The 72,089-nt window shown below is 42.3% G+C and overlaps 1 protein-coding gene and 1 long non-coding RNA gene across 2 annotated transcripts; one reads left to right on the top strand and one right to left on the bottom strand.

Moving 5' to 3' along the window:
* Positions 1–10,964: 10,964 nt before the first annotated feature.
* On the top strand, positions 10,965–13,398 carry LOC106580133 (uncharacterized). The gene is made up of 3 exons (XR_001322808.2): positions 10,965–11,352; positions 12,173–12,263; positions 13,028–13,398. It is a non-coding gene; the product is annotated as an uncharacterized lncRNA (long non-coding RNA).
* A 23,579-nt stretch (positions 13,399–36,977) lies between these two features.
* Positions 36,978–46,145, bottom strand: LOC106580235 (T-cell receptor gamma chain C region C10.5). Its single transcript, XM_045704213.1, has 5 exons — positions 46,018–46,145; positions 39,379–39,416; positions 38,495–38,800; positions 38,089–38,154; positions 36,978–37,402 (listed from the first exon to the last, which is right to left on the bottom strand). The coding sequence occupies exons 1-5, from the start codon at positions 46,143–46,145 to the stop codon at positions 37,266–37,268; spliced, it is 675 nt and encodes a 224-aa protein (XP_045560169.1). The 3' UTR covers positions 36,978–37,265.
* Between the last annotated feature and the right edge of the window lie 25,944 nt (positions 46,146–72,089).

Below are 72,089 nucleotides of genomic sequence, written 5' to 3'. Positions count from 1 at the left end.
ATATAAGTTTCCCTGCATTAAAGTCCCTGGCCACTAGGAGCGCCGCCTCTGGATGAGTGTTTTCCTGTTTGCTTATGGGCGTATACAGCTCATTGAGTGCGGTCCTAGTGCTAGCATTGGTTTGTGTTGGTAAATGGACAGCTACAAAGAATATAGATGAAAACTCTCTTGGTAGATAGTGTGGTCTACAGCTTATCATGATATACTCTACCTCAGGCGAGTAAAACCTTGAGACTTACTTAAATATCGTGCACCAGCTGTTGTTTACAAATATACATAGACCTTGTCTTACCAGAGGCTGCTGTTCTATCCTGCCGATACAAGGTGTAACACACCAGCTGTATGTTATTCATGTCGTCGTTTATCCACGACTCGGTGAAACGTAAGATGTTACAGTTTTTAATGTCCGTTGGTTGGATATACGTGCTTATAGTTCGTCCAGTTTATTATCCAGCAATTGTACGTTGGCCAATAGTACCGATGATAAAGGCAGATTTGCCACTCGTCGCCGGATCCTGACAAGGCACCCCGATCTCCTTCCGTGATATCTCCGTACTGTTCTCCTGCGAATGACAGGGATGATGGCCTCGTTGGGTGTCTGGAGTAAATCCCTGTCGTCCAACTTATTTTTTAAAATTATTCGTCCAGTTCAAGGTGAGTTATCGCAGTTCTGATGTCCAGAAGCTCTTTTCGGTCATAAGAGACGGTAGCAGCAACATTATGTACAAAATAAGTTACAAACAATAATATTTTTTTTTGCACGGTTGGTTAAGAGCCCATAAAACGGCAGCCATCCCCTCCAACGCCATTACAAAGATCTCGCTGCAACTTTTGAGCAGTGGTGGAAAAAGTACTCAGTTGTCATACTTGAGTAAAAGTAAAGATACCTTAACCTCTTACATCGAGACGTTCCGCTAGCGGAACACCTGCTCCAATATCCAATGATAGGCGTGGCGCGAATTACAAATTCCTCAAAAATACAAAAACTTCAATTTTTCAAACATATGACTATTTTACAGCATTTTAAAGACAAGACTCTCCTTTATCTAACCACACTGTCCGATTTCAAAAAGGCTTTACAGCGAAAGCAAAACATTAGATTATGTCAGCAGAGTACCAAGCCAGAAATAATCAGACACCCATTTTTCAAGCTAGCATATAATGTCACAAAAACCCAGAAGACAGCTAAATGCAGCACTAACCTTTGATGATCTTCATCAGATGACACACCTAGGACATTATGTTATACAATACATGCATGTTTTGTTCAATCAAGTTCATATTTATATAAAAAAACAGCTTTTTACATTAGCATGTGACGTTCAGAACTAGCATACCCCCCGCAAACTTCCGGGGAATTTGCTAACAATTTACTAAATTACTCACGATAAACGTTCACAAAAAGCATAACAATTATTTTAAGAATTATAGATACAGAACTCCTCTATGCACTCGATATGTCCGATTTTAAAATAGCTTTTTGGTGAAAGCACATTTTGCAATTTTGTAAGTACATAGCCCAGCCATCACGGCTAGCTATTTAGACACCCGGCAAGTTTAGCCTTCACCAAAATCAGATTTACTATTATAAAAGTTTGATTACCTTTTGTTGTCTTCGTCAGAATGCACTCCCAGGACTGCTACTTCAATAACAAATGTTGGTTTGGTCCAAAATAATCCATCGTTATATCCGAATAGCGGCGTTTTGTTCGTGCGTCCCAGACACTATCCGAAATGGTAAATCAGGGTCGCACGCATGGCTTAATTCGTGACAAAAAAATTCTAAATATTCCATTACCGTACTTCGAAGCATGTCAACCGCTGTTTAAAATCAATTTTTATGCAATTTATCTCGTAAAAAAGCGATAATATTCCGACCGGGAATCTCCTTTTCGGCAAACAGAGGAAAAATCACAAAGACGGGGGCAGCCAGGGCACGCGCCTAAGCCCACAGTCCCTTGATCGGCCACTTGAGAAAGGCGATAATGTGTTTCAGCCTGGGGCTGGGATGACGACATTCAGGTTTTTCCCGGGCTCTGAGCACCCATGGAAGACGTAGGAAGTGTCACGTTAGAGCAGAGATCCTTTGTAAAAGACAGAGATGGCAAAGAAGTTCAAGAAATGGTCAGACAGGCCACTTCCTGTAAAGGAATCTCTCAGGTTTTGACCTGCCATTTGAGTTCTGTTATACTCACAGACACCATTCAAACAGTTTTAGAAACTTTGGAGTGTTTTCTATCCAAAGCCAATAATTATATGCATATTCTAGTTACTGGGCAGGGGTAGTAACCAGATTAAATCGGGTACGTTTTTTATCCAGCCGTGAAAATACTGCCCCCTAGCCATAACAGGTTAAACAGCGGTTGACATGCTTCGAAGTACGGTAATGGAATATTTAGAAATTTTTTGTCACGAAATGCATCGTGCTCGTCACCCTTCTTTACCCTTTCGGATAGTGTCTTGAACGCACGAACAAAACGCCGCTGTTTGTATATAACTATGGATTATTTGGGACCAAACCAACATTTGTTATTGAAGTAGAAGTCCTGGGAGTGCATTCTGATGAAGAACAGCAAAGGTAATAACATTTTTCTTATAGTAAATCTGACTTTGGTGAGTGCTAAACTTGCTGGGTGTCTAAATAGCTAGCCCTGTGATGCCGGGCTATCTACTTAGAATATTGCAAAATGTGCTTTTACCGAAAAGCTATTTTAAAATCGGACATATCGAGTGCATAGAGGAGTTCTGTATCTATAATTCTTAAAATAATTGTTATGCTTTTTGTGAACGTTTATCGTGAGTAATTTAGTACATTTTTTGTAAATTCACCGGAAGTTAAAGGGGGGGTATGCCAGTTCTGAACGTCACATGCTAATGTAAAATGCTGTTTTTTGATATAAATATGAACTTGATTGAACAAAACATGCATGTATTGTATAACATAATGTCCTAGGTGTGTCATCTGATGAAGATCATCAAAGGTTAGTGCTGCATTTAGCTGTCTTCTGGGTTTTTGTGACATTATATGCTAGCTTGAAAAATGGGTGTCTGATTATTTCTGGCTTGGTACTCTGCTGACATAATGTAATGTTTTGCTTTCGTTGTAAAGCCTTTTTGAAATCGGACAGTGTGGTTAGATTAACGAGAGTCTTGTCTTTAAAATGGTGTGAAATAGTCATATGTTTGAGAAATTGAAGTAATAGCATTTCTAAGTTATTTGAATAACGCGCCACAGGATTCCACTGGCTGTTACGTAGGTGGGACGATTTCGTCCCACTGGCCCTAGAGAAGTTAACACTTGTTACTTTTATTTATAATTATTATTATTTTTACTTAACTTCATTGTTGGCTTGTAAGTAAGCATTTCACTGTAAGGTCTACACCTGTTGTATTCAGCGCATGTAACAAATAAAATGTCATTTGATTTGAGAAGCAGCACCGCTCTGCCAACAGAGCTCTGTGCTTATCCTCATGAGACTCAGCATTTCATTTTTGTCCTCCCTAGTGGACATGAGTTCTTGGTCCGTATCTCTGACGCCATACAAGCCACTGTAGTAAGCACTGTTGTCCCTTTGAGAGGACATTCTGAGCTTTTCAATGATATCACATGTGTGGGGGTGTGAACTTGACAACTTTCAGCTTTCAGCTGTTTTTCAGCTACTGTACCCATTGACGACTGTAATGTAAATGTTTTCATATTTACATCCTAATGACCACTACAGAGGACAATTTTGCACTTACAATAAAAGATAAAGAAAAAATATAATGTTAATGTTTTTTCACACCCCCCAAAATATGTGCATCTCGGGAATGTTTATTGTCGGATGAAATACAACTTTTAGGATATAATATTAATGATATATTAGAGAAAGACCCCACTGAATGATTCACAACATGAAGAATCATATTTGTCTTTCTAAAATTTATTTCATCACATAATAAATTGAAATATCATCCCCAAAGCACATTTTTACCCACTCTGCGCAGAGGGGGTGGACACCCTACTCTCCACCAGAGTATAATGGGAGAGGAGTGCCTCACTCTCACTCCACACAGCTCACAGTTCTGTCTGACCACTGACAAGACATCACCCATTACTCCACACACTGGGCTAATGCATGGATTTGGACTGTACTGTTTTTTAACTCTCCTATTTACACATGGTAAGTACACAAGAAAGTGTATAGAGAGAAAGCGAGACAGAGCGTGTCTTCGTGTTTGTGTATATGAGAGCGTGAGAGCATGTGTTGCTGTGTGTGTGGGCATGTGTATATGAGAGTGTAAGAGGGAAAAGGGATACCTAGTCAGCTGTACAACTGAATGCCAACAACTGAAAAGAGTCTTCTGCATTTAACCCAACCTCTCTGAATCAGTGAGGTTTGGGGGGCTGCCTTAACCGACATCTTCGGTGCCAAGGGAACAGTGGGTTAACTGCCTTGCTCAGGGGCAGAGCAACATATTTTTACCTTGTCAGCTTGGGTATTCGATATAGCAACCTTTCGGTTACTGGCCCAACGCTCTAACCACTAGGCTACCTGCCACCCATGTGTTGCAAGTGTGTCAGTGAGTAACAATGTTGCATTGATCTTAGTATTGATCTTACATGGCAAAGTGTCTATGACTGAACATGGAAAATCATACATTTTTCAAGAATACTACAGTTGGTGTTTGTGACTACAGTATTTTAAACATATCTACACTACATTGCCAAAAGTATGTGGACACCTGCTCGCCGTACATCTAATTCTAAAATATGGGTATTTATATGGAGTTGGTACCCCCTTTGCTGCTATAACAGCCTCCACTCTTCTGGGAAGGCTTTCCGATGTTGGGACATTGCTGCGGAGACTTGCTTCCATTCTGCCACAAGAGCATTAGTGAGGTCGGGCACTGATGTTGGGCGATTAGGCCTGGCTCACAGTTGTGGGGTTGAGGTCAGGGCTCTGTTCAGGCCAGTCAAGTTCTTCCACACCGATCTCAACAAACCATTTCTGTATGGACCTCGCTTTGTGCAAAGGGGCATAGTCATGCTGAAACAGAAAAGGGCCTTCCCCAAACTGTTGCCACAAAGTTGGAAGCACGTAATCGTCGAGAATGTCATTTATGCTGTAGTGTTAACTTCTTTGGGATAGGTGGCAGTATTTTCACGGCCGGATAAAAAACGTACCCGATTTAATCTGGTTACTACTCCTGCCCAGAAACTAGAATATGCATATAATTAGTAGATTTGGATAGAAAACACTCTAAAGTTTCTAAAACTGTTTGGATGGTGTCTGTGAGTATAACAGAACTCATATGGCAGGCCAAAACCTGAGAAGATTCCATACAGGAAGTGCCCTGTCTGACAATTTGTTGTCCTTCTGTTGCATCTCTATCGAAAATACAGCATCCGTGCTGTAACGTGACATTTTCTAAGGCTTCCATTGGCTCTCTAAAGCCGCCAGAAAGTGGAATGGGGTGTCTGCTGTCTCTGGGCGAAGAACAGCAGGACAATTTGTGAGTGGTCAGCCTGGGGACAGTGACACTGGAGATGCGCGCGTCATGAGACTACTCCATTTTTTTCTTTCAGCCTTTGAATGAATACAACGTTGCCCGGTTGGAATATTATTGCTATTTTACGAAAAAATTGCATAAAAATTGATTTTAAACAGCGTTTGACATGCTTCGAAGTATGGTAATGGAATATTTTGAAATATTTTGTCATGAAATGTGCTCGCGCGTCACCCTTCGGATAGTGACCTGAACGCACGAACAAAACGGAGCTATTTGAATATAACTATGGATTATTTGGAACCAAAACAACATTTGCTGTTGAATTAGAAGTCCTGGGAGTGCATTATGATGAAGAACAGCAAAGGTAATCCAATTTTTCTAATAGTAATTCTGAGTTTAGGTTGTCCCAAACTTGGTGGGTGTCAAAATAGCTAGCCATGATGGCCGAGCTATTTACTCAGAATATTGCAAAATGTGCTTTTGCCGAAAATGTATTTTAAAATCTGACACCGCGATTGCATAAAGTAGTTCTGTATCTATAATTCTTAAAATAATTGTTATTTATTTTGTGAACGTTTATCATGAGTAATTTAGTAAATTCACCGGAAGTTTTTGGTGGGTATGCTAGTTCTGAACATCACATGCTAATGTAAAAAGCTGGTTTTTGATATAAATATGAACTTGATTGAACAAAACATTAATGTATTGTATAACATAATGTCCTAGGAGTGTCATCTGATGAAGATCATCAAAGGTTAGTGCTGCATTTAGCTGTGGTTTTGGTTTTTGTGACATATATGTTTGCTTGGAAAATGGCTGTGTGATTATTTTTGGCAGGGTACTCTCCTAACATAATCTAATGTTTTGCTTTCGCCGTAAAGCCTTGTGGTTAGATTAACGAGAGTCTTATCTTTAAAATGGTGTAAAATAGTTGATTGTTTGAGAAAATTGAATTGTGGTATTTTAGTTGGTTTTGTATTTCGCGCCGTGCGATGCCATTGGCTGTTGGCTAGGGGTTCCGCAGGCGGAACGGGGTTCAGCTAGCGGAACGTCTGTCCTCAACAGGTTAAGATTTCCCTTCACTGGAACTAAGGGGCCTAGCCTGAACCATGATAAACAGCCACAGACCAGTATTCTTCCTCCACCACATTTTACAGTTGGCACTATGCATTGGGGCAGGTAGCATCCGCTAAACCCAGATTCGTCCGTCGGACTGCCAGATGGTGAAGCATGATTCATCACTCCAGTTTCCACTGCTCCAGAGTCCAATGGCGGCGGGCTTTACACCACTTCAGCCGACGCTTGGCATTGCGCATGGTGATCTTAGGCTTGTGTGCGGCTGCTCGGCCATGGAAACCCATTTCATGATGAAGCTCCTGATGAAGAGTTATTGTACTGACATTGCTTCCAGAGGCAGTTTGGAACTCGGTAGTGAGTGTTGCAACGCGCTTCAGCACTAGGCAGTCCCATTCTGTGAGCTTGTGTGGACTATCACTTTGCGCCTGAGCCATTATTGCTCTTAGACGTTTCCACTTCACAATAACAACACTTACGGTTGACCGGGGCAGTTCTAGCAGGGCAGAAATTTGATGAATTGACTTGTTGGAAAGGTGGCATCCTATGATGGTGCCATGTTGAAAGCCAATGAGCGCTTCAGTACGGGCCATTCTGCTGCCAATGATTGTCTATGGAGATTGCATGCCTGATTTTATACACCTGTCAGTAACAGGTGTAGCTGAAATAGCCGAATCCACTAATTTGAAGGGGTTTCCACATACTCTTGGCCCTGTATTATATGTCCTATTTTTTATTTTCAGCAATTCTTCCATTTGCCATCCTTTCTCACAGCCATCCTCAGGCTTGCTGAGTTCAAAAACCTTCCACTGAACTTTAAACTGTATGTCATTTGTAACATTTTATTCCAGCCTTAATGTTAATGATATTCTAGTGTGGTGCTTATGTAAACTGTGCCACTGACTCAACTTTAACCTTTGAAAATGGCACCAGGGCAATGTACAGTGGCAAAGGGTTGTTCTAATGTTGTCCTAATGTTCTCTGTGTGTTGTGGAAGGTGAGGCGCTGCAGTGCTATGGCTGTAACATCCTCCAGGGCCAGATGTACGTGGACGTGGGCTGCTCCAGCCCCAAGGTCATCACTTGCTCTCACTCACACAAAGGCTTCAAGCACCGCTTCTGCATTAAGACAGAGAGCAGTGAGTACAGTCCTCCTCACCCTCTCCTTCACCCTCACCCTTGCATGCTTTACCCCACGGTCACTCCTTATCTAAAGCAACTTGTTACGTGAGTGCCAGACCTGGGTTGAAATAGTAGAAGAATGTCTATTTTCTCAGAGGTATTCTCTTACCTAGTGTATGCAAACACATTCTGTAACTGTTCCGTCAATGAATTTAAATTTGAGTCAACGACAATAATAGAGACAGTGATAACCTGATTGCAGTGACAAAGAAAGACCCCAATCTGATTGAGATTGCTCCAGGAAGATCTGGGGTCATGGATAAGTAAGGGGCTGTGATATGATGAGTCATGTGCTGTGTTAGGCAGGGGGAATTTCTGGAAAGATCAAAGTCCCTGGTCTAATCCTGCACAGTCACTCTCATCCCTGTCAAGGCAGCTTCTCACTCATAACATGCTTACAGCATCCCTCCCATCTATCTCTCCTCCTCAGTCCCCAGTCCTCAGCTCAGTGTGTCCCATGCTTGTCTCAAATACCTGTCTTTTTCAAACGTATCTCACTGTCTATGCATCTTTATTATCTCTCTGTGTGTGTGCGTCCAACCCCTGCAGGTGCCATGGGAATCATTCTGACCAGCGGTTGTGCCACGTCTCAGCACTGCCAACAGGAGCTACCCGGGGTGTGGATCCACTGCTGTGTTTCAGACCTTTGCAACAGCACCCCCCACTGGCGCAGAACGTCCTTACACTGGTTGTGCTCTTTGGCTACCCTGCTGTTCATACTGTGGCTGCAAGTATGAGAGAGAATTTTTGAGCAAAGAAACACTGACTAACCCCCACTTCAGCCCTACTGGCCAATCCTGTGGTTGTGTCCTAGACCAAAGCCATTGGAGGAGGATGATCAATAAGAGGAAGGCACCTGCATGGATACGTAGTGCATGAGAATACTATCTTTATGCATTGGCTAGCCTGTGAATATTGTTTTTTTCACTTCCCATGTGCATCATATTCTTTAGGAGGCCACAATAAGATTATGAAGGTAGTTGGTCCATGAAGCGTTTATGTTGCTAATATATTGGTGCCAATAACGTTGTGAGTGTTGATACAGTATATTCAGGAGGGTCATATGTTGGGGTTGTGGGGAGAGACAGAGTGGAACAGAGATTGGGTGATGTTTTGGAGGAATAAATGGCTGTTTCTCTTGGCACAAAATACAGTACATGCTTTCTAATGGCATTGTTCATTTTCATTTACCTATTTGGTCAGATTAAATCAAATCAAGCTTTATTTATACAGCACATTTCTGACATGGAATGCAACGCAATGTGCTTTACAGGAATAATCTAAATAAAAAATGATAATGAAAGCTGAAATATTTACTACACAAACAGAAGTTAAAAAACAAAAGAATGACAAACTGAACTAAAAATCACCCTAAGGAAAATCAAAGCTAAAAATACGTGTTTTAAGATCTTTTAAATATGTCCACAGTTTTGCCGCCCCTCAGGTTCTCCGGCAGGCTTTTCCAGAGGCTGGGAGATAGTCAAAAGGCCAGTGCCTACAAAGGGACCTATTGGGTACATAACTTAAAACCATGTCTGACATATACTGGGGTGCACACATGTGAATTGATTTGAAAACCAATAGAAAACTCACAGGCAGCCAGTGCAGAGATCTTAAAACCGGTGTGATGTGTGCTCTCCATCTGTTCTTGGTCAGTACCCATGCTGCATCATTCTGTGTTCTTCGACAGTGCCTTAGTAACAAAAGTTTATTACTAGTACAGGGGCAGGCAAAATGACAGGTCAAGGGCAGGTAGTAATCCAGATACGTTGCAAAAGGTCCAGAACGGCAGGCAGTCTCAGTGTCAGAGCAGGCAGGGGTCAATACTCCAGTGTGGTGTGGCAAGGTACAGAACAGCATGCAGGCTCAGGGCAGGCAGAATGATCAAAACTGGGAAGAACAAGGGGAAAACCGCTGGTAGGTTTCACGAAACAAAACCAACTGGCAACAGACAAACAGAGAACACAGGTATAAATACACTGGGGATAATGGGGAAGATTGGCCACACCTGGAGGGGGGTGGAGACAAGCACAAAGACAGTTGAAACAATCAGGGTGTGGCACCAATAGCTTTCTTGGGTAGACCAGAAAGGAGTGCGTTACAGTAGTCAAGCCTGCTTGTAAAAAAAAGCATGAAAGAGTCCCTCTGTATCAGCCTGAGAGAGAAACGTCCGCACCTCGGCAATGTTCCTCAGGTGGTGAAAAGTTATTTTGGTCACATTCCTAATGTGCGATTCGAAATATATTTCAGAATCTAAAATAACACCTAGGTTTTTTTATCTGGTGTTTAATGTTTATTGCCGTAAATTAAAACATGCGGCTAGTTTCTGTCTCTGTGCTTTGTCTCCAACAGTTAGTACCTCGGCCTTGTCTTGATTTAGCTGGAGGAAGTTGTGAGCCATCGAAGTATTTAAATCACTAATACAGTCTAATACTTTATCTGTAGAGCTAAACTCCTCTGGTGACACAGAAATCCTCTGGTCAGTCAGCCAGGAAGGCCTTTGGGGTCCTATTCTGTATGTCCAGTAGAGGGCAACATCTTCGCCCCCGAGTAGGTTACAGCCGTAGGGTACTCTCTTTACTCCCATGTTAAATTGCCTACTTTACGCGTTAACTCAACAATGGCTGCATCCTTTTTTTAAATTCAATTAACATTTTAGATATGCTTGGTTGGTCATTTTTATCATACTTCTATGTCGTCTTAATCAACAAACTACATTGTACCTAAAAACACTTTCATGCTCGTACATTTTTTTGTATGAAATGTAAATAACAATTATTAGCCAAAGAGTCGATTCCAACAGACTTACTTCAATTAGCTAACTAACCCTGCTTTTAAGGTGCCGAAAAACCTTTTTCATACCATTTTGTTTGAATAATAGTAGGAGAAAAGATCACCGAATTAAGTTTCATAAACTGCCCAAGGACCAGTTTAGATGAACCTTATGGTTTCAGGCACAGGGGAGGTTGGTGGGACCGTAATTGGGGAGGACGGGCTCGTGGTAATGCTTGGAATGGTATCAAATACATCAAACATATAGTTTCCATGTGTTCGATGCCATTCCATTTGCTCCGTTTCAGCAATTATTATGAGCCGTCCTCCCCTAAGCAGCCTCCATTGGTTTCCGGCTATTACGCGATGATGATGGAAAGCTGTGGGCTCCACTTAATCGATACATTTATGTGTGTTCAAGCACCTTATCACCGGTAAGTCGCTTTGCATAAATCTTGCTAGTTAGCTTGTAGAAAGGCCTAGTAAGTTGTATCTGTCCAAATAGAGGGCTTGCAGTTGACGTACGATGCCTCCTGGCGGCCATGTTGGAAGACCACCACAATTATTTCAACAACAACAGCCGAGTGACTACCCCAAACTGCATGATAACAGTCCCTAAAACGAATTTATTCATCGCCACGGTCATTTTTGGCTGCTCTAACAAGGCAGGAAAGACAACAGGAAAAATATGTTTACAGATTCCCCGCAATCATGAAACACCAGTGGTGATACCATTGCAATAAGGCTCAAGAACTATCCGAAAAGCAAAGAAACCTTTTTGCTCTGAACCCAGACTGTTAGTACAGTGTCTGCTATGATCATTTCAACACTGGTAAGTCAAGTCTGATCGACTTCGAGTTTAGTTTAACTGTTATGCTTAACCAGGTGTCAACAACAACACTACAGTAAGTTATCCAAAATTAGCTAGCTAGATATCTTATAGTCTAGCTATTAGCATGTGTCGTGTGAGTTTCATATTTTGGGGAAGCTATTTTTCACCATAAAAATGCACCTTTATAACAAAGGATTGCATGCCTCTGTCATCGCATTTGCAGACTAATGTAAAACTACTATTCCTAATTTGATGAGTAGATTGGATAGTGATAATAAACGCGTACTGTAGTGGCATAGGCTTAAAGGCTATGTCAGAGACGTTTCTTTCCTTTGCACGGGAAAATAACGTGGCCTTTGATAACCATTACTACACTTTATATGACTGGAGTCATTAGCAGAATCCTTTTTAATACGATGGTGGCCTAGGCCTACTCTACTGACACTGACAACAGATCAATAAAAACGACCTTGTCTTGAATGCAACCATGTAATCTAGACCGAAAAGGAGTCCTGGCTAAAAGTGATCCAGCTTTATGAAATTAACATCAAAAGTATTTTATTTTGCATTTGAGCTAACCCTAACTCTTTCCCTAACCTTAACCTAATTCTCCTAACGTACTGCAAACCATACGTGTACATTAGTACGCAGTCATTTGCCTTATGGCGCCCAGAGTGGTTCGCTTGTGGGTGTGCTGGCAGCATATAACAGCACGTTTGACTGTGCATCAAGAATTCAGCATAGCAAGTTTGTATGAAGGTTTGGTTATTAAATGGGTAAATAGTTTAATCCATTCTCCATTTCATGAATTTATTCACAGGTAAATAGTAATACGCTCTAAACTGCTCTGGTGACAAAAAACTTTGCTGCCCTGTTTCCAATTGTTCGCATGGCTGGGAGAACCTATTCAAGTAAGTATATACATTTCGAAAATGTTTAAAAAACGATGCATTATTAGCCAACTAGCTACAGTGCTGTAAGGTTCTGCTTTTTTCTTAGTCAACCTTGTGTTCTTGAACGTAGCCCTGTTTCTTTGTGTTCTGGAACGTAGCCCTGTCTTTCAGTTTTGTTCATTGATTTCACCTGTGTTCGTTTTGACTCTACTAAACCTTTATCTAGCCCGTTTGTGAGAACCAGTTAGCCTTCAGTCCTAGTTTGATTCACCTGCCTGTTTGCCTACCTGTGTATGACCATTGCCTGCCTGTGACCATGATTCCTGCCTTCTGCGAAGGCAAAATTAACACCTGCCACGCTCTGAGTGTGAATCTACACCTTTTTCTCCCTGAGTATTCATTACAAGTGCAGGCTAACTCAAATGACCTGCTAATGTAGCTAGCTAGCTATCTAGCCAACTGTACATACTGTATAGCTAGCTAGCTAAGTGAATTAAATATGAACAGCTACCTAACATCATATTAGCTAGCTATCTTGATGTATTTGTCATTGTAAAAAACAAACTCCAAATGTATTTGTAGGTAGCTAACAGCCATGGAGGAGGGTGAAAGGATATCAGAGTAGGGACTAGGAATAGAGAGTAGGCTATTCTGGATAGGGCAGGTACTTTGTGTAGTTCCAGTCCCTAGAAGTGAGGACAGAGATGATAGTAACATAATATTCAGTGCTGTCTAATTTGAGTATAATGATGTCTGTATCTTGTGTTATTTTCTGTCCTCAGATACAGAGAGCTGTGAAAGCCTGTCTGCAGATGAAGAGGTCCCAATGAAGAGCAGTGGTTCTCAGTCCTGGTCATGGAGCAATACACAGCTAATTCAAATGATCCTCATCAAGCTTCAAGTGGTATTTATGTATTAATTTGTGATGCTATCCTTGATATGAGCCTGCTGTTGTCACATGCTACACATGAACGTGTCTGCACATGCAGCTATCTATCCAAAGTTAACATAATTTGTTATAAGAGATATTATGTTTTAGTAATCCAGAATGACCTGGTGATGTAAAAGTCTAATAATGACATTATCTTCATTATTCCTACAGATACAGTGGGGGGAAAAAGTATTTGATCCCCTGCTGATTTTCTACGTTTGCCCACTGACAAAGAAATGATCAGTCTATAATTTTAATGGTAGGTTTATTTGAACAGTGAGAGACAGAATAACAACAAAAAAATCCAGAAAAACACATGTAAAAAATGTTATAAAATGATCTGCATTTTAATGAGGGAAATAAGTATTTGACCCCCTCTCAATCAGAAAGATTTCTGGCTCCCAGGTGTCTTTTATACAGGTAACAAGCTGAGATTAGGAGCACACTCTAAAAGGGAGTGCTCCTAACCACAGCTTGTTACCTGTAAAAAAGACACCTGTCCACAGAAGCAATCAATCAATCAGATTCCAAACTCTCCACCATAGCCAAGACCAAAGAGCTCTCCAAGGGTGTCAGGGACAAGATTGTAGACCTACACAAGGCTGGAATGGGCTACAAGACCATCGCCAAGCAGTTTGGTGAGAAGGTGACAACATTTGGTGCGATTATTCGCAAATGGAAGAAACACAAAAGAACTGTCAATATCCCTGGGCCTGGGGCTCCATGCAAGATCTCATCTCGTGGTGTTGCAATGATCATGAGAATGGTGAGGAATCAGCCCAGAACTACACGGGAGGATCTTGTCAATGATCTCAAGGCAGCTGGGACCATAGTCACCAAGAAAACAATTGGTAACACACTACGCTGTGAAGGACTGAAATCCTGCAGCGCCCGCAAGGTCCCCCTGCTCAAGAATACATATACATGCCCGTCTAAAGTTTGCCAATGAACATCTGAATGATTCAGAGGACAACTGGTGAAAGTGTTGTGGTCAGATGAGACCAAAATGGAGCTCTTTGGCATCAACTCAACTCACCGTGTTTGGAGGAGGAGGAATGCTGCCTATGACCCCAAGAACACCATCTCCACCGTCAAACATGGAGGTGGAAACATTATGCTTTGGGTGTGTTTTTCTTCTAAGGGGACAGGACAACTTCACCGCATCATTTTACGGGGCCATATACTGTCCACTCTTGGGTGAGAACCTCCTTCCCTCAGCCAGGCCATTGAAAATGGGTTGAGGATGGGTATTCCAGCATGACAATGACCCAAAACACACGGCCAAGGCAACAAAGGAGTGGCTCAAGAAGAAGCACATTAAGGTCCTGGAGTGGCCTAGCCAGTCTCCAGACCTTAATCCCATAGAAAATCTGTGGAGGGAGCTGAAGGTTTCGAGTTGCCAAACGTCAGCCTTCGAAACCTTAATGACTTGGAGAAGATCTGCAAAGAGGAGTGGGACAAAATCCCTCCTGAGATGAGTGCAAACCTGGTGGCCAACTACAAGAAACGTCTGACCTCTGTGATTGCCAACAAGGGTTTTGCCACCAAGTACTAAGTCGTGTTTTGCAGAGGGTTCAAATACTTATTTCCCTCATTAAAATGCAAATCATTTTCTAACATTTTTGACATGCGTTCTTCTGGATTTTTTTGTTGTTATTCTGTCTCTCACTGTTCAAATAAACCTACCATTAAAATTATAGACTGATCATTTCTTTGTAAGTGGGCAAACGTACAAAATCAGGAGGGAATCAAATACTTTTTCCCCCCAGTGTACCTTGCAACTGGAGATTCCTTCAAAACGATTGCCAACAGTTACCGTGTAGAGCACTATACGGTTGGGTGACCAGGGACATCTGGGACTGCCTCGTGGGGGTAATTCAGGCATGTGTGAATGCTACCTGTGTTCTGCACAACTTCATGAGGATGGACATGAGGACCAGGAGGTGACCTGCAGCTTGCTGCCGTGTGCCAGAGGAGAGGTCTGCTGCTCTGCAGGATGTTGCAAGGGTGGGGGCCAACAATGCAGCATGGGAGGCAATCCGTTTGTGGGAGATCTATGCCTCCTACTTCTTTGAAGAGGGTGCTGTTCCCTGGCAACACCATAGACTACACTATGCACAACCAAAGGCTTTTTTAAAGAGCTATCCACATTGCAATAAGAGTATTCTTCCAATAACTTAGCTATGGCAACTGCAGTTATTCAATTCCCAGTTTCTTCTTCTCAGGTGAGGGTGCTGTGTAGGTAAGGGTGATGCCTGTACAAAAACAAAACAGGCTCTTTTAATAGTCACCCATATTGAAAAAATATAAAACAATTAGACACCCTATAACCCACACCTACACACTCGTGTATCAATCTGATTGATGGATTGTGCTGTGCAGTAAGCAGGCTCAGGTGTATAACTGTGGCTCCTTCCACATTCAAAGAATAGGCAAGAGGAACAACCATGGAGAATAGTAAGACACTTCATTATTTATATGTTATAACTACGCTATATACATAATACGGCTATATACACTACATACATTTTCTTTAATGAGTCAGACAAAAAGGTAATACTGCTTTCTCGATGTGTCACGTCCTGGCCAGTATAAGGGTTAATTGTTATTGTAGTTTGGTCAGGACGTGGCAGAGGGTATTCGTTTTATGTGATTCGGGGTGGTGTGTTTGTTGTAGGGGATTTGATTTGTGTATTCCGGGGTTTTTGGGCACTGTTCCTTGTTATGTATGTCTATGATTGATCTAGCTGTTGTATGTCTATGTGTGATCAATTGGGGTTGGGACTCTCAATTGAAGGCAGGTGTTGTCCATTTGCCTTTGATTGAGAGTCCCATATATTAGGGTGTGTTTGTATGTGTCTTTTGTGGGAGATTGTTTGTGTGCACTGCGTTTGTTTGAGCCTGCCACACTGTTGCCGTTGTAAGTACTGTTTATTGTTTTTTTTGTTCAAGTGGATGCTTTACATGTTTTCTTTAATAAACATGAGTGTCCACAATCCCACTGCATTTTGGTCTTTTCCGCAACACGATGAAAACCGTGACAGAATCTCCCACCAAACCAGGACCAAGTAGCGGAAGAATTCTGGCGAGGACTGGGGAACACGACAGGTAAGGGAGACCGAGAGGCACCCCCAATAATTTTTTAGGGGGGGGCACAAGGGCTGTTTGACGGGGCAAGACTGGAGACCCAGGCCAGTGCCCCGTACCCTTGTTAGAGGTAAACAGACTGGACAGGTCCCGTGCTTTGGGGTAGGTGCCATGGTAAGGCCTGGTATTTTCAGGCCAGTAGGCTCAATACCAGCACCCCGCACGTGCCAGGGGAAAGTAGGCATCGAGCCAGCACCGGAGATGCCAACCCTGCGCTTAAGACTGTCAGTGCGCCTCTACGGTCCTCTGTTTCCCGTTACACGCACTAGCCTTGAGGTGCGTGTCTCCGGGCTGGCACGTCCAGTACCAGCCCCACGCACAAGGCATCTAGTGCGTAAACCCAGCCTCGCCAGTCAACAGTCACCAGAGCTGCCCGCCAGTCAACAGTCACCAGAGCTGCCCCCAGTCAACAGTCACCAGAGCTGCCCGCCAGTCAACAGTCACCAGAGCTGCCCGCCAGTCAACAGTCACCAGAGCTGCCCGCCAGTCAACAGTCACCAGAGCTGCCCGCCAGTCAACAGTCACCAGAGCTGCCCGCCAGTCAACAGTCACCAGAGCTGCCCGCCAGTCAACAGTCACCAGAGCTGCCCGCCAGTCACCAGAGCTGCCCGCCAGTCAACAGTCACCAGAGCTGCCCGCCAGTCAACAGTCACCAGAGCTGCCCGCCAGTCAACAGTCACCAGAGCTGCCCGCCAGTCACCAGAGCCGCCCGCCAGTCGTACGTCAGTCGTACGTCACCAGAGCCGCCCGCCAGTCGTACGTCACCAGAGCCGCCCGCTAGTCAGGAGCCGCCAGAGCCGCCCGCTAGTCAGGAGCCGCCAGAGCCGCCCGCTAGTCAGGAGCCGCCAGAGCCGCCCGCTAGTCAGAAGCCGCCAGAGCGGCCCGCTAGTCAGAAGCCGCCAGAGCGGCCCGACTGCCCGGAACTGCCAGAGCGGCCCGACTGCCCGGAACTGCCAGAGCGGCCCGACTGCCCTCTGGGTCTGCCAGAGCGGCCCGACTGCCCTCCGGGTCTGCCAGAGCGGCCCGACTGCCCTCCGGGTCTGCCAGAGTGGCCCGACTGCCCTCCGGGTCTGCCAGAGTGGCCCGACTGCCCTCCGGGTCTGCCAGAGTGGCCCGACTGCCCTCCGGGTCTGCCAGAGTGGCCCGACTGCCCTCCAGGTCTGCCAGAACCGGAGTCACCTCCAGATATAGGTGGGTTGGGGAGGGGGGGTGTAGCACAGTGCCGTCGTTGACGGCAGCCACCCTCCCTTCCCTCCCTTTAGTAGGGGGATTTTTTGTTGTTGTTTGTTTTTTTGTTTTTTTCTTGAGGTGCTTCCGGGGTTAGCACCTTTGGGGGGGGGGTACAGTCACGTCCTGGCCAGTATAAGGGTTAATTGTTATTGTAGTTTGGTCAGGACGTGGCAGAGGGTATTCGTTTTATGTGATTCGTGGTGGTGTGTTTGTTGTAGGGGATTTGATTTGTGTATTCCGGGGTTTTTGGGCACTGTTCCTTGTTATGTATCTCTATGATTGATCTAGCTGTTGTATGTCTATGTGTGGTCAATTGGGGTTGGGACTCTCAATTGAAGGCAGGTGTTGTCCATTTGCCTTTGATTGAGAGTCCCATATATTAGGGTGTGTTTGTATGTGTCTTTTGTGGGAGATTGTTTGTGTGCACTGCGTTTGTTTGAGCCTGCCACACTGTTGCCGTTGTAAGTACTGTTTATTGTTTTTTTTGTTCAAGTGGATGCTTTACATGTTTTCTTTAATAAACATGAGTGTCCACAATCCCGCTGCATGTTGGTCTTTTCCGCAACACGATGAAAACCGTGACACGATGACCAGGCCCAAATCACCATCACTCACGTGAAGAAAAGACAGAGAAAACGTGTGTGGAGGTCCGGGTGCCTTGTGAGAATTCGTAGGCGAGTGTGCAAAGCACCACTACCATCAGTACTATTGGCCAAAGCGGTACTTCTAGTAGCCGGGGATTTTAATGCAGGGAAACTTAAATCCATTTTACCAAATTTCTACCAGCATGTCACATGTGCAACCACAGGAAAGAAAACTCTAGACCACCTTTACTCCACACATATAGATGCATACAATGTTCTCCCTCGCACTCCATTTGGCAAATCTGACCATAACTCTATCCTCCTGATTCCTGCTTACAAGCAAACACTAAAGCATGAATTACCAATGACTCGCTCAATACGGAAGTGGTCAGATGATGCGGATGCTACACTACGGGACTGTTTTGCTAGCACAGACTGGAATATGTTCCGGGATTCATCCAATGGCATTGAGGAGTATACCACCTATGTCACTTGCTTTATCAATAAGTGCTTCGACGACGTTGTCCCCACAGTGACTGTACGTACATATCCCAACCAGAAGCCATGGATTACAGGAATTTTCCACACAGAGCTGGCTGGAGTTGGAGTTGCCATTTTCAAGGATCGGGATGCTAATAAGGACATTTATAAGACATCCTGCTATATCCTCAGACGAACCATCAAACAGGCAAAGCATCAATAAGGGACTAAGATTGAATCATACCACACTGGCTCGGACATTCGTCGCATATGGCAGGGCTTGCAAACTATTATGGGCTACAAAAGGAAACCCAGCTGCGAGCTGCCCAGTGATGCGAGCCTACCAGATGAGATAAATGCCTTTTATGCTCACTTCGAGGCAAGCAACACTGAAGCATGCATGAGAGCATCAGCTGTTCCAGACGACTGTGTGATCATGTTCTCCGTAGCCAATGTGAGCAAGACCTTTAACCTCTCCAGGGGGTGTGGGACACTACCGTCCCACCTGGCCAACTTCCAGTGAAATTGCAGAGCGCCAAATTCAAAAATAGAAATACTCATTATAAAAATTCATAAAACATAGAAGTGTTATAAATCAGTTTAAAGATTAACTTCTTGTTAATCCAACCACGGTGTCAGATTTCAAAAAGGCTTTACGGCGAAAGCGTACCATGCGATTATCTGAGAACAGCGCCCAGCAGACAAATCATTACAAACACTTACCAGTCAAGTAGAGGAGTTCCACAAGTCAGAAATAGTGATAAAATGAATCACTTACCTTTGATGATCTTCATATGGTTGCACTCACAAGACTCCCATTTACTCAATAAATGTTGGTTTTGTTCGATAAAGTCCCTCTGTATATCCAAAAACCTCCGTTTTGTTCAGTAATCCACAGGCTCAAAGGCAGTCACAACAGACAGACGAAAAATCCAAAAAGTATCAGTAAAGTTTGTAGAAACATGTCAAATGATGTTTATAATCCTCAGGTTGTTTTTAGTCATAATAATCAATAACATTTCAACCGGACAAAAGCTTCGTCAATATAAAAGGAAAACAAGAAAGGCGTGCTCTCGGTCGTGCGCATGAAAAACCTTTGGGACACTGAATGGTCCACTCATTCAAAGTGGTCTTACTCCCTAATTTTTCAGAATACAAGCCTGAAACAATTTCTAAAGACTGTTGACATCTAGTGGAAGCCATAGGAAGTACAATTTGAGTCCTAAGTCAATGGATACTGTAATGGCATTCAATAGAAAACTACAAAAATTAAAGAATCCCACTTCCTGGATGGATTTTTCTCAGGTTTTCGCCTGCCATATCAGTTTTTGTTATACTCACAGACATTATTTTAACAGTTTTGGAAACCTTAGAGTGCTTTCTATCCAAATCTACCAATTATATGCATATCCTAGCTTCTGGACCTGAGTAGTAGGCAGTTTACTTTATCATGCTTTTCATCTGGAGGAGAAAATAGTGCCCCCTACCCTAATGAAGTTAAACAGGTCAACATTCACAAAGCCGCGGGGCCAGACGGATTACCAGGACGTGTACTCAAAGCAAGCGCAGACCAACTAACAAGTGTCTTCACTGACATTTTCAACCTTTCCCTGACCAAGTCAGTAATACCTACATGTTTAAAGCAGACCACCATAGTCCCTGTGCCCAAGAAAGCGAAGGTTACCTGCCTAAATCATTATCGCCCCATAGCACTCACGTTGGTAGCCATGAAGTGCTTTGAAAGGCTGGTCATGGCTCACATCAGCACCATCATCCCAGAAACCCTAGACTCACTCCAATTCGGATACAGCCCCAACAGATCCACAGATGCAATCTCAATCTCACTCCACACTGCCCTTTTCCACCTGGACAAAAGGAACACCTATGTGAAAATGCTGTTCACCCACAACTGCGTGGACAAGCATGATTCCAACACCATCTGATAGAGCCAAATAGCCAATTTGTATTTGTATACAATAACCAGAGCATTATTAGTTGAAATATTAGTGTGAAGCCATTATTGGAGATGAATACCCCCTTGTGGCCGGTGTGGTGGCTACGTGAGGAGGAAATTTTATTTGAGGGAGGAAGTCAGGCCTACAAGGAGGAGTCTCGGTTAGTTAGAGGAGCAGTATAGTTTTTGGACAGCACTTGCTCGCAATTACTCACATGATGTATTGAATTTACTGCACACAATAGCCTATTTTTATTGCACTTATTATTAGAGGAATTGTAAGGAACATTTTTATTTTCCCAGGAAGTCTACCTTTTTGAAGGAAAATCCCAGTGCACTTACAGAAGATGATCTAACACCTGAACATCACCTGTGGATTTCATAAAGTTATTGCTTTCTCCCCACTGCAAAGGGCCTTAGACTTACCATCAACATTACCAGAGTCCATTTTGAAACCAGCAATAGGAAGAGGTTTTCCCCTACCACCACAAAGGTCCAATCAACTATGGCCTTGTGAACTAAGCCACAGTAACCATGACAACCTAACCACTGTCATGCAAATACAAAATTAGATATCTGATCTGCTCATAGTACAACAAGTACACTTACAGCTAGGGAGATATCAACATTTGAGGGTAATCCTTTGGATTACAAGTCCTTCATGCAGGCATTTGAGCATGGCATAGAAGCCAAGGCAAGTAGCAGGGAGGACAGGCTCTACTACATCGAGCAATTCACTTCCGGTCAGAAGCTGTCTTCATATGGATGCGCGAAGGGGCTTTACTGATGCTAAGAGATTGCTGCAGGAGCACTTTGGCAATGAAATAAAAGTCACCACTGCTTTCATGGAAATGGCTCTGAATTGGAATCCAGTTAAGGCTGATGATGGAAAAGCACTCTATAGTTATGCGTTCTATCTGCGATGCTGTTACAATACTATGCAAGACCTGGAATACATGGAAGAGCTCAACCTTCCCTCTAATTTGAAGCTGATTGTATCCAATCTTCCATACAAACTAAAAGAGAGATGGAGGTTAACAGCATTTGATGTTTTAGAGAGAAGCAAGCACAGAGCCAAATTCTGTGACCTTGTGACTTTCATGGAGAGACAGGCTAAGGTCATGCAAAATTCATTGTTTGGAAGACCATAACAGATTCCAGATGGAGTAAATAAAAGAGCAAAGGAAGCAGCTTTGCTACGTCAGTGGCAGTTGTGGATGACACAGCTGAAAGCCCATCAAGGGAAATGACATCCAAACGGAAAAAGCAAAGCAGCAACGCACCTGAGGCCCCCAAAGGTACAGGACCATGTATGTACTGCGATGCTAAGCATCCTTTGGTTGAGTGTAAGCGAGTCAAAGCACAGTCACATGACACTAAGATTGAGTTCCTGAGAACCAATGGCCTCTGCTTTGATTGTTTGACTAAAGGTTACATGAGCAGAGACTGCAAGAAAAGAATGACCTGCCTTAGCTGTAACGGAAGGCACCCCACCATTCTACATATGGAAAAAGGAAAAGAGAGATCTCCATGTCAGAAGGCAGATCGGTCAGACTTTCAAAGGTCAGAAGGGGGTAGAGTAGCAGCCAAGCAGGAGGAAACATCTGTCAGCAGTGCTCTCGTGTCATTGGGAGGTGGTGAAGGAACAGGGGATGATAGGGAATGCACATTGGCAATAGTACCTGTTCAAGTGAAGGTCCCAAAGGGAACCAAAACCGTGTTCACCTATGCTTTCCTTGATCCTGGTAGCTCAGCGACGTTGTATATGGAGAAATGAATGAGGAAGCTTAATGCTAAAGGTTCGAAGACGGAAATTCTCCTACGGACAATGTGGCAGGAGAAGCCTGTCAAGAGCTATGAGGTATCTGGTTTGGAGGTAGGTAGCGTAGACATCAACACATTTTTCGAACTCCCAAAGGCCTACACATAGAGCAAAATCCTGGTGACAAGAGACAACATCCCCACTCAGAAAGATATCCAAAGGTGTCCTTATCTAAAGGAACTCCAACTGAATGAGATTGACGCTGACATTGAGTTACTGATTGGAGTCAATGCCCCAAAGGTGACAGAACAGTGAAGGAAATGGATCGTATTCTGTAAGGACAGTATTAGGATGTGGTCAATGGTCCACTTAACCCCTGTACTGCTACGGATGAATGCGGACTTCCTACAGTGACTACCAACTGGAGCCAGTTTGGATTTGGCTTCAAACCAATCACGACATCAGAAGCCAAACGTCATTGACAGAAAAAAATTGCTAAATTGTCCCTTTCCTAAATAAGCCATGGGTGGAGATTTGGACTTGTGTTTTTATTTAATTCTCTGTACTAGCCAATGATTATAATGTTGAATCTGATCCAACCATAAACTCATATGTTGTACCCCTGGCCTGAGAGTATGGAAGTTTAACATGATAACTATCTGGCCTGGCGCATCGTTGCCCATGAGAGGTAGTTTTGCTAGTGAACAAGCATTTTGGACGGGTAGCCTAGGACAACAAAATCTAAAAGCTTGTACTGTATGACAGAGTCATAGACCGTTTAGGCAACATGAAAGAGGAAGATGGCATTGGCGTTTCGCTACAAGTAGGGTGAGTCAGCATGTTTTTTCTACTTGCACGCGCGCACAGTACGAATCAGTACCATGGACAGTCACATCATATTTAGCTTACATTGTTAGATTATATTTTAGTTGTCACTGTATTAGACTAAGCACAGGTGACTAGATAATGTTGAAAGGTTGAAGTTGAAATGGTGCTGGAATAGTGGAGGCAGCTCCCAATTTATTTGTGACATGCTGTAACCCTCTGTGGTTCTAAATCAATAGTTGTTTAGTAGTCCGAAAATGTCGGGAAACATTTGAAACTTTGCTTGACCATGTTATAGGTAATGTAACTGTTTGTTACTGCAATATTTTTTGGTGAATTTCACCGGACAGGTGTTGTTCTACGGTCTTGTAATGAAACAAATGTGTGGCTGAATTTATTCTGCCACTGTGTCTTCTTATTGTCTCGGCCTAAGGCCTAAATATCACATTGTTAAGGCATATGAACTAACAGGTTATAGAGCAAACAACGCAATTATCACGACACAAAGATTGTCATATGGCTTTTTTTTCTGGCTTGGCATCCCCGGTGATTTTACCCATGCACTGCTACTGCAGTTGTTTCAAGTTGGCTGGATGTCCTTTAGGTGGTGGACCATTTTTGATACACAAGGGACACTGTTGAGCGTGAAAAACCCAGCAGCGTTTCAGTTCTTGTCACGACTCCCACCGAAGGTGGCGCCCCCTCCTGCTCGGGTGGCGCTCGGCGGTCGTCGTCACCGGCCTACTAGCTGCCACTGATTCCTTTTGTTTTCCCCTTTCTGTTATTGTTGGCACCTGTCCTTAGTTGGGTTGATTAGCGGGGCTATATTAGCCAGTTGGCCCGCCTGCTCTTTGTGCGGGATTGTTTCTCTGTTGGTTGCTTTGTTACGCGCTGTATGTATTTGGCACTAGTGCGTGGTTTTGCGCTCACTGTGTTTTGTTCCCTGTGTTTGGGGCACTTTGATTTTTGTGTGCGCTCAGTTCGCTATTTGGGGTGGCTGGTGTTTTGCTGTGTCGCTCATTAAAAGCTATCACCCGTATCGCTGCTTCCTGCGTCTGATTCCTCCTCCACTACGCCAAAGCCTTACAGTTCTTGACTAATTCAAACCAGTGCACCTGGCAGTGGCGTGTATTCATGGATGCAAAGGGAAGCCAAGCTTCCCCAAAAAATGTAACAATACTTTTATTAATCAATTATTTTTCTTTCGTCTCTCTGTGTTTCAGAATTTTCCATCAATTCGCAAAAGGCTGAATGTATCTCACAGGAGAAAGCATCTGAGCGAGTGAAACAGCATCCCTCTGTCTCTCTACATGTAGGCCATCTATCTGATGCTGTCTGATCCAAACGAATATGACATTGTTGCCGCCCGTAGCACTGAATGCAAGGGAAGCCAGCGAGCATTTGGCGTCCCTTGATAAAAAAAGTATAAAAAATTTGCTAAACTGACCGAACTCAACTGTGAATGTTTTTTTCTTAGATCATTTATTTGATTTTTGTGGTACTTGCTCCGTTCGTAGATTCTGATGAGGAGCTGTTGGATGATAAACACGAACCGGAGAAGCCTCTTATTTAGCAGGTACAGTGGCTTGCAAAAGTATTCACCCCCTTGGTATTTTTCTATTTTGTTGCCTTACAACCTGGAATGAAAATAGATTTTTGGGGGGTTTGTATCATTTCATATACACAACATGCCTACCACTTTGAAGATGCAAAATATGTTTTATTGTGAAACAAACAAGAAATAAGACAAAAAACAGAACTTGGGCGTTCATAACTATTCACCCCCCCCCCCCAAAGTCAATACTTTGTAGAGCCACCATTTGCAGCATTTACAGCTGCAAGTCTCTTGGGGTATGTCTCTATAAGCTTGGCACATCTAGCCACTGGGATCTTTGCCCATTCTTCAAGGCAAAACTGCTCCAGCTCCTTCAAGTTAGATGGGTTCCGCTGGTGTACAACATACCACAGATTCTCAATTGGATTGAGGTCTGGGCTTTGACTCGGCTATTCCAAGACATTTGAATGTTTCCCCTTAAACCACTCAAGTGTTGCTTTAGCAGTATGCTTAGGGTCATTGTCCTGCTGGAACCAGTCTCAAATCTCTTGTTTGTTATTGGTTTTACTCGTCTTTGTATTTTGTATTTTGGATGAAAGTGAAAATTGTAGGCCCTATGATTGATTTCTGGTAATGATAGTATTATATACAAGTTACAATTTGCTTTTTATGTTATTTTAATCAAATTGACATTTGCATATATTGTTAACCCTAGGATGTATATGTCGGGTCTGTCACGTCCTGACCAGCAGAGGGTGTAGTTGTGTAGTATTTTGGTCAGGACATGGCAGAAGATGTCTGTGTACGTTTGTTCTGGGTTGTATGTTTCTATGTTGGTCTGTGTGGCTCCCGATCAGGGACAGCTGGTTATCATTGTTCCTGATTGGGAGTCATATATTAGGTGTGTGTTTTTCACTTGGGTTTGTGGGTTGTTGCGCTAGCACTGCTATTATTTTGTATGTATAGCCTGTTAGCCTGTCGTGAGTCGTTCTTGTTTATTGTTTTCCGTGTTTGCGTTATTCTTTATCATTAAAGATGAGTATCCACATCGCACTTGCATTTTGGTCATCCATTCCCAACGACAGCCGTTACAGGGTCAAAATGATCCGGCCTAATGTTGTTGTTTTTTTGCTGTATTGATCCCCCCCAAGAATGTAATCATCTAATATTCCAGGAATTCCTTAAATAATGCGTCTTTAATGTTCTAACGTCCTAGTTTTGTTTTCTTATTTTTTAAGTAAAAATTGTTTTTGCATCACTACCCCAAGTTTTCATATGTGGGTCAAGTATGACCGGTTTGTATTTCCTGTGGAATTCACTGCATTTCTTTTTGCTACAACAATAAAATCAAAGTAATTAATCAAATATTTATTAAATATCTTGTTTTTAATGTTCATTAATTACCATTTTCATTTCTTCTTTTTAACCTGTTAGTGACCCCTTAACACGTGAATCCTGTTAGCGGGATCGATTTGACAACAGCCAGTGAAATAGCACAGCGCCAAATTAAATTTAAAAAAATCTAATAATTCACATTTCTCAAACATACGACTATTTTACACCATTTTAAAGATACACTTCTCCTTGATGCAACCACATTGTCCGATTTCAAAAAGGCTTTACAACGAAAGCAAAACATTAGATTATGTTAGCACACCACCTAAACAAGAAAAGCCACGCAACCATTTTCCTAGCAAGGAGAGGCATCACAAAAAAACAGAAATACAGCTAAAATTAACCACTAACCTTTGACGATCTTCATCAGATGACACTCCCAGGAGTCAATGTTAGACAATACATGCATGTTTTGTTCGATCAAGTTCATATTTATTTCCAAAAACAGCATTTTACATTGGCACGTGATGTTCAGAAAATGTTTGCCTCCCAAAACTTCCAGTGAATGTGCACATTAATTTACAGAAATACTCATCATAAACGTTGACAAAATATATAACAATTATTTAAAGAATTATAGATATACTACTCCTTAATGCAACCACTGTGTCAGCTTTTAAAATAGCTTTTCGGCAAAAGCACATTTTTCAATATTCTGAGTACATAGCTCAACCATCAAAGCAAGCTATACAGCTACCCGGCAAGTCATGGCATTAATAAAACTCTAAATTAGTGTTATAAATCTTTCCTTACGTTTGCTGATCTTCGGCGGAATGCACTCGCAGGACTCCCACTTCCACAAGAAATGTTAATTTGTTCGATAAAGTCCATCATTTATGTCCAAATACCTCCGTTTTGTTGGCGCGTCCAGAACACTATTCCAAAGGCACGATGCAGGAGCGCAAATAAATACACGAAAAGCTCAAACGTTCCATTACCGTTTGTAGAAACATGTCAAACGATGTTTACAATCAGTCCTTAGGGTGTTTTTAACATAAAAAGTCGATAATATTCCAACCGGACAATAGCGTATTCATTCCAGAAGGAAAAGGAACGGCGCGCTCACGGGCTGGCGCATAACCAAGTCCTTTGTCTTCAGACAGGTCACTGATTGACTGAGCTCCTATTTTCTGCCCAGTAACAGGAGAAGGATGCAAAAAGTTTCTAAAGGCTGTTGACTGCCAATGGAAGCCTTAGGAAGTGCAACGTGATCCCACAGACACTGTAGTTTCGATAGGGATTCAAAAGAAGAACTACAATTCTCAGATTTCCCACTTCCTGGTTGGATTTTTCTCAGGTTTTTGCCTGCCATATGAGTTCTGTTATACTCACAGACATCATTCAAACAGTTTTAGAAACTTCAGAGTATTTTCTATCCAAATCTACTAATAATATGCATATCCTACCTTCTGAGTCTGAGTAGGAGGCAGTTTAATTTGGGCATGTTTTTCATCCAAACGTGAAAATACTGCCCCCTATCCTCAACAGGTTCTCATTGAGTAAAAATTGTTTCATAAGGATAACATTCATAAGAATGCTGCCTGATATACAACCAAAATGGTTTTACAGATGCTGGATGAGGAAGCCATTGGTGCCTCTGACTCAGAATCTGAGGTATGCAATTCAGATGACACAGACTATGTGCCCTGTGGGTGAAGTTGGCGTTGTGGATGCACCTGGTAGTCCAGCTGTCCTAGATGATTCTACAGATGAAAACCAGTCAAATTGACTGAGTAAAAAGGGATCTTACTGGAGTGAACATTACACCCCCCCCCCCCACTAAAGGCAGGACCAGAAGCCATAACATCTTGAGGAGCCTGCCCAGTGTCTGTGCCAGGGTCAACAGTTGTGTCACCAAAAGTTGCCTGGGAGCTGTTCATTAGTTACAACATCATTGAGGAGGTCCTAAAGTGTACAAATTTAGAAGGATGGAGAATAGAGACAGCAAATGGGACAGAGTGGAGAGAGGTCAACAAAGATGAACTAAAGGCCTTTATTGGTTTAGCCCTCCTCACGGAATGGAGAAAAGGTGTTATGTCTCCACATGGGAGCTATTTTTGGATCCACTGCAGAATCCAATGTTTAAGGCCACCATGCCAAAAGTAAGTGTTTGTTTTGACATAGGCCTACAATTCTACACATGCAAGAACCTTCCGGCCTTCCCTGTAGCTCAGTTGGTAGAGCATGGTGTTTGCAACGCCAGGGTTGTGGGTTTGATTCCCACAGGGGGCCAGCACAGGAAAGAAAAATGTATGAAATTGTATGAAATGTATGCATTCACTACTGTAAGTCGCTCTGGATAAGAGCGTCTGCTAAAATGACTAAAATGTAAATGTAAACCATAAGGTACCATTATGCAATCGTATTGTCTGCCAATCGCTGTGATATTGTTGAAATTGATGGCAAGACACGAACCCACAAATAGAGACAAAAAAATGATAAATAAAACAAGGGATTCATTACATACTCAAGTTGTCATTTACCAGATGCTTTTATCAGGAGCAATTACGGTTAAGTGCCTTCCTCAAGGGTACATTGGCAGATTTGTCGCCTAGTCAGTTTAGGGATTCAAACCAGCGACCTTTCGGTTACTGGCCCAACGCGCTTAACAGCTTATCTACTTGCCACCGATATATATTGTTTCAAGTAGCTACCGTTTCACATTTCATTAGAAAACCAAATAAACATATTAACCACATTTTCCCACCACTATTTAGTCCAGGCTCAACATCTGCGTTGGAAGATGCAGATTTAAGCAAACAGGTTGAAAACAGAGAATAAGGGATCTTATGATCTTATTGTTCCACTTCTGAAGTCATTCAATAAAATACAAATTTCACAACCAAGAATAGATGATCCTATAGTAAAGAAATCAAATGTTTTGATGATTTTAAGTAACCTTTATTTTCTATTATGGTGACATTTTCCTAATCCAAAACAGCACCAACATTTTGCAGAACCATTTCTGTTATAACTTTTCTTTCACAAAGGCAGCGATTATTAAACCCATCCCCATCTGAAAGGACATGGTTACTTTGGGAAACTTAATTATTTTGAGCAGGCTGTGTTATGCAAGAAAAATGTCACTCTTCATACAAGCCGTATCAATGCAAAACAACAACAACAGCATTGTATCAATGTAAAAAAGCACAAATAAATGATTTCCCTCATAGACAAATATACCTGCTCAATAAGCATTCAGAATTTAGTTATTTAAAGCAAAAATAAAAGCTGGATGTTCAGTTATTCATGGTAAATGAATGAAATAATTGAATTAAGATATGAAATACTACATTAGAAAACATGACAAGTTACAAAATATTATATTGGAAAATGATACAGATTTTGTGAAAATAATTTAGCTAGGACATATTTTGCAGGACAACTTTCTTAAAACAGTCTAAAATTAAATCATAATTGATCTACCTGAAAGATTTGCTCTCCTTATTTTTCAGAAAACCTTAACTTAACCTGTATTCAAGTGTCTGCAGTGGGTAAGTCCCAAAGTAAAATGTGATATTCATTTTAATTTTAAGGAGGGAAACACAATACACACCATATACAAATGTGTATGTCCTGCGGTTATTGTAATATCATTATATGACAGTCCATGTTCAGTGATTATGTTGTTAAGAATTGGGAAAATCTAAAAATACGAGTTCAATTGAACGGAAACGGTGATGTACTGAATGACCAGTTGAAAAACGGGAAGGGGTTGGGTAGGGGTTGTGGGCATAATGTAATTGCTTATGGGTTGGGGAATGCTGTCAGCATGGCCATTGACCTTTAAATACATCCCTCATGCATTGCTTCAAGCCACACGTCGCCTTTTGTGACCTGACAAGATTCTGCAGGAGAATACAACAACAACTCTAGCAGAAGTTAGAATAAATCATGTGACCACAAACTTTGCATCAATGACTTGGGGTGCATTGTTCAGAAAAAAAGAGAGTTTGGGACACACTTACTTAAATAAAGTGAGTAAAGAATGACAACAGAGCCTAGAGACATTTCTATGATGATTCTGATGTGTCCTCTATTGAACCTGAAGATAATTATGTTCAGTTGGTGCAGAGACGAAGATGTGAGGTGAAACACTGTCACTTGTGTTTGTGGTTTCTAACTGCTCCTTCAATCTGATGTCACTTCCTGTTGTTGTTGACAAGGGCATGTTCCAATTGTATTATCTACATATCTGTCCTTCCTCCCAAAGTGTGAACTTCCATTCACTGATTTGAAAGAAATATAGTGGCATGTAGCCTAGCGTTTAAGAGCTTACTGGTCCCCACTGGGAATCAAACCCAAAACCAACTGAGCTACACGGGACCATACGACTGTGCTTTGTAAAGTAGCATCAGAGGTTGAATTGGAGATTGTCAGAGCATGTTTACACAATAATCAATAATTCAAAGGCATTGGGAAAATATAGCCTACCAAGACACTCATGTTGAAGATTAGTTTAGGTCGCACTGGAAACTTTTATCTCTCACTGATCAAACAACATAAATTCCACAACCATCGTCACCATTAGCAAGTGTTGATGTGTGAGGAAAACATCCTGCTGCATGTAGTTAACTGTCAATACTGTAGCCGACAAAGTTAATCAGATTGAAATCCGGCTTGGTTTTTTCATATTAAATACCCACTAAAGAGAGCATTCTCTTCTCTTTTTCAATAGAGTAAATTAATAAGGTTCACCAATCAAGGCACCAAGTTCATTTTCACAGTGGAAAGCCTATGTGCATGTTACCACATTTGATCAATAATTACATTGCTTGCTTGTTAATTCAGTGAAGCAATACCGTGCAGGCTATCTAGCTTTTTATTAGTTTGACATTAGTTTTACTCGTCTTTGTATTTCGTTTTTGGGATGAAAGTGAAAGTTGTATCATTAATTTCTGTTAATTTTAGTATTATAGATGTTATTTTTTGTATTTCAATATAATGAAATAAAATGTAACATTTGAACATATTGTTAAAGGGCCTTCATTGGGAAGTGAAGATAAAAAAATACAATTAATTAATGAGACATTTCGGTAGCCCTTTACATTACAGCACAAAATAAATAGGTACTAATATGATAATAACTTGGAAACTGACTTCAATTCTACTGTATTTCATAACCATATTAATTTAGTCGAAGTAAAAAAATTAATTAAACACTCCATCCCTGACTTCATTTAATTTCTGTGTAATTTGAATGTTTCAAGGTAAAAAAGTAGCCTATACATAAACAGAAGTATGAAGAGCTTGTTTTGCAATAGGCCTACAATTCCACAAATGCAAAAACAATAAGCTACCATTATGGAATTGTCTTGTCTGCCCATCACTGTCTAATTCTCAAATTTGATGGCTAGGTCCAAAAGGCTCCTTAACAGCTTCTACCCCAAAGCCATGAGACTGCTGAACAGTTAGGCAAATGGTTACCTGGACTTTCTGCTTTTCACCCCTGCTTACATGTAGGCCTACAGTGTATTAGTACATCAATCAATTGCCTAACCAAACCTACATGTACATATGACCTCAATCACACCAACTACTGCTTATCCCAGTACACTGACTCTGTACAGTAGGCTACTCCTTGTGTGTGTGTATATATATATATACTGCTCAAAAAAATAAAGGGAACACTTAAACAACACATCCTAGATCTGAATGAAATAAATAATCTTATTAAATACTTTTTTCTTTACATAGTTGAATGTGCTGACAACAAAATCACACAAAAATAATCAATGGAAATCCAATTTATCAACCCATGGAGGTCTGGATTTGGAGTCACACTCAAAATTAAAGTGGAAAACCACACTACAGGCTGATCCAACTTTGATGTAATGTCCTTAAAACAAGTCAAAATGAGGCTCAGTAGTGTGTGTGGCCTCCACGTGCCTGTATGACCTCCCTACAACGCCTGGGCATGCTCCTGATGAGGTGGCGGATGGTCTCCTGAGGGATCTCCTCCCAGACCTGGACTAAAGCATCCGCCAACTCCTGGACAGCCTGTGGTGCAACGTGGCGTTGGTGGATGGAGCGAGACATGATGTCCCAGATGTGCTCAATTTTGATTCAGGTCTGGGGAACGGGCGGGCCATTCCATAGCATCAATGCCTTCCTCTAGCAGGAACTGCTGACACACTCCAGCCACATAAGGTCTAGCATTTTCTTGCATTAGGAGGAACCCAGGGCCAACCGCACCAGCGTATGGTCTCACAAGGGGTCTGAGGATCTCATCTCGGTACCTAATGGCAGTCAGGCTACCTCTGGCGAGCACATGGAGGGCTGTGCGGCCCCCCAAAGAAATGCCACCCCACACCATAACTGACCCACCGCCAAACCGGTCATGCTGGAGGATGTTGCCGGCAGCAGAACATTCTCCACGGCGTCTCCAGACTCTGTCACATGTGCTCAGTGTGAACCTGCTTTCATCTGTGAAGAGCACAGGGCGCCAGTGGCGAATTTGCCAATCGTGGTGTTCTCTGGCAAATGCCAAACGTCCTGCACGGTGTTGGGCTGTAAGCACAACCCTCACCTGTGGACGTCGGGCCCTCATATCACCCTCATGGAGTCTGTTTCTGACCATTTGAGCAGACACATGCACATTTGTGGCCTGCTGGAGGTCTTTTGCAGGGCTCTGGCAGTGCTTCTCCTACTCCTCCTTGCACAAAGGCGGAGGTAGCGGTCCTGCTGCTGGGTTGTTGCCCTCCTATGGCCTCCTCCACGTCTCCTGATGTACTGATGTACTGGCCTGTCTCCTGGTAGCGCCTCCATGCTCTGGACACTACGCTGACAGACACAGCAAACCTTCTTACCACAGCCCGCATTGATGTGCCATCCTGGATGAGCTGCACTACCTGAGCCACTTGTGTGGGTTGTAGACTCCGTCTCATGCTACCACTAGAGTGAAAGCACCGTCAGCATTCAAAAGTGACCAAAACATCAGCCAGGAAGCATAGGAACTGAGAAGTGGTCTGTGGTCACCATCTGTAGAACCACTCCTTTATTGGGGGTGTCTTGCTAATTGCCAACAATTTCCACCTGTTGTCTATTCCATTTGCACAACAGCATGTGAAATGTATTGTCAATCAGTGTTGCTTCCTAAGTGGACAGTTTGATTTCACAGAAGTGTGATTGACTTGGAGTTACATTGTGTTGTTTAAGTGTTCCCTTTATTTTTTTGAGCAGTGTATATATCGCCTTTTTATTGTTATTTTGTTGTTTTATTTTATTTCATACCATGTCATTGTTGCATACTTGCACCTGATTGGCTTAAAGGGCATTCTAGAGCGTGCATTATTTCCCTTTATAAACTGGGTGGTTCAAGCCCTGAATGCTGATTGGCTGAAAGCCATGGTATATCAGACCATATACCACAGGTACGACAAAACATGTATTTGTACTGCTCTAATTACATTGGTATCCAGTTTATAATTGCAATAAGGCACCTTGGGTGTTTGTGGTATATTGGCAAAAATGTGTACATTATAGCCATGGTATGAAAAGGATTATGAACTCGGGCTTTATGCGTTCTCCGTTAGCATGGCGTGAAAGATACCTTTCAGGTTATTCATTATTTACCATGGAACCTAGCTATAGCCCCCTCGTTGATTATCCCTTAGGCCTACATGCTGCTATTTTCTTTTTATCTGTTTGTTAATTGTCTTACTTTTTAACTGCATTGTTGGGTAAGGGCTGGAAAATAAGCATTTCACGCTACGGTAAAGTCTACACTTGTTGTATTCGGCGCATGTGACAAATAACATCTGATTTGATTGAATAAAAGAGTGCTGCGCCAGTAACCGAAATGTCACTTATGCATGTCCACGAGCCGACTAGGGGTGCGTTCGTAAATTCACTCTGTGTGCGCACTAGATGTTCGTAAATTCAGAGCGTTATCAGATTGTCCGTTCGTAAATTCAGCGCGTTTCGGAGCGTTCAGACGCTCGAGGAGTAGAGTTGAACCGAGCGTTCTGACCACACAATGGCAGTCAAGCTCCCAAGCTAACTGGGTAACGTTGGCTAGCTTGCTAGCTAGCTACTTCCAGACATGAGAGAACACCTCTCTGACCATTGTACTCGCCCTAGCAGAGCTGGTTAGGCTGTTTTCATGTTATCCTCTGTAACTATGCTGCTGGCAACAATTTAAATACGTTTTTTTGTCGACCTTTACCGACTCCGGCCATATTCAACAGGTGTTGAGCGTTCGTAAATGCATCAGTTTTTCTGCGCTCTGGCACACTCAGACGAGAATGCTCTGAAATCTGAGTAGATAGCCAGAGCGAATTTACGAACACACTCCTAGGTGAAAAATCTATAGATTTGCCCTTGAGCAAGGCACTTAACTCCAATTGCTCCTGTAAGTCGCTCTGGATAAGAGCGTCTGCTTAAATGACTCAAATGCAAATGTCAAAATGAACCCACCAAAAAATGTGACAACCATCATCCTGTGAATAACCAAAACTCATCACACGATCGAGCTGCGGTTATGCAGCTATGTCTTGTTTCCAGTAACTACGTTTCACCTTTCTTTAGAAAACCAAAGAAACATATTAACCACATTTTCGCACTGCTATTGGGTGAGTAGGCTCAACACCTGCTTCGAAACACAAATGGAAGCAAACAGCTTAAAGCCAGAGAAAGAGGGATCTTATGATAGATTAGATAATTTTATAGAAAATAAATACAACGTTGGGGGGGGGGGGTGTTAAGCAGCCTTTATGTTCTATTATGATGACAGTTTCCTCAACAAAAAAACATCACGGAACAGTACAACATTTACAATAGGCTACTTTGCAGAACCAAGTTTGCTGTAACATTTCTTTCACGCATGCAGCGATTATTAAACCCTTCCCCATCTGAAAGTATTTGGTTATTTTAAGAAACTTTGCACACTGCATAGGCTGTGTTACGCAAGGAAAAACATTGTATCAATGTAAAAAGCACAAATTAATGATTTCACTCATTCGTCTGCTCAATAAGCACTCAGCATTTAGTTCATTAAAAGAAAAATAACATCTGGATTTTCAATTATTCATGGTAAATTAATAAAATAATTAAATTACGATATTAAATACTATGTTCGAAAACGAACTCAAATTTCTTGAAATAAATTGCACTTCATTACACACATGACAAGTTACTAAATATTATTTTGGATAATGATGCATATTTAGAAATAATGAGACTACATATTTAATAAGTTATAGGTCACATTAATATTTTGGAAATATCTTTGTGTAAATCAAAGACGGATTTAGTGAAAATAATGTACGCTGTGACAGATAGGCCTATTGCAGGGCAATTTTCATAAAACTGTCTAAATTTAAATCACAAGGGTCTACATTCAATATTTGCTCTCCTTATTTTTCTGAAAACTTTAACCTTCTTTCAAGTGTCCGCAGCGAGTAGCTCTCACAATCATCAAAAGTTAAATGTGATTGTTCATTTTAAGGAGGGAAACACAATATACACAATTAAAAGTTCTGCAATTCATTTCATAATTGGCAGTTGAAGTTAATGGAAGACATGGAAAGATATGACTCACAATACTTTAGCATCCTAAAATAAAGTAGGACAAAAAAAATAAAAAAGTTCGACCTCAATGGGATGTAAAACCATTGTTATTACCAGCCCCCTACAACTATATCCATACTTGGGGTTTTCCCTTTCAATGAATGTGTCCACTGGTGCTGGGTCTTCTTGTCATGTTCCTGTGGTGCAGCAGGAGAGAGCGAGCCCACAGCACTACTCCATGCTCTTCACTATCATCACTGTGTAAGCCAGAGAGGCCAGGTTCAGATTGCACATGGACTGGAAGGAATCTGGAGAAAATAAAAGTTTATAGGCTGGGATTTTAGCCAGTCATTTTATTTATTGAATACTTTTCTGCAATTTCAACAGTAAAACACTGTAGATTGCAAAGTATAATACCATAGATGTATTTTACAGAATTAAGGCTGTAGATTGCGTTGCATTATGAAAAAATACTGTTATTAACTGTAATTGGAAGCCTCCTGTAAAAATGATTCTAACATGCTGTATTTCTTTACAGTAATGGTTTATGCCTACTGTAGATTACAATGATCAGTTTCAGGCACCAACCTCATGCTGTCGAGTAAGACGCATGAAGCTCAGACTATTTTAGTAGGCTAGAAATGCTAGAAATCTTTTTGAAGCTGCTGTGAAGTAGAATAATATTTTCATTAGCTGCTGGGGAGGTACCTATCCAAATAATAAGACATTTCGGGAGCACTTTAAGTATTTTCCATGTCATTGTAATGTTATTACCAAATAAATGGTAATAACATTACAATGACATGGAAAATACTTCTCTTGATAAATGTTCATTTCCTTGCAAAATATATGTTAAAAACAAATTAAACACTCCAACCTTGATTTAATTTAATTTGATTGTTTCAAGGTTTGTTTTGCCATAGATCTATAATTCTACAAATGCAAGAACCATTAACTGCCATTATGGACTCGTCTGCCATCGCTGTCATATTCTTCAATTTGATGGCAAGAGCCGAACCCACAACAAGAGGTAAAAACAGATCAAGGCAAAATGAATCATCCAGCAGCTTTGGATAACCAACGCACCACACACTCGAGCTGTGGTTATGCAGCTAGCTATATCTTGTTTCCAGTAACTACCATTTCACATGTCCTTAGAAAAACCAAAGAAACATATTAACCATATTATCCCACCACTATTAAGTCTAGGCTCAACATCTGCGTCGGGAACATGCACATTGACCCAAACAAGTTGAAAACAGATAATTGGTGAACTTATTGTTCTGCTTCTGATGAGATTCAATTAAATAAAATTTTCCTAAATATGAATAGATGATCTTATAGTAAAGAGATGCAATGTTTTGGGGGTTTTAAGTAACCTTTATTCATAGAAAACAGCACGGAACTGTAAAAAATGTATTTTACAATGATTTACAGAACCATTGTTGTTGCAACATTTTGTTCATAAAGGCAGCGATAATTAAATCCATCCTCATCTAAAATAATATGGTTATTTTGATCAACTTGGTTAATTTGAGCAGGCTGTGTTAGGCAAGGAAAATGTCATGCAAGCTGGATCAATGTAAAAAAACAACAACATTGTATCAATGTAAAAAAGCACATAAATGATTTTCCTCATAGAGGTCTTCAGGTGCTGGGTCCTCTTCCTAGAATCCTGTGGTGCAGCAGGAGAGAGAGCCCACAGCAGTACACCATGCTCTTCACGATCATCACTGTGTAAACCACAGAGGCCAGGTTCAGACTGCACGTTGACTGGAAGGAATCTGGGGAAGAGAAAAGAGTAAGAGCTGGGATTCAATTTGCATGCAGGTTACAGGGATTGCCGTTTAAAAACACATGTTCCTATTAAGCCGACATATGGTACATTTACCATGGATGGCATCTCGGCAAACAAGTGCCTTTAAGGGGCACTTTGCCTATAAACCGTGATCAGATTATCCATCCGATCGCGTTTTGTCGGCTACACTCCACTTAGGAGGTTTTAACAATACGAACAATTTACATGACCTTGGCGAGTGCAACAGGTAAAAAAGTTCCATTCGACTCGCTCTGCCACTGTCACAATTCCTGGTACTCTGGTCCTGGATCTTGGACCCGCTACTCACGCTATCCTCATAAGAAGATATTCGTTTCAGCCCGGGTTAGTTTGTGTTTCACACATGCTTTATAGCGCGGATCAGGGTAGAAAACTAAACGCTCCTGGATCCAGATCATAAGAGGATATGTGAAAGCGCCCTTAATTAAAGGTCATTTTAAATTGAGCAGCCATAAACAGCGTTTATACCGTGAATGCGTTCCTCAGAAGGTGGAATGGCGACAAAGCGCAATCGGATGTAATATCTGTCTAAATCTGTTAATTTATCCAACCACTCATATTTTAATTTTTTCCCTTTTTTTATTTTTGTTTTGAATTGACCCCAACCCTGCATGAAATATACATGAATTTTACCTTCGGTAAACTGCAGAGTCAGTGGCTCCTGCGTGTCATTTCTGAACGGGCAGGTTGGTGGAGTATCTTCAGTTGGTTTATTTGAGAATGAGATGGAAAAATATAATATTAAAGAATATGCTTTCAGAATATTATGTGGGCTACTGTCAGGGATAATTGTTACGCAAATTAAGGTGTTTTGTTTTAACTTGCAAAACTAACTACACAACATTCCTATGCAATGGCCAATTGTGTGTCACATTTTTATGTACTTTCTTTTTAATAGGCCTATGTCATTTTTACATGGTTGAATACATGATAACCTACTCATATAAATATAGTACATACATATTAAATTAATAATGATGTATGACAAACATAATAGGCCTACATACTAATGTAAAACTATTTCAATTACTGGCTTTACCTTTTGGAATGTCAAATTGTTGAGCGCCCCATTCATGCTCCACAGAACAGACGTATTTGTTCCTGTACGTCTTCTCTTTATCAATGATGATCATACTGGTTGTCTGTCCTTCCTCCCTCTGCTCCAGCTGTTCCGTCTCTGCTTTGGACACCTCCATTCTTCTGCCGTTTGCATCCTCAATCTTCCATGAGATCTTGACCAAGTCTGGAAACATGTCTCTAGCCAGACATAGCAGGGTGGTCTTCCCATTCGACTCAGAGTTGGACGCTGGGTACACCGTCACTTTGGGTTTTCGTTGATTGCTGTCTAATGTTCAAGAGAAATAATACGATTTACAGACTTCTTTAAAGGGACATCACACACAAGATGAATCGTGATGTCCCACATTATTTGTTTTATATCCAGCTGTATGTACTATCTATATTCAAGTGAACAATTAATTACATTTTTCTCCTTAACAACTATACTTTATGGAATATATTATTTCAATGTAAATCATAACTTTCAATATCATTTAAAACATAAGACTCTTAATTAAGTAAACGGTTCAACATTTTTGCTCTGTCAAATTACTTTACATTTATATCATTAATTTAACTGAGGGTGTATATCTCTAAGAGTAGGGACATGCAATATTCTGTAAAATGTTCATATGGCTTCCTTGAAAATCAGAATTATCTATTGTACAGACTATTAACAAACTTTCAAAAACTTTTTTTTTTTTCCTAACATGGATTAATCATGAATAGTGCATATTTGCGGAGCAATACTGCAGATGTTTTCAAAATGATTTTGGATAGTGATTAGAGCTATAGATTAAATATGAATTATTAAGGACTACTGCTTTGTTTACCTGTTGAAAATCAGAGGAATGGATATCTTACCTGTCACATAAAGTGTCGTGCCAGAGCCAAATTCGAGCCTTCACAGTGAAAATTCCCTTCTCAAAAAGTAGTCTGCACTGTGAGGATAGCCTGGAGGGGTGGATGTGGGGGATGGGGGGTGGTGGGGGGTTGGTGGGGGTTTTCCTGAGGTAGCTAGTCCCCACCATCTTTAAATTTAGCATTTTTAATGGTTAATCCAAAATATGTAAATGCTTCTCTGCATATCTAAGCATAACTCTTGAGCTTTAATATTTTTTTTTTTTTACAGAACTATTTATTATTATTATTATTTATTTCAACTTTATTTACCAGGTAGGCCTGTTGAGAACAAGTTCTCATTTACAGCTGCGACCTGGCCAAGATAAAGCAAAGCAGTGTGACAAAAACAACAACACAGAGTTACACATGGGATATACAAACATACAGTCAATAACACAATAGAAAAATCTGTGTACAGTGTGTGCAAATGAAGTAAGGAGGTAAGGCAATAAATAGGCCATAGTGGCAAAGAATTTACAATTTCGCAATTAACACTGGAGTGATAGATGTGCAGAGGAGGATGTGCAAGTACAAATACTGGTGTGCAAGAGAGTAGAAAAACCAAAACATATATGGGGATGAGGTAGGTAGTTGGTTGGATGGGCTATTTACAGATGGGCTGTGTACAGCTGCAGCGATCGGTAAGCTGCTCTGACAGATGATGCTTAAAGTTAGTGAGGGAGATATGAGTCTCCAACTTCAGTGATTTTTGCAATTCGTTTCAGTCATTGGCAGCAGAGAACTGGAAGGAAAGGTGGCCAAAGGGGGTGTTGGCTTTGGGGATGACCAGCGAAATATACCTGCTGGAGCAATTGCTACAGGTGGGTGTTGCTATGGATATCAGTGAGCTAAAATAAGGCAGAGCTTTACTTAGCAAAGACTTATAGATGACCTGGAGCAAGTGGATTTGGCGACAAATATGTAGAGACAACCAGCCAACGAGAGCATACAGGTCGCAGTGGTGGGTAGAATATGGGGCTTTGGTGACAAAACAGATGGCAGGTTGTTTGGAGGTTTGTTAACACAGTGTCGAAAGAAGGGCCAGATGTTTACAGAATGGTGTTGTCTGCGTAGAGGTGGATAAAAGAATCACCCGCAGCAAGAGCACCATCATTGATATACACAGAGAAAAGAGTCGGCCCGAGAATTGAACCCTGTGGCACCCCATAGTGACTGCCAAAGTTCCGGACAACCCTCCGATTTGACACACTGAACTATTTCTGAGGAAAAGTTAGTGAACCAGGCGAGGCAGTCATTAGAGAAACCAAGGTTGTTTAGTCTGCCGATACGAATACGGTGATTGACAGAGTCGAAAGGCCAGGTTGATGAAGACGGCTGCACAGTACTGTCTTTTATCGATGGCGGTTATGATATCATTTAGGACCTTGAGCGTGGCTGAGGTGCAACTGTGACCAGCTCGGAAACCGAATTGCATAGCAGAGAAGGTACGGTGGGATTTGAAATGGTCGGTGATCTGTTTGTTACTTGGCTTTCGAAGACTTTAGAAAGGCAGGGCAGGATGGATATAGGTCTGTAACAGTTTGGGTCTAGAGTGTGTCGTGTCTTTGGCTATGCCAGATTAAGTGATATGACATGCTATTCTATAAAATAATTTCTCTGTAATTAATATTACCTGATTAAGCTAATCAGGTAAATAATTAACTAGAAAGTCGGGGCACCATGAAATAATGTTTATAGAGCTGTTATCTTCCGAATAAACTCATAAAGACCTAGTAATCTTTTACATGAATAGCAGTCAATATTTAATCGTCACCTTGTTTAGTCTCATCTGAAAGTTGTAAATTCTTGGTTATATTCACGAACCCTGGCTAACAAGTTGAATCAGCAATACAAAATGTGGTTTAATTATTTATTTACTAAATACCTAACTAATCACACAGAATTACATATACACAGAATGAATCATACTTTGATGGACACGGTGAACGGAGCCGATTTAGCGGCTGGTTACACAAAGGAAGGGGGGGTATGAGTGAAAGAGTGCGAAGACTAAGGAACAAATGGAGAAGCTATGCTCTCGTAAATGCAGTATCTTATGCATTCTAAATTACCGCCCATTTGAAAAAGGAGAATGCAATAAATATTTACTCTGAGCTGCGCTTCGGTAGATTGGTTGTCGATGGAAGGCCGGTTTGTCCTTTGAAGAATGTCTCTTGGTGAACTGGAGCGTGGTAGAATGGATACTCTGTCCATCCTTTCCTAGCCCACGTTTAGCGGGCGGAGTGGGTAGAACTTCTTTAGTGAATAAGAGTTCAAAAGTTCATACCAAGTTGCCATACTTTAAACTCATGCTATATTCTGGCTGGTATAGTCGAAATTCATCCTTCCGGCATGTAGGCCTTCACATTGAAATTCGATGCCAATTTCATTAGGTTCTTGCTGAGGTTGGCTTAGTTCTGTAGGTGGTCTTTGTCCTTTCAACGTGGGGATGGTAAGTCCTCACGTCCTTGGAACAGGTTATTATCAAATCAAATGACATTTTATTTGTCACATACCCATGGTTAGCAGATATTAATTTGAGTGTAGTGAAATGCTTGTGCTTCTAGTTCCGACCATGCAGTAATATCTAACAAGTAACCCTACCTAACAATTTCACAACAACTACCTTATACACACACAAGTGTAAAGGAATGAATAAGAATATGTACATAAAAATCTATGAATGAGTGATGGCCGAACGGCATAGGCAAGATGCAGTAGATGGTATAAAGTACAGTATATACATATGAGATGAGTAATGTAGGGTATGTAAACATTACATAAAGTGGCATTGTTTAAAGTGGCTAGTGATACATTTATTACATACATTTTTCCATTATTAAAGTGGCTAGAGTTGAGTCAGTATGTTGGCAGCAGCCCCTCAATGTTAGTGATGGCTGTTTAACAGTCTGATGGCCTTGAGATAAAAGCTGTTTTTCAGTCTCTCGGTCCCCGCTTTGATGCACCAGTACTGACCTCACATTCTGGATGATAGCGGGGTGAACAGGCAGTGGCTCGGGTGGTTGTTGTCCTTGATGATCTTTTTGGCCTTCCTGTGACATCGGGTGGTGTAGGTGTCATGGAGGGCAGATAGTTTGTCCCCGGTGATGCGTTGTGCAGACCTCACTAACTCACTACCCAGGATGCTCTCGATTGTGCATCTGTAAAAGTTTGTGAGTGTTTTTGGTGACAAGCCAAATTTCTTCAGCCTCCTGAGGTTGAAGAGGCGCTGCTGCGCCTTCTTCACCACGCTGTCTGTGTGGGTGGACCATTTCAGTTTGTCCGTGATGTGTACGCCGAGGAACTTAAAACTTCCCACCTTCTCCACTACTGTCCCATCGATGTGGATAGGGGGCTGCTCCCTCTGCTGTTTCATGAAGTCCACGATCATCTTCTTTGTTTTGCTGACATTGAGTGTGAGGTTATTTTCCAGACACTACACTCTGAGGGCCCTCACCTCCTCCCTGTAGGCCGTCTCGTCGTTGTTGGTAATCAAGCCTACCACTGTAGTGTTGTCTGCAAACTTGATGAATGAGTTGGAGGCGTGCATGCCCACGCAGTCATGGGTGAACAGGGAGTACAGGAGAGGGCTGAGAACGCACCCTTGTGGGGCCCCAGTGTTGAGGATCAGCGGGGGTGGAGATGTTGTTACCTACCCTCACCACCTGGAAGTTTGGGACCAAGTTGCACAGGGCGGGGTCGAGACCCAGGGTCTGGAGCTTAATGACGAGTTTGGAGGGTACTATGGTGTTAAATGCTGAGCTGTAGTCTATGAACAGCATTCTTACATAGGTATTCCTCTTGTCCAGATGGGTTAGGGAAGTGTGCAGTGTGATTGCGATTGCGTCGTCTGTGGACCTATTGGGGCGGTAAGTAAATTGGAGTGGGTCTAGGGTGTCAGGTAGGGTGGAGGTGATATGGCCCTTGACTAGTCTCTCAAAGCACTTCATGATAACGGAAGTGAGTGCTACGGGGCGGTAGTCATTTAGCTCAGTTACCTTAGCTTTCTTGGGAACAGGAACAATAGTGGCCCTCTTGAAGCATGTGGGAACAGCAGACTGGGATAGGGATTGATTGAATATGTCCGTAAACACACCAGCCAACTGGTGTGCGCATGCTCTGAGGACGCAGCTGGAGATGCCGTCTGGGCCTGCAGCCTTGCGAGGGTTTACACGTTAAAATGTTTTACTCACGTTGGCTGCAGTGAGCCCTTTTAACATAGGACCGTCGCCCTAACATCCTCGGAACAGAAAGTTACATTTTTGTCAAGGGGCTTATGTAGGATTGGGAGAGAGGGCCGTGTTTCATAGTTTACAACCACGGTCTGTTCACATAGGCAGGGCCACTGAGTTGGCAGAGTTTACTCTATGACAAACCATTCTCTCATTAATAAGAGGCTAATTACGTTTCATCATTTCACAAATAGTTTCATATTTAAACATTTAAATTGCACAACAATTCCATGTGAATCTGATAACTATAATGTGTAGACTTTCTAAGATACAGTTTATGTCGTCCTATCATCAGTAATCATGTCTCAGACGCCAACTGAACTGACATCATATTCATTAATTCCCAACGCATATTTTCAACTGGTTGGATTTATGTACAAATACCTAAGTTTTGTTCGTGCGTACAGATCACTTATCCAAAGGCATAACGCGCGAGCGCAGAACGAGAGACGAAAAGTCAAAATGTTCCATTATCGTACTTAGAAGCATGTCAAACGCTGTTTAAAATCAATCTTTATGGTATTTTTAATGTAAAATTGCGACGATATTCCAACCGGACAATATATTCATTCAAGAAGAAAAAGAAGGAACGGCGTACTCGTGTGACCTCGCATATCCAATCCCTTTGTTCCCAGGCAGACCACTCAGTAACTGAGCTCCTATTATCTGCCCAGTGACAGGAAAATGCTCAAACCATTTTGTGAAGGCTGTTGACAGCCAATGGAAGCCTTAGGAAGTGCAACGTCACCCCACAGACACTGTAACTTCAATAGAGAATCAAAAGAACTACAATTCTCAGAATTTTCACTTCCTGCTTGGATTTTTCTCAGGTTTTTGCCTGCCATATGAGTTCTGTTATACTCACAGACACCATTCAAACAGTTTTAGAAACTTCAGAGTGTTTTCTATCCAAATCTACTAATAATATGCATATTCTTGTTTCTGGGCTAGAGTAGTAACTTGTGTAAATTGGGTACGTTTTTCATCCGGCCGTGCAAATACTGCCCCCTAGCCCAGACATTTTAATATTGACTTGCCTTGCCCAGAAATCACAACACATCTTCCACATTGGTTAATCTGTATTTCACAGTCTTCTTGTTGTCATACCTTAAGAACATAAGTTAAGAAATCCTGGTGTCCTCATTGGTCCAGTCTGCAAACTTGCTTTCATCTTTGATTATGAAGATGCAGTCTCCCTTCAGACACAGCAAGTCTCCATCCTCCTCGAAGATAGTGGTGATGCACAGCTTCCAATCTTGGCCAGATGCTTTTCTCGCTCTTTTTGGCCTAGTTTATGCTCTATATCTGGATTACCCAAAACTCATGTCCAGCTTATTTCTATTGATTCAGCAAGTGTTCCTTAACGTTGATTCCGAAAAGCTCAAATAAAAAGCTTTGGCCTTGAAAAATAAACTATAACCTAATTATTAGCTGTTTTCAGGTCAAATGTGCCTGTGGTAAGACAACACTTTTTTTTCTTTTTTTTCTTCAACCTTAGAAAAGAGAACCTGGTGATTGTTGGAACCAAAAAAAGTTTGAGTGAATGGTTTTGTTGTTATTTCCTCTCATATGGGTTCTCTTGAAATGTAACCAGAGGAACAAAAATTGACTGACATCTGTGAATCTCATGTGTTTGAAATGCTTTTGTTGTATTCTCCAATAATAAATAATAGTAATTTGTACAGTGCAACATGACATTTACATCTGAACCTAAATGATCTACATGGAAGCACTCTGTGAGGGATCGGCTTGTGTGTTTTTGTCTTAGCAAGGAGTTAGGCCTAGTAAACTATGACTGTGCTTTTGAAGACTTTGTAATAAATACATTGAATGTGTACTTTGAAGGGGTTAACCACTTCCCGCCCCTGGTCACATATATCCCTGGACTTCTTCAATGGTCTACCCCCGTCTGATGGCAACACGGTTATCCTTACCGTGGTGGACCGATTTTCCAAAGCCGCCCACTTCATCCCTCTCCCCAAGCAATCCTCAGCCAAAGAGACAGCCCAGCTCATGGTGCAGCACGTCTTCCGGATCCATGGTCTTCCGGTGGACGTGGTCTCCGACCGGGGTCCTCTGTTCTCGTCGCATGTTCTGGAAGGCATTCTGCACGCTCATTGGGTCGTCGGCCAGCCTCTTCTTCGGGTCCCACCCCCAGTCTAACGGCCAGTCGTAGCGAGCCAATCAGGACCTGGAGACGACTCTTCGCTACCTGGTCTCCGCCAATCCCACCACCTGGAACCAGCAGCTTGTGTGGGTAGAGTAAGCCTGTAACACTTTCCCTTGCTCAGCCACTGGTCTCTCGCCTTTTGAGTGCTCCCTGGGATATCAGCCCCCGCTCTTCCCGGAGCTAGAGGACGAGGCATACCCTCGGCCTAGATGTCTGTCCGCCGCTGTCGCCATACCTGGAAGAGAGCCCGGTTGGCTCTTCTCAATACCATCTCCAGGTATTGATGACAGGCGGACCGCCACTGGACCCCGGCTCCCCATTACCATCTCGGGCAGAGGGTATGGCTGTCCATTCGGGATCTTCCTTTCCGGGTAGAGTCCCGCAAACTGTCCCCCTGTTTTATCAGCCCATATCCAAGATCCTTAGCCCCTCTGCTGTTCGTCTTCTGTTGCCCCGTACCCTCAGTATACATCCCACTTTTCATGTGTCTAGGATTAAACTTATTTCTCACAACCCTTTGTCTCCTATTTCCAGGCCTACCCTTCTCCCGCAGTCTCATCGACAGGCCAACCGGGGTACATTGTGAGGCACCACCTGAAGGTTCAGCCGCGGGGCAGGGTTGACTGGGAGGGTTATGGCCCAGGGGAGAGGTGCTGGGTTCCCCGCTAGGAACATCCTGGACCTAGCCCTCATCGCTGAGCTCCGTTGCTGGCATCCCGATCAACCAGGTATGTGCCCAGGTAGGACGCCAGGTGGTTTCCAGGGGGGAGGGGGGTACTGTCACACCCTGATCTGTTTCACCTGTCTCTGTGCTTGTCTCCACCCCATCCAGGTGTCACCCATCTTCCCCATTATCCCATGTGTATTTATACCTGTGTTTTCTGTTGCCAGTTCTTCTTGTCTTGTCAGGTCTTACCAGTGTTCATTCATATATTTTTATGTACATATTCTTCATTCCTTTATGCTTGTGTGTATAAGGTAGTTGTTAGGTTAGATTACTCGTTGGTTATTACTGCATTGTCGGAACTAGAAGCACAAGCATTTCACTACACTCGCATTAAGATCTGCTAACCATGTGTATGTGACAAATAAAATTTGATTTGTTCTTTCCCACCTTCCTCTTTCTCTAATTGTTTCCTAGTTTTTTCCCGTTTCTGACCATTCTGCCTGCCCTGACCCCAAGCCTGCTTGCCGTCCTGTACCTGCTTCACGCTGACCTAATTATGAATCTCTGCCTGCCCGGGCCACGAGCCTGCCTGCCATCCTATACCTGTCTGACTCTGACCACGAACCTCTGCCTGCTCTCAACCTGCCCTTTGCCCGGCCCGTGTTTATAATAAATCATCTGAGAACTGTACTATCTGCCTCCCGTGTCTGCATCTGGGGCATATCCTTAGTTGGGATAACAATGTCTGGTTCCTCTTCGGGATAGGGGGCAGTATTTTCACGGCCGGATGAAAAATGTACCCAAATTAAACTGCTTGCTACTCGGGCCCAGAAGGTAGGATATGCATATTATTAGTAGATTTGGATAGAGAACACTGAAGTTTCTATAACTGTTTGAATGATGTCTGTGAGTATAACAGAACTCATATGGCAGGCAAAAACCTGAGAAAAATCCAACGAGGAAGTGAGAAATCTGAGGCTTGAAGTTTTTGAAATGATTCCCTATTCAATTTGTAGTTTTAACCTGTTGGGGGTAGGGGGCAGTATTTGCACGGCCGGATAAAAAACGTACCCGATTTAATCTGGTTATTACTACTGCCCAGAAACTAGAATATGCATATAATTATTGGCTTTGGATAGAAAACACCCTAAAGTTTCTAAAACTGTTTGAATGATGTCTGTGAGTATAACAGAACTCATATGGCAGGCAAAAACCTGAGAAGATTCCTTACAGGAAGTGGCCTGTCTGACAACTTCTTGGGCTTCTTGACTCTCTTTATTGAAAACTGAGGATCTCTGCTGTAACGTGACACTTCCTACGGCTCCCATGGGCTCTCAGAAGGCGGGAAAAAGCTGAATGATGTCTTTGGAGCCCCTGGCTGAAAAACATAAGCGCCTTTGGTAAGTGGTCGATCAGAGTACAATGAGACTGAGGCGCGTGCACGAGGCGACCCCATGTTTTTGAACTAAAACAGGGTTTCCCGGTTGGAATATTATTGCTTTTTTACGAGAAAAATTGCATAAAAATTGATTTTAAACAGCGGTTGGCATGCTTCGAAGTACGGTAATGGAATATTTAGAATTTTTTTGTCACGAAACGCGTCGGGCGTCACCCGATTTCAAAAAGGCTTTACAGCGGAAGCAAAACATTAGATTATGTCAGCAGAGTACCCAGCCAGAAATAATCAGACCACCCATTTTTCAAGCGAGCATATAATGTCACAAAAAACAAAACCACAGCTAAATGCAGCACCAACCTTTGATGATCTTCATCAGATGACACTCCTAGGACATTATGTTATACAATACATGCATGTTTTGTTCAATCAAGTTCATATTTATATCAAAAAACAGCTTTTTCCATTAGCATGTGACGTTCAGAACTAGCATACCCACCGAAACCTCCGGTGAATTTACTAAATTACTCACGATAAACGTTCACAAAAAACATAACAATTATTTTAAGAATTATAGATACAGAACTCCTTTATTCAATCGCTATGTCCGATTTTAAAATAGGTTTTCGGTGAAAGCACATTTTGCAATATTCTGAGTAGATAGCTCGCCATCACAGGCTAGCTATTTTGACACCCACCAAGTTTGGCCCTCACCAAAGTCAGATTTACTATAAGAAAAATTGGATTACCTTTGCTGTTCTTCGTCGGAATGCACTCCCAGGACTTCTACTTCAATAACAAATGTTGGTTTGGTTCCAAATAATCCATAGTTATATCCAAATAGTGGCGTTTTGTTGTGCGTTCAAGACACTATCCGAAGGGTGACGAAGGGTTACGCGCCCGACGCGTTTTGTGACAAAAAATGTCAAAATATTCCATTACCGTACTTCGAAGCATGTCAAACGCTGTTTAAAATCAATTTTTATGTGATTTTTCTCGTAAAAAAGCGATAATATTCCGACCGGGAAACCCTGTTTCCGTTCAAAGACATGGTGTCGGCTCGTGCACGCGCCCCCAGTCTCATTGTTCTCAGATCGACCACTATCCAAATGCGCTACTGTTTTTCAGCCTGGGCCTGCAAAGGCATCATTCAACGTTTTGCCGCCTTCTGAGAGCCTATGGGAGCCGTAGGAAGTGTCACGTTACAGCAGAGATCCTCAGTTTTCAATAAAGAAAGTGTAGAAGGCCAAGAAATGGTCAGAGAGGGCGCTTCCTGTAAGGAATCTTCTCAGGTTTTGGCCTGCCAAATGAGTTCTGTTATACTCACAGACACCATTCAAACAGTTTTAGAAACTTTGGAGTATTTTCTATCCAAAGCTAATAATTATATGCATATTCTAGTTTCTGGGCAGGAGTAATAATCAGATTAAATCGGGTATGTTTTTTATCCGGCCGTGAAAATACTGCCCCCTATCCATAACAGGTTAACGAGAGTCTTGTCTTTAAAATGGTGTAAAATAGTCATATCTTTGAGAAATTGAAGTTATAGCATTTTTAAGGTTTTTGAATTTCGCGCCACTCGATTCCACTGGCTGTTGACTAGGTGGGACGATTTCGTCCCACATACCCGAGAGAGGTTAAGCTACTTAAGTTAACACAGGCTATTTTTAGCACTTTTGTGGGAATCTTGATTGTTTTCATTGCTTTACTGGAAAGCTTAGCAGAAGTAGACAAGCTCATGTAATTTATTTTAGTGCAGGGTGAGGATTTCCTAATAGGGCACACCGCCTCAGTGCCAACAGTATAACTCTTGTTCATAGGCACATCATTACTCCTTTTTCAGTCATTGTCTCAACACAGCCTTATAATGCTGTGAAAGGGTCCAGGAACCCAAATTACTTCAATGGGTCCCGTCCTTACAAAACAAGCTTTGTTTCTAGAAGGTATAAATATGGTCAATAAATTTGACACCCACAGAGCTGCAATCCCCTCTCTCCACTGGGATTCTCTGCCTCAAACCCTATTACAGGGGCTAAGTCACTGGCTTACTGGTGCTCTTCCATGCCATCCCTAGGAGGGGTACGTCACTTGAGTGGGTTGAGTCACTGACGTGATCTTCCTGTCCTGGTTGGCGCCCCGCCTTTGGTTGTGCCGTGGGGGAGATCTTTGTGGGCTATACTCGGCCTTGTCTCAGGATGGTAAGTTCGTGGTTGGAGATATCCCTCTAGTGGTGTGTGTGCTTTGGCAAAGTGGGTGGGGTTATATCCTGCCTGTTTGGCCTGTCCGGGGGTATCGTCGGTCGGGGCCATAGTGTCTCCCGACCCCTCCTGTCTCAGCCTCCAGTATTTATGCTGCAATAGTTTATGTGTCAGGGGTATTTCTCCTGTCTTATCTGGTGTCCTGTGTGAATTTAAGTATGCTCTCTCTAATTCTCTCTCTTTCTTTCTCTCTCTCGGAGGTCCTGAGCCCTAGGACCATGCATCAGGACTAGCTGGCCTGATGACTCCTTTCTGTCCCCAGTTCACCTGGTCATGCTGCTGCTCCAGTTTTAACTGTTCTGCCTGCGGCTATGGAACCCTGACCTGTTCACCGGACGTGCTACCTGTCCCAGACCTGGGGTTTTCAACTCTCAGAGACAGCAGGAGCGGTAGTGATACTATGAATGATCGGCTATGAAAAGCCAACTGACATTTACACCTGAGGTGCTGACCTGTTTCACACTCTTCAACCACTGTGATTATTATTATTTGACCCTGCTGGTCATCTATGAACATTTTAACATCTTGGGCTTGTTCTGTTATAATCTCCACCTGGCACAGCCAGAAGAGGACTGGCCACCCCTCATAGCCTGGTTCCTCTAGGTTTCTTCGTAGGTTCTGGCCTTTCTATGGAGTTTTTCCTAGCCACTATGCTTCTACACCTGCATTGCTTGCTGTTTGGGGTTTTAGGCTGGGTTTCTGTACAGCACTTTGTGACATCAGCTGATGTAAAAAAGGCTTTATAAATACATTTGATTGATTGAAAAGTCACGTAGTGTCACAGTATCCACAGAAAGGTGGCGCCCCTCCCCGGTCGGGCGGCGCTCGGTGGTCGTTGTCGCCGCCCTACTAGCTGGCACCGATCTATGTTTCTGTGTTGTTTGGTTTTATCTGTCTAGCTGTGCACCTGTTCCTTGTTTGTAATTAGTGTGGGGGTATTTAGTTTGTCCTTTTTGTTCAGGTATTCGTGCGGGATTGTTTTGTGTCTTTACGAAGGGCTGTTCGTATTTACGCTGCCTGTTAGTTCAGGGTTTTGGTGGAGCTGTCAATTTATTATTGCCGGGTTGCGCCTCGTTCGCTTTATTGTTTTGGAGCTGTGCTCCTGTCGGGTGTTTAGGCGCACCCAGTATTACGACTGCCTATTTTTCCATACGGTGTTAATAAACATCTGTGTTTTTGGACCTCCGTCTCCTGCCCTTGACTCTGACCCTTCCTGCAACACTGATAGCCGGGACACGTAGCCAGAAGACTAAAAGCCTGCTGAAACGTTCAGTGGCAGATTTATTGAGGGCACAGGGCCAGATATTATTGGGAGCTTGTTCTTGTCAAGTAGAGACCCAATCAGTTCTTATGTCATTGAATCCCACATGAACTATGATAGATTCAATTTCCCGATGTAGGTTTAAAATATTTGGCAGCAGCTTATTTATGTCCTGTACTCGTGCTCCTGGAGCGCGCAAAGTTTTTACTCGAAGGACTAAGACATTTCTCACCATTGAACTGTCCAATACAAGACCAATTAGTGGAAAAAATATAAGAATTGATCTGCTTTTGTAAATGCAGCCATTGTCGCTCAGCATAAGACCATATAGAACAGGGGTCTCCAACCTTGTTCCTGGAGAGCTATCCTCCTGTAGGTTTTCGCTCCAACCCCAGTTTTAACTAACCTGGTTCAGCTTATCAAACAGCTAATTTTTAGAATCAGGTGTGCTAGATTAGGGTTGGACTGAAAACCTACAGGACGGTAGCTCTCCAGGAACAGCGTTTGAGTGCCCTGATGTAGAACCACCATAAAATAAATATGGATATTTTCTATCAATCTTCAACATTTGTCTGACCTTATGGATTCACAGAAGACATTGATATAAGATGTACAGGGCTCTGTAGCATCAAACTTTTGCTAGACATTCAGATATCCAAAGAATGTTTGTCAAAATCTAAAATACCGGGGAGTGAACACTATTTAATAAAAAAAAAGCTTTTTTGGGGCAGAAATGCCTTCTGGAACATGTGAACTTTTATGTGCCATCTGTAAATATGAATAATATGAATAGTTTGTTTAGCCGAAGAGAAAGCAGGAACCTACCAGCTAGCCATGATTGGCTGAGATAATGGATGGGCTGGAAATGCATAGAGATGAGTTTGGATTGGTCTTGTACCACACTTCTGTCTATAATATGAGCTGCTCAGTATGTTTAGATAATACTTGCTACTGCTGCTTTTTTGAAAGATATCATGTAGAACTGCAAAAGTGTTGCTACTGCTCTCAACAACATTACTGCCCTGAATTTAGTAGGCGCTATCGACAAAGATCAGCAGGAAAAAGTTGTGATGGGCTACTTTCTGGAGGACAATCGTGCCATGCTGAATCTGACTCTGAAAATGAATCAGACGATGAGGAAATCCCTGATTTAGATAAAGACATTTTCATTGAACCAGACATTTTAGAGTCTTCTAATGACAGCGATGGGGAAGAAACGGCGATCAACAGTGTTGTTACGGAAGAAGTTGACCAAGTTTTGAAATCAGTGGAATGCCCGGTGGAAGCAGAGACTGATAAGTAAATGGAGAAAATTCTGCCGTTTGATTGCAAATGTAGAGGGAGTCGAAAAGAGAACAAGGAAGGCTGTTGTATAAAACACCAGTCTCTGGATTACATCTTCAAACTAAGGGCAACCATGGCATTCGTGACATAGGGAGAAGCGTATGGTGAAAGTAACATACAGAGTAATAGTATGTGTAGTACAGTTAAGTGTCTACGAGTGTGTCTCAGGTGTAGACACACACAAGTGCAGAACTGTAGCTACAGATTGTTACACCAGATAATGTGATTCACCTAAATATTGTTGCCGACATGTCTATTTCAGGTCTTCTCTCATTGATTGAGACAGGTGTTTGTCCACCCCAAAGTGCTGCATGTCATGATGACAGAGACCTGTCTCGATCAATGATTGAGAAGACTTGAAATAGATGCGATGGCAGCGCACATATTGTTGGATTACTTTATGAAGCAAAAAAGTATTTATTTTATTAAAGGAGCATTTTCTAAATTCAAACTGACCTCCTGAAACTGGACACGTAAATTTGATGAGACTCCTGTTTTCTGGAATCGAGGACGAGGATGGCATCTCTAAGGTTGGTCTAAAACTCTCTGAGCTACACCAAACAGTACCTATCCTGTAACCAAAAATCTTTGGTTGAATCACATTATATGGTGTAACAATCTGTAATCAGCAGACGATGGGAGAGGTGGTCATGATGAAAGTGCCATTCCAAAGAAACATACAGTAAGTTCAGAGAATAGCAAAGCCGTGGGAAGAGTGTTCTCATAATCAAACTACCATTCATCTCCTCATGAGTCATCTGCTTGAAATCCAGCATAATGTCTAATCCCTTGGGAGGGATACAGTTCACAGACACGGTTCTGCTACAATGACAGAAGCAGGCAAAGGAGTCATGTTTCTGTATCTAGAACAGTGGAGGCTGCTGGTGGGAGGACGGCTCATCATTTTTTGGTGCAAATATATAGATTTTTTTTAAAACAGAAATAACATACTTTCATAAGTATTCAGACCCTTTGCTATGAGACTCAAAATTGAGTTCAGATGCATCCTGTTTCCATTGATCATTCTTGAGATCTTTCTACAACTTAATTTGAGTCTACCTGTGGTAAATTCAATTGATTGGACATGATTTGGAAAGGCACACACATGTCTATAAAAGGTCCCACAGTTGACAGTGCATGTCAGACCAAAAATCAAGCCATGAGATCGAAAGAATTGTCCGTAGAGCTCAGAGACATACATGATTGTGTCAAGGCACAGATCTGAGGAACGGTACCAAAAAATGTATGCATCATTGGAACCACCAAGACTACAAGACTTCCTAGATCTGTCTGCCTGGCCAAACTGAGCAATCAGGGGAGAAGGGCCTTGGTCAGGAAGGTGACCAAGAACCCAATGGTCACTACAACAGAACTTCAGAGTTCCTCTGTGGAGATGGGAGAACCTTCCAGAAGGACAACTATCTCTACAGCACTCCACCATCAGGCCTTTATGGTAGAGTGGCCAGATGGAAGCCACTGCTCAGTTAAATACACATGACAGCCTGCTTGGAATTTACCAAAAAGGCACATAAAGGACTCTCAGGCAATGAGAAACAAGATTCGCTGGCCTGATGAAACCAAGATTGAACTCTTTGGCCTGAATGCGAAGCTACACGTCTGGAGGAAAAAACTGGCACCATCCCTACGGTGATGCATGTTGTTGGCAGCATCATGCTGTGGGGATCGAGGGAACGATAAACGGAGCGAAGTACAGAGAGATCCTTGATGAAAACCTGCTCCAGAGTGCTCAGATCCTCAGACTGGGGCAAAGGTTCACCTCCCAACAGGACAGAGCTTGAGAGGATCTACAGAGAAGAAGGGAAGAAACTCCCCAAATACAGGTGTGGCAAGCTTGTAGCGTCATACCTAAAAAGACTCGAGGCTGTAATCGCAGCCAAATGTGCTTCAAGAAAGTACTGCGTTAAGGGTCTGAATAGTTATATGTGATATTTCAGAAGTTTTTTTATAAATTTGCAAACATTTCCAAAAACCAGTCTTATTTTGTCATTATGGGTTATTGTGTTTAGATTGAGGCAAAAAAACGATTTAACCTTCTCACACGTACCCACAAACGGGTGTGATCATTCTACAGTGGTCGGTGCAGTGTACGATCAAATTGGTTTGATTAGAATGCTTATTTAGAACATCCCGTTTCGATTGATGCAACAGTCAGCATTTGAGCTAGCCACGTTGTTGACTTTCACAGAAACATTTTTCACAAACACAGTCCTTACAAATGTAGGCTACATTAGAGCTAGCGCTAACTGAGGAAAGATTGATGTAATATTTAGAGAACTCTCGGCTGACAGAAACCACAACATGAATTAGCTAATAGAAATGACTATTTATAATTCATCACATCACGGTTGAGCTCAACATTGATCGGAATAATTTTGTAATTTTTTTTTCTAGAAATCAAAAGTAATCCGACGATGGGTAGTTTGTGTATGCCGCCATGTTTGTTTTTTCGTGTCAACCAAAGATAACAAGAGGAGACAAGATGAGTTTGGTCTGTTTGTATTATGTATGTTTAAGGGGGTGTGTTGTCTACTTGTCACAAACATGGCGCCACACATAGCTGGCAAATAGCTTCGCATTAGCTCATTATAATCAGTACAACAAAATACCCCAAAACTATTTTACACACATCATAGGTGTCCATTAAAAGCTATTAAATGATCGGAATGCATTATTTGTGACTAGTACTTGAAAACATGTGAACAAAACTGTAAATACATTATACTCCATACATACATACATACATACATACAGTATGCTACAGTAGAAACGACAACACGATATACAAACACACACATGTCCAAAGTTATTATTTGTAAAGAAAACAACAATGCAATAATGCGAGCGCCAGCCAGAAAATGTGCCAGTTCGTGGAAAACTGTGCAAATGTATGCATACTTGATGTGCGAAAATAAGGGAGAAGTGCTCTCCTCAAAGAGGGATGTTTTGTCCGGCTCAGTAAAGCTTCAAACATAAATTGTCCGCAACACTGAAATGGGCATCTTCTACAGTATGTCAATTAATGAGGACATGGAACACACCTCAATTCAAACTGTTGTTAGAACATACAACTTATTAGAAAATAATTAGAAATTGACAAGTTGAAACATAGCCTATATATAATTATCAGGCAGCGTGTGTTAACTGTCCTATTGCATAACAATCACATGTTGGAACAGTGAGCGCATTCTGACATCATGTGCATAAAAAACAACTCATGCTGGGGCAACCGTTAGAGATATTTGGAACTCAAGTATGAAAAGTTTAATCAATTTTAGAATAAGGCTGTAATGTAACAAAATATGGAAAAAGTCAACGGGTCGGAATTCACCAATTATCAATCTATTCAATATGGAACAAGATATACCAGCAGCAGATATTAACTGGAGTACTGGTCCAATATTATATTCTCATCAAGAAACCCAAATCAGCCACAATACTTTTGCCCATATGAGTTAATCGACTCCAAAACTTATTCAGATGAACATAAACTGAACCCCTGTCTGTATGCTCTTCCCCAAGATACTCCTGGCACATTCATTCATATGGACTGGGAGTGCCCAGAGGTCTTCTCCTTTTGGCAATCTGTGGCTTCATCATTATCAGGCATTTTGTCTAAACAAATACAATTTATTTCAAATCAAATGTATTTATATAGCCCTTCTTACATCAGCTGATATCTCAAAGTGCTGTACAGAAACCCAGCCTAAAACCCCAAACAGCAAGCAATACAGGTGTAGAAGCACGGTGGCTCGGAAAAACTCCCTAGAAAGGCCAAAACCTACGAAGAAACCTAGAAAGGAACCAGACTATGAGGGGTGGCCAGTCCTCTTCTGGCTGTGCCGGGTGGAGATTATAACAGCACATGGCCAAGATGTTCGAATGTTCATAAATGACCAGCATGGTCAAATAATAATAATCATAGTAGTTGTCAAGGGTGCAACAAGTCAGCAACTCAAGAGTAAGTGTCAGTTGGCTTTTTCATAGCCGATCTTTGAGAGTATCTCTACCGCTCCGCTGTCTCTAGAGAGTTGAAAACAGCAGGTCTGGGACAGGTAGCACGTCCGGTGAACAGGTCAGGGTTCCAGCAGGTCTGGGACAGCAGGTCTGGGACAGGTAGCACGTCCGGTGAACAGGTCAGGGTTCCAGCAGGTCTGGGACAGCAGGTCTGGGACAGATAGCATGTCCAGTGAACAGGTCAGGGTTCCATAGCCGCAGGCAGAACAGTTGAAACTGGAGCAGCAGCACGGCCGGGTGGACTGGGGACAGCAAGGAGTCATCATGCCAGGTAGTCCTGAGGCATGGTCCTAGGGCTCAGGTCCTCCGAGAGAGAGAAAGAAAGAAAGAGAGAATTAGAGAGAGCATATTTAAATTCACACAGGACACCGGATAAGACAAGAGAAATACTCCAGATGTAACAGACTGACCCTAGCCCCCCGACACATAAACTACTGCAGCATAAATACTGGAGGCTGAGACAGGAGGGGTCAGGAGACACTGTGGCCCCATCCGATGAAACCCCCGGACAGGGCCAAACAGGCAGGATATAACCCCACCCACTTTGCCAAAGCACAGCCCCCACACCACTGGAGGGATATCTCCAACCACCAACCTACCATCCTGAGACAAGGCCGAGTATAGCCCACAAAGATCTCCCCCACGGCACAACCCAAGGGCGGGGCGCCAACCCAGACAGGAAGACCACGTCAGTGACTCAACCCACTCAAGTGACGCACCCCTCCCAGGGACGCCATGGAAGAACACCAGTAAGCCAGTGACTCAGCCCCTGTAATAGGGTTAGAGGCAGAGAATCCCAGTGGAGAAAGGGGAACCGGCCAGGCAGAGACAGCAAGGGTGGTTCGTTGCTCCAGCCTTTCCGTTCACCTTCACACCCCTGGGCCAGACTACACTTAATCGTAGGACCTACTGAAGAGATGAGTCTTCAGTAAAGACTTAAAGGTTGAGACTGAGTCTGCGTCTCTCACATGGGTAGGCAGACCATTCCATAAAAATTGAGCTCTATAGGAGAAAGCCCTGTCTCCAGCTGTTTGCTTAGAAATTCTAGGGACAATTAGGAGGCCCACGTCTTGTGACCGTAGCGTACGTGTAGGTATGTACGGCAGGACCAAATCGGAAAGATAGGTAGGAGCAAGCCCATGTAATGCTTTGTAGATTAGCAGTAAAACCTTGAAATCAGCCCTTGCCTTAACAGGAAGCCAGTGTAGGGAGGCAAGCACTGGAGTAATATGACCACATTTTTTGGTTCTAGTCAGGATTCGAGCAGCCGTATTTAGCACTAACTGAAGTTTATTTAGTGCTTTATCCGGGTAGCCGGAAAGTAGAGCATTGCAGTAGTCCAACCTAGAAGTAACAAAAGCATGGATTAATTTTTCTGCATCGTTTTTGGACACAAAGTTTGTGATTTTCGCAATGTTACGTAGATGGAAAAAAGCTGTCCTTGAAACAGTCTTGATATGTTCTTCAAAAGAGAGATCAGGGTCCAGAGTAACGCCGAGGTCCTTCACAGTTTTGAGACGACTGTACAACCATCCAGATTAATTGTCAGATTCAACAGAAGATCTCTTTGTTTCTTGGGACCTAGAAAAAGCATCTCTGTTTTGTCCGAGTTTAAAAGTAGAAAGTTTGCAGCGATCCACTTCCTTATGTTTGAAACACAGGCTTCTAGCGAGGGCAATTTTGGGGCTTCACCATGTTTCATTGAAATGTACAGCTGTGTGTCATCCACATAGCAGTGAAATTTAACATTATGTTTTCGAATCACATCCCCAAAAGGTAAAATACATAGTGAAAACAATAGTGGTCCTAAAACGGAACCTTGAGGAACACCGAAATTTACAGCTGATTTGTCAGAGGACAAACCATTCACAGAGACAAACTGATATCTTTCCGGCAGATAAGATCTAAACCAGGCCAGAACTTGTCCATGTAGACCAATTTGGGTTTCCAATCTCTCCAAAAGAATGTGGTGATCGATGGTATCAAAAGCAGCACTAAGATCTAGGAGCAGGAGGACAGATGCAGAGCCTCGGTCTGACGTCATTAAAAGGTAATTTACCACCTTCACAAGTGCAGTCTCAGTGCTATGATGGGGTCTAAAACCAGACTGAAGCTTTTCGTATACATTGTTTGTCTTCAGGAAGGCAGTGAGTTGCTGAGCAACAGCTTTTTCTAAAATTGTTGAGAGGAATGGAAGATTCGATATAGGCCGATAGTTTTTTTATAATTTCTGGGTCAAGATTTGGCTTTTTCAAGAGAGGCTTTATTACTGCCACTTTTAGTGAGTTTGGTACACATCCGGTGGATAGAGAGCCATTTATTATGTTCAACATAGGAGGGCCAAGCACAGGAAGCAGCTCTTTCAGTAGTTTAGTTGGGATAGGGTCCAGTATGCAGCTTGAAGGTTTAGAGGCCATGATTATTTTCATAATTGTGTCAAGAGATATAGTACTAAAACACTTTAGTGTCTCCCTTGATCCTAGGTCCTGGCAGAGTTGTACAGACTCAGGACAACGGAGCTTTGGAGGAATAAGCAGATTTAAAGAGGAGTCCGTAATTTGCTTTCTAATGATCATGATCTTTTCCTCAAAGAAGTTCATGAATTCATTACTGCTGAAGTGAAAGCCATCCTCTCTTGGGGAATGCTGCTTTTTAGTTAGCTTTGCGACAGTATCAAAAATAAATTTAGGATTGTTCTTATTTTCCTCAATTAAGTTGGAAAAGTAGGATGATCGAGCAGCAGTGAGGGCTCTTCAATACTGCACGGTACTGTCTTTCTAAGCTAGTCGGAAGACTTCCAGTTTGGTGTGGCGCCATTTCCGTTCCAATTTTCTGGAAGTTTGCTTCAGAGCTTGTATATTTTCTGTATACCAGGGAGCTAGTTTCTTATGACAAATGTTTTTAGTTTTTAGGGGTGCAACTGCATCTAGGGTATTGCGCAAGGTTAAATTGAGTTCCTCAGTTAGGTGGTTAACTGATTTTTGTCCTCTGACGTCCTTGGGCAGGCAGAGGGAGTCTGGAAGGGCATCAAGGAATTTTTGGATTGTCCGAGAATTTATAGCACGACTTGGTTGGGGTCTGAGCAGATTATTTGTTGCGATTGCAAACATAATAAAATGGTGGTCCGATAGTCCAGGATTATGAGGAAAAATATTAAGATCCACAACATTTATTCCATGGGACAGAACTAGATCCAGAGTATGACTGTGGCAGTGAGTAGGTCCAGAGACATGTTGGACAAAACTCACTGAGTCGATGATGGCTCCGAAAGCCTTTTGGAGTGGGTCTGTGGACTTTTCCATGTGAATATTAAAGTCACCAAAAATTAGAATATTATCTGCGATGACTACAAGGTCCGATAGGAATTCAGGGAACTCAGTGAGGAACGCTGCATATGGCCCAGGAGGCCTGTAAACAGTAGCTATAAAAAGTGATTGAGTAGGCTGCATAGATTTCATGACTAGAAGCTCAAAAGACGAAAACCTCTGTCTTTTTTTTTTTGTAAATTGAAATTTGCTATTGTAAATGTTAGTAACACCTCCGCCTTTGCGGGATGCACGGGGGATATGGTCACTAGTGTAACCAGTGGGTGAGGCCTCATTTAACACAGTAAATTCATCAGGCTTAAGCCATGTTTCAGTCAGGCCAATCACATCAAGATTATGATCAGTGATTAGTTCATTGACTATAACTGCCTTGGAAGTGAGGGATCTAACATTAAGTAGCCCTATTTTGAGATGTGAGGTATCACAATCTCTTTCAATAATGACAGGAATGGAGGAGGTCTTTATTCTAGTGAGATTGCTAAGGCGAACCCATCTTATGTCTGCCCAATGTGCTACCGCTTAATGATGACTCTTCGCTGAACCTAACATACAATCATGGAATTGGCTTGCCGGCTTGCCGCCTGTAACGGCTGTGGGGAGAGAGAGTTGACCAAGGTGCAGCGGAGTTAGTGTTTATCTTGAATTTTAACCCCTGGTCGGGCTCGACATCCAGCGAAAAATCCTATCGCCATTAGCATAACAAAATTTAATATATATATTTTTTTCAAATATAGGACTATGTTATATCATTTTATAGATACACCTCTCCTGAATCGAACCACGTTGTCCGATTTCAAAAAGGCTTTACAGCAAAAGCAAAACATTAGATTATGTTAGAGGAGTATATCGTAAAAGTAGCCACATAGCCATTTTCCGACCAACCACATGCATCACAAATAACCAAAAAACAGCTAAATGCAGCAATAACCTTTGACAATCTTCATCAGATGACACACCTAGGACATCATGTTACACAATACATGCATTCTTTTGTTCGATAAAGTTCATATTTATATATAAAAACAAAATTTTACATCGGCGCGTGACGTTGACTAACTATTTTCCCTCAAATGCATCCGGTGAAACAGCGCTACAATTGACTAAATTACTATTCGAAAACATTTTTTAAATGTAATATTGTCATTCTAAGATTTATAGATGAATATCTCTTGAAAGCACCTGTAATGCCAGATTTAAAAATAACTTTACTGGGTAATCACACTTTGCGATAAAAGGGGATGCGATACTCAGAAAAATAGGCTACCGTTACAGGTCAGCGCCATCTTGGAACAATCGCATATCAAATCTACTCTTGTATACTATTGTCAATAATCCCTTACCTTTGATTATCTTTATCAGAAAGCACTTCCAGGAATCCCAGGTCCACAACAAATGTATTTTCGTTCGAAAAAGTTAATCCTTTACGTCCCAATAGCTTGTTCTTGTTAGCGCGTTCTGAAGGCTGCTCCAAAACTTCCGTCAGCTGCGGGACTTCTCTCTCAACAAAATGCATTTTTTTTAAATTTAGGTTCGTTCAAACATGTCAAACGTTGTTTAACCTGTTAGGGCTAGGGGGCAGTATTGACACGGCTGGATAAAAAACATACCCGATTTAATCTGGTTACCACTCCTACCCAGTAACTAGAATATGCATATACTTATTACATATGGATAGAAAACACCCTAAATTTTCTAAAACTGTTTGAATGGTGTCTGTGAGTATAACAGAACTCAAATGGCAGGTCAAAACCTGAGAGATTCCTTTACAGGAAGTGGCCTGTCTGACCATTTCTTGAACTTCTTTTCCATCTCTATCATTTACTAAGGATCTCTGCTCTAACGTGACACTTCCCACGTCGTCCATAGGCGCTCAGAGCCCGGGAAAAAACAGAATGTCGTCATTCCAGCCCCAGGCTGAAACACATTATCGCCTTTCTCAAGTGGCCGATCAAGGGACACTGGGCTTAGGCGCGTGACCCGACCGCCCCCGCCTTTGGGATTTTTTCCTCTGTTTGCCGAAAAGGAGATTCCCTGTCGGAATATTATCGCTTTTCTACGAGAAAAATGGCGTAAAAAAAATTGATTTTAAACAGCGGTTGACATGCTTCGAAGTACGGTAATGGAATATTTAGAATTTTATTGTCACGAATTGCGCCATGCGCGCGACACTTCTTTACTATTTCGGATAGTGTCTGGAACGCACGAACAAAACGCCGCTATTCGGATATAACGATGGATTATTTTGGACCAAACCAACATTTGTTATTGAAGTAGCAGTCCTGGGTGTGCATTCTGACGAAGACAACAAAAGGTAATCAAACTTTTATAATAGTAAATATGATTATGGTGAGTGCTAAACTTGCCGGGTGTCTAAATAGCGAGCCCGTGATGCCTGGGCTATGTACTTAGAATATTGCAAAATGTGCTTTCACCAAAAAGCTATTTTAAAATCGGACATATCGAGTGCATAGAGGAGGTCTGTATCTATAATTCTTAAAATAATTGTTATGCTTTTTGTGAACGTTTATCGTGAGTAATTTAGTAAAATGTTAGCGAATTCCCGGAAGTTTGCGGGGGTATGCTAGTTCTGAACGTCACATGCTAATGTAAAAAGCTGGTTTTTGATATAAATATGAACTTGATTGAACAAAACATGCATGTATTGTATAACATAATGTCCTAGGGTTGTCATCTGATGAAGATCATCAAAGGTGAGTGCTGCATTTAGCTGTCTTCTGGGTTTTGGTGACATTATATGCTGGCTTGAAAAATGGGTGTCTGATTATTTCTGGCTTGGTACTCTGCTGACATAATCTAATGTTTTGCTTTCGTTGTAAAGCCTTTTTGAAATCGGACAGTGTGGTTAGATTAACGAGAGTCTTGTCTTTAAATAGCTGTAAAATAGTCATATGTTTGAGAAATTGAAGTAATAGGATTTTTAAGGTTTTGAAAATCGCGCCACAGGCTGCCAGTGGCTGTTACGTAGGTGGGACGAATTCGTCCCGCCTAGCCCAGACAGGATAACATAAATCTTTAGGGCCTTTTTCAACCAGAGCTCCAATAAGATTCAAGGGGGACGATTGCATTGTGTTTCAAAAAGTTTCGAAAGGGGAGGGTAGCCAGGGGCGTCATAATGGTGATGGCCCTCTCCGTGTGACCACGTTCCACTGCGTCTCATTCATTCAGTTTTCACAGTAGAAGGCTCAAATCACTTTGTAAAGACTGGGGACATCTAGTGGAAGCAACAGGAAGTGCTCAATGAACCATTGCTCACGGTGTGATTTATAGGCAAGGTGCTGAAGTTGAGTCAACAATTCAGAATTCCACATCCTGTTACGATCGGTCTCGGGGTTTTGACTGCCATATGAGTTCTGTTATACTCACAGAAACCATTCAAAAAGTTTTAGAAACTTTAGGGTGTTTACTATCCACAAGTATTAATTATATGCATATCCTAGCTTCTGAGTTTGAGTAGGAGGCTGTTTAAAATGGGCACGAATTTTTTTCAAAAATCGCTGTAGCGCCCCCTATCCTAGGCGACCGTCAAGAGGTTAATGACAGAAAGAACACTATACAAAACAAGAAAACCAACAGCCAAACAGTCCTGTCAGGTGCAAAACACTAAACAGAAACAATTACCCACAAAACCCAAAGGAAAAACATGCTCCTTATGTGTGACTCCCAATCAGCAACAACGAACTTCAGCTGTGCCTGATTGGGAGCCACACACGGCCCAAAACAAAGAAATACAAAAAACCTAGAAAACGAACATAGAACGCCCACCCAATGTAACACCCTGGCCTAACCAAAATTAAGAACAAAAAAAACCTCTCTATGGCGAGGGCGTTACACCGCCCTAACGAATAAAATAAAGTGTTATTGGTCACATACACATGGTTAGCAGATGTTATTGTGAGTGTAGCGAAATGCTTATGCTTTTAGATCCGACAGTGCAGCAGTATCTAGCAGGTAATATCTAACAAATCCCACAATAAAACCTAATACACACAATCTAGTAAAGGAATGGGATGAGAATATATAAGTATAAAATACACTGCTCAAAAAAATAAAGGGAACGCTAAAATAACACATCCTAGATCTGAATGATCTTATTAACTCCTTTTTTCTTTACATAGTTGAATGTGCTGACAACAAAATCACACAAAAATAATCAATGGAAATCCAATTCCAACTCCTGGACAATCTGTGGTGCAACGTGGCGTTGGTGGATGGAGCGAGACATGATGTCCCAGATGTGCGCAATTGGATTCAGGTCTGGGGCACGAGCGGGCCAGTCCATAGCATCAATGCCTTCCTCTTGCAGGAACTGCTGACACACTCCAGCCACATGAGGTCTAGCATTGTCTTGCATTAGGAGGAACCCAGGGCCAACCGCACCAGCATATGGTCTCACAAGGGGTCTGAGGATCTCATCTCGGTACCTAATGGCAGTCAGGCTACCTCTGGCGAGCACATGGAGGGCTGTGCTGCCCCCCAAAGAAATGCCACCCCACACCATGACTGACCCACCGCCAAACCGGTCATGCTGGAGGATGTTGCAGGCAGCAGAACGTTCTCCACGGCGTCTCCAGACTCTGTCACGTCTGTCACATGTGCTCAGTGTGAACCTGCTTTCATCTATGAAGAGCACAGGGCGCCAGTGGCGAATTTTCCAATCTTGGTGTTCTCTGGCAAATGCCAAACGTCCTGCACGGTGTTGGGCTGTAAGCACAACCCCCACCTGTGGACGTCGGGCCCTCATACCACCCTCATGGAGTCTGTTTCTGACCATTTGAGCAGACACATGCACATTTGTGGCCTGCTGGAGGTCATTTTTCAGGGCTCTGGCAGTGCTTCTCCTGCTCCTTCTTGCACAAGGGCGGAGGTAGCGGTCCTGCTGCTGGGTTGTTGCCCTCCTACAGCCTCCTCCACGTCTCCTGATGTACTGGCCTGTCTCCTGGTAGCGCCTCCATGCTCTGGACACTACGCTGACAGACACAGCAAACCTTCTTGCCACAGCTCGCATTGATGTGCCATCCTGGATGAGCTGCACTACCTGAGCCACTTGTGTGGGTTGTAGACTCCGTCTCATGCTACCACTAGAGTGAAAGCACCGCCAGCATTGAAAAGTGACCAAAACATCAGCCAGGAAGCATAGGAACTGAGAAGTGGTCTGTGGTCCCCACCTGCAGAACCACTCCTTTATTGGGGGTGTCTTGCTAATTGCCTATAATTTCCACCTGTTGTCTATTCCATTTGCACAACAGCATGTGAAATTTATTGTCAATCAGTGTTGCTTCCTAAGTGGACAGTTTGATTTCACAGAAGTGTGATTGACTTGGAGTTACATTGTGTTGTTTAAGTGTTCCCTTTATTTTTTTGAGCAGTGTATTTTCTTTGACCCAAAAACCATACAAACTTGATCACAAAGCGAATCTGTTTTGGATGAGGGGTAGATTCTGCTTAGTATCTGTGTTAAGTACCTGAAATACATTCAATATCTTAAATCCATGGGTATCGTCAGCCAGGACCACCCTATCACTGGGCGTTTCAACTATGCTTCCACCATGAATAAGAACACCCTTTAGCCATTCTATATTCACAACATACCCAAATTGCACACAAACCTCTGCCCTAGCTCTGCACACGACGTCCGAATACAGGACACATCAGGAAGAAGCAACTTTGACACGGTTTGCTCATTGGCAAGACATCTCAACTATGTATTTATCATTCCTTTTAGAATAGCATTTCGCTTTGGACTTGAAGAAGAAGACAATCTACCCAATCTAACCTCTGATTATGTCACTTCCTGTGGTGCAGAAACCTTTTCATGAATTAAAAGTTTCATTAAAACATCAGAGTTTTTGTACAGGCTATGTGGATCAGTTCTCACTGTGGGTTGAGGAGTCCCAGCAGGCACAGTAGTAAGTGGCAGAATGGGACACTTTAACTGACTGGATCTTCAGCTCACTGGAGTCAGACTTACCCACGGCAGAGAAATCTGCTGTCTGAGGATGAGCGTTATCACGGGTGAAAGAATTGGCATTTAAATCATTGTATAAAATCCGAGAGAAGGGTTCACCCTCTCCCTTCTGGTACCAGTGGACCAGGTTACCCAAACACCAACCAGTAACTTTGCAGCTGAAGGAGACACTCTGTTTCTCTTTCCTAGTCTTTAAAATCTGGTCCTGTTGCAGCTGTTGTCCTGAAGCAGCCACTGTAAAACACAAGTGGATCACCAAATAACTCACAGTAGAATTATTCCATTCAAATATTAGATACCAGTTGGATGCAGGTTGGATGAGTTACTTACCCAGAAAAAGGGAGATTAATAATATACCACAGTCCATGTTCAGTGAATATGTGCTTAAGAATTGGGAAAATCAAAAGCGACGTGTTCTATAGAACATTGACCAATATGAAATAGAAATGAATCACTGAAAATCTAATTGATTGCACAAATCTTTACAGAAGTATGGTTTGGATCATATAGTCGATTATGAAGATGAGATGTGAAAAAACAGCTGGGGTGTGTCGTCTCAAACAGATCCTCTGATTATGTCACATCCTGTGATGCAAAACACTATAGTTTTCATTAATTCACAGCTTGATTCATTCACAGCTCAAGAATTAAGATAAAAGGTTCTCCCTCCTTTGTCTGGTACCAATGAACATACGTTGTACACTGATCATTGTCTTTGTAGCTGCAGGAGACAGCCTCTACATCTGTCCTAGTCCATGATATATCCTGGTACAATTTCTGCCCTGCCACTGACACCGCAATGACAATTGTCAACATCACTCAATTGTCAAATACACTCAGGTAAAAATACATTAGCAAAATTTGAAAGCAATTACGTGTCCACAATCAAAGACTTAAATTCAGACAGAGACATTGTTTTCCTCCAGTCATTTCCAATTGTTCCATGACCAGGGTGTCTCATCTTATTCAATGCTTGTGGAAAGTAGTGAACACTTCTGGGAAGTAGTGAACACAAGTAGTGAGCACCCATTTACTGTCTAAGTTCAACCATTATATTCTTTGTATCCAGATTTATCAATACTACTCAGCTAACTGATACATTCTATGTGTATTCTTGTTCAAGGACCTCCTAACATTTTATGTACTGTAGACCTCTATGTTCCAATCCCATACTGCTCATTTAATACTGACATTGCTCCCCTGTGTCTTCCTCCACAATATTATGCTAAAAACAGAAGCCTACAAACCATGTTTGAAAAAGTTTAATAGAGAAATGGTTATTAACATAAGAGGCCAGTGGCTATATCTTTTCAGTCTTCTGAATGGAAACTGTTGGTTTTGGCTTGACTATCTGCTATCACTGATGTTCTGTTTTCTTAGGAATAGCCCCCTATTTTCAATTTTGCCAAATATGACATACCCAAATCTAACTGCCTGTAGCTCAGGCCCTGAAGCAAGGATATGTTTATTCTTGGTACCATTTGAAAGGTAACACTTTGAAGTTTGTGGAAATGTGAATTGAATGTAGGAGAATAACACAATAGATGTGGTAGAAGAAAATACAAATACACTTTTTTTCTACCATCTTTGAAATGCAACAGAAAGGTCCCACTTCAAGCCATCACTCTGATTGTAATTCCGATGGTGTCCACAAGATAGCAGCAATGTTTAGTTTAGTTTATTAATTCGACCATTTAAAGAAACAAGCACACATAAAACTTAAAAGCCATACATGCACATTAATAAAATCAGAGGATAACACACAATAAAGTCTGGGACTTATTTCCATTGTGGTCCTCTTCAGACAAGATGGCTAGACAAGATCGAACACAGTATGGCAGTGAAATAATAAAACAAAAACATAGAAGAAGAACATCTATCTCATCATTCCAGTTACATCATAGGGGTTATTCATGTGGGCACAGAAGACAAACATTTTTTACTTTATTTTTAAAGCTGTCCAGAGAGGACATTGTTTTTATAGGCAGAGGCAACTCATTTCATTCTGAGGCTCCAGTATACAAGAAAGTACCTTTCCCAGCATTACCCCTGAACCTGTATAAGCACACATCAGCAACACCTGATCTGGTGCTGTGATTGTGTGCATCCCTAACACAAGGAAAGTAATCACTTAGATATCTGGGCACAGGACCATAAATACTCCTGCAAACCAAACCTAGTCTAATCTGGGACACCCAAGCCTCAACAGGCAGCCAGTTTAGTTCCTGAAAGCAGCTCCTGCCTATGTGAGTACGTGGACTCACCTTCAATACTACCCTGATCAGCGTATTCTGGGCTATTTGGAGCTTCCCCTTCATAAGTTTAGACAAGCCCCCAAACCAGGAAGTACTAGCATAGTCAAAATGGCATTGAATGAGGGCAGTAGCTAGGACTTTCATGGAGTCCTTATCAAACAGCTTGGACTTTCTAACCAAAAACTTAGTCCTGGCATTAACCTTCCCTAGCACCTTATTGGCCATGCTCACACCTCCCAAGCTTCCATCAAGGATACATCCCAAGTAGCTAACAGAGGTTTTAGTAGTCAGCACCTCACCCCCTAACTCCACTCTGACTTTAGACGACCTACACAATTTAGGTCTGGATCCAAATATAATTGCTTCAGTTTTCCCTAAGTGCAGAGATAGCTTATTATCTCCAAGCCGTTTGCTAATGTTAGTAAGCTCTGTGCTAAGTATGCTCTCCAACATAGTTTTACTTTTGTGAGACACCAGGAGTGTAGAGTCATCCGCATAAAGAAAAAGATGGCAAGAACAAGCATCTTTCATATCGTTAATATACAATAAAAACAGGCCCAAGCACGCTCCCCTGCAGAACACCACAACCTATTGGTTTTGCATGAGACAGTGAACCATTAACCTCTACTACTTGCTCCTTTCCTGATAAATTGGACTTTACCCAGCCTAGAGGGATACTGCTTAACCCCAGTGCCTCCAGTTTGTAGATTAGGAGACAGTGGTTAACTGTATCAAAGGTTTTCTGTAGGTCAAGAAGTACCATTCCACACAGATTTCCCTCATCAATCTCTTTCCTGATGAAGTCAGTCAATGAAAGTAGACATGAATCAGTGGAGTATGTTTTTTCTGAAACTCGACTGAAAATCATACATTAGACCCTGTTTGTTAACATATGCTCATGTACAATTCTCTCCAGGATCTTTGATGTTACACAGAGGATAGATACAGGCCTATAATTCCCAGGGTCAGACTTTATCCCCTTCTTATACTTTAGCTTGTTACATGTTGTTACGTTCCCCAGTTTCTGTTGTGGTTTGTGTATTATCATGTATGTATTTCAGGAGATGGATTCCTGAAGTTCTCAACGAGCAGCTGATTGGGCAATCAACATTGATTGTTTGGAGAGCTGACCCCGCCCCCTCATCAGGACGCAGCTGTCTCCAATTACTAACTTCTTCTGAAGCTATATAAGCCCCAGTTCTGTTGCTCAGAAGGGAGATGATTGCTGAGAGACAAGGCTAATGGCTGAGGGTTATAGCATGTTGGTTGTTACCAAGAATGTTGGTATGTACTGTGTCCGTTGTTGCTGAGGGTTATAGCATGTTGGTTGTTTCCAAGAATTTTGGTATGTACTGTGTCCGTTGTTGCTGAGGGAGCTGATTGGTTGTGTGTGTCAATAGGATGCAGTGTTTTGATTATTGACTTACATTTGTGTTATTCTGTTTCATTTGTTCCCAGGGGGGAAGGGGAAGGCACCTAGGGAGTGTTTAGGCAAGAGGCCCGCGGGCATACATATACCCGTAGTAGTTTGCTGTCTATGCACACTAGGAAAGACCTGGGCGGACCATCCCCTGTATTTTGGTTAGTGCACCAGGTGGTGCTAGATAGGTAAGTAGTGGGTAGTCAGGTAAGGTAGGAGAGGGGGCTTTGATATTTACTTTCTTTGCTTTGGTTCCGTCCAGCCCCTTTTTCCCAAACCTTACCACGTGAAGGAATAAATTCCCTGTTAACGGTATTCTCTGCCTATTTGTCATACTTGTTCACACCTACACTTCCCTACCTTATTCACAACAAGGAGAGTTGAGTTGTAGCAGGGTGTTGCGTTCCCTCTTTCTAGAGGCGTGCGTAACATAATGGGGGCTCATCCGGGATCCCATTAAACCCCCCCGGACCCTGCTGCACTGAGCTTTCTGTGATTTGTGAGTAAAGGGTGACTAGTTTAGTTTGTGGTTAGTTCAGTGTTGAGCGTCATAGCATTAGCTATTTGTTGGCTCTTGTGTTTGGTGTAGTACTTTACAATGGCTACTTTTGATGTACAATCCTTTTTGGATAACCCGTCGTGGGAGGTGTTTAATAAGTGTCGTAAAAGTGATTTAATGACCTTGGCTGACCATTATTCATTGTCTATTTCGCACAATTTAGTTAAGGCGGAGGTTAAGAAACTAGTGTTAAATGTATTGTTAGAAGAGGAGGTGCTTGTGTTACCGCTGCCTGAACCTACTACCCCTGTAGGGGATGTTGCTGCTCCTGTAAGCCCGTCGGTTTCTGAGACCGAAGGCGAGGCTAAAGCTCCAGCCACATTGCCCCGTTTTGATCCGCTCTCCCCACTGTCAACTGGTGATGCCAGAAGGGATGTCCGTTCTATACAGTTTCAACTGGAAGCGGAAGAGAGAGCCCAAATTAGGCGAGAAAATCTCCAGTTAGAAATCTGTAAAATAGAGGCTGAAAAAGAAAGAGAACAGCGGCAGTTGGAAATCTGTAAAATAGAGGCTGAAAAAGAAAGAGAACAGCGGCAGATGGATTTCAAAATGCGCCAAATGGAATTGGAGGCAGAGGCAGCGAGGCTAGCCTTTGTTCCTACTGTGCCTGTTAGTGAGTCGTCCTCACCAGCTGGAGTTTCCAACACGTTTGACATTAGTAGGCAGATTGCCTTAGTACCTTTGTTTAGAGAATCAGAGGTTGACTCCTATTTTTGTGTGTTTGAACGTATAGCCGTAGCCTTGAAATGGCCTGAAGAAGTATGGTGCTTATTACTTCAGTGTAAATTAACTGGAAAAGCCCAAGAGGTTTTATCAGCGCTACCTTTGGAAGATAGTTTGAACTATGAAGTGGTCAAAGCTACCGTTCTTCGTGCTTATGAGCTTGTGCCTGAGGCATACCGACAGAGATTTAGGTCTCATAGAAAGTCTCCTAGTAAGACTTATGTGGAATTTGCTAGAGACAAGGGAAATCTGTTTGATAAATGGCATGCTGCTAGTAAGGTAACTGATTTCAACTCTCTCCGGGAGTTAATTTTGTTGGAAGAGTTTAAAAATTGCTTACCCGAACGCATTGTAGTATACCTAAATGAACAGAAAGTATCCTCCCTGTCAGAAGCGTCTGTGTTGGCAGACGAGTTTGTGTTGACGCACAAGAGTGTGTTTTCGGCTCATACTGAGAGTAGAGCTACTGAGTTACCTACTTTTAGTCCCAGTCGGCCCACAGTATATCAAGCACGCCAGAAAAATGAGCGTCCCTGTTTCTATTGTCATAAAGTGGGACATGTGATTAATGATTGCTTCCTACTAAAACGCAAACAAGGGATGCCTTTTTCGTGCCAAGCCGCCAACAGGTGTTGGGCTAATTCGTACTGTTGTGAGGTCTGAAACAAAACAGGTGCCTCAGAGTAAATGTAGTTTGAAAGTCTCAGTACCCGACCGCAGTTACGAACCGTTCATTTTTGAGGGGTTTGTGTCCATAGCGAATGACGAAGCATCTCAGCGTCCTGTTAAAATCCTTAGAGATACAGGGGCGGCGCAGTCATTTATATTGGTTGATGTGTTGCCCTTATCCGACAATACATACGGTGGTTCCAGTGTGTTAGTTCAGGGTATTGAAATGGGTTTTGTCCCAGTGCCGTTGCACTTTGTGAATGTACACTCTGAGTTAATCAGTGGAATATTCAGAGTAGGGGTACGTCCTAAGTTGCCAGTAAAAGGAGTGACCTTTATAATGGGTAACGATATTGCTGGAGGAAAGGTAG

This window comes from Salmo salar, chromosome ssa20 (assembly GCF_905237065.1).
Source record: "Salmo salar chromosome ssa20, Ssal_v3.1, whole genome shotgun sequence".
Lineage (NCBI taxonomy): Eukaryota > Metazoa > Chordata > Actinopteri > Salmoniformes > Salmonidae > Salmo > Salmo salar.
Note: the sequence above shows the minus strand (reverse complement) of the source record. Positions and strands in the feature narration are given on the sequence as shown.

Excerpts from the sequence above, each read along its gene's own strand:
- LOC106580235 (XM_045704213.1), bottom strand. The coding sequence starts at position 46,145 with ATGGTAATGGGGAGCCGGGGTCCAGTGGCGGTCCGCCTGTCATCAATA. Across the intron at positions 38,801-39,378 it reads CACGACACTTTATGTGACAG|ACAGCAATCAACGAAAACCC; the intron begins GTAAGATATCCA and ends CTTGAACATTAG. Across the intron at positions 38,155-38,494 it reads ACAATTTGACATTCCAAAAG|ATACTCCACCAACCTGCCCG; the intron begins GTAAAGCCAGTA and ends AACCAACTGAAG.